Source organism: Bubalus kerabau, chromosome 18 (genome assembly GCF_029407905.1).
Source record: "Bubalus kerabau isolate K-KA32 ecotype Philippines breed swamp buffalo chromosome 18, PCC_UOA_SB_1v2, whole genome shotgun sequence".
Classification (NCBI taxonomy): domain Eukaryota; kingdom Metazoa; phylum Chordata; class Mammalia; order Artiodactyla; family Bovidae; genus Bubalus; species Bubalus kerabau.
Window position 1 is genome coordinate 38360699 of NC_073641.1, and position 60948 is coordinate 38421646.

At 43.8% G+C, this 60948-nt stretch overlaps 1 long non-coding RNA gene and 1 other non-coding gene across 2 annotated transcripts; both read right to left on the bottom strand.

Annotated features, from left to right (window-relative positions):
* Positions 1-55117: 55117 nt before the first annotated feature.
* On the bottom strand, positions 55118-60677 carry LOC129633259 (uncharacterized). The gene is made up of 3 exons (XR_008704980.1): positions 60535-60677; positions 58908-59108; positions 55118-55866 (listed from the first exon to the last, which is right to left on the bottom strand). It is a non-coding gene; the product is annotated as an uncharacterized LOC129633259 (long non-coding RNA).
* Positions 56090-56196, bottom strand: LOC129633480 (U6 spliceosomal RNA). Its single transcript, XR_008705064.1, has one exon. It is a non-coding gene; the product is annotated as a U6 spliceosomal RNA (small nuclear RNA).
* Positions 60678-60948: the final 271 nt, after the last annotated feature.

Consider the following 60948-nt stretch of genomic DNA (forward strand, 5'->3'; position numbering starts at 1 on the left):
TAGAGCTGAGAAGGGAGGTTGTCCCCAGTGGTCAGGCCCTCACAGAAATACATGGAGATATATCAACATCACAGAGAAGCAACGCATCAGGGAGAGCAGGCTGGACTCATTTCCCTAGTCCTTAAGGAGGCAGGTGACACGTCACCCCATTACCAGCACTGAGCAGGTATTCCAGGTCCCCATTTCTCCAAGGCTGCTGATTGGGGTCCTACCACTCTGTCAGCCATCAGCAGCACCTTCGTTTCTCTTCCTTCATGACTGTTCCCATTATTCAAAGTTTGGTATGTGGTTTACATGCAATAAGCCAGATCATCTTTGTACTAAACGTGACTAAGTCTGCTGTCCTCTGATAATACAAGGCACGGTTTTATTTTCTCATTTCCTCCTTCCTTTTTCCAGCCTCATGTCCAAGAGGGAACTTTGGAATGAGCCCCATGAAGGTTGTTATTCTGCCAACAGCACTGTGATGACCCCTGGGTCTCCTGATTCCACGTTTGGCATTCCCAAACCCAACAGCTTCCCTCTGACCCTCTCTCTCTCTCTCCTTGCCAACAGGAAGGAGAGTGTGTGGATAAAAGAAACTGACAGATAACGCAAAACCCCATGTTAGTCATTAGTTAAAACTTCCTGAGCCACTAACAAGAACCAGAACTCACCCTAGGAATATTTCAAAACCTCTGCATTCAGTCTAGGTTGGTGTCGAGTTGCAACACTATGCGCTGCAGGTCTGAACAATCATGTCTCATGCCAACAGCTAGCCCAGGCCCAGAGGTAAGTGCCAGAACACCAGGGCAGAGACCAGAGTCCTGAGCTCAATTATCACAGCCCAGATGCACCACTGGAGGCTCCTCTCTGCCTGATTTTCCAAACCGTGGATCCTAAGTCCTGCCCGTGTCCAACCACAAGGACTCCTCTTCTGCCCCACCTTCCTACTCTAAATGGGCCTTTAGGCACCAATCTCTGGCCACACTCCGCCTATGCCCTGTGCTTACATGGGCCCTTGTCTGCTCTGTGCTAACACTCACCCCATTGTCCTTGAGAATCAAAGGAGCCAGATCTTCACAGATCTACCAGTTGTCCTACTTTTCTTTTTTCTCCATCTTCCTAATTTGAAGCTTATAACCTGTTTCAGGTTCTCTCTTGCCTGCATCTCTTCCTAGGCTAGAGCCCCTTCCTATGGAACTCCTGTTTCAAGGTTCCACTGGGAGCCCTGTGAGCAGCCACACTGAAGATTGTTTTCTCTGCCACATTCTCTTGTTTATCCTTCTGCTTCTAAAGTGAAGTCACTCAGTTGTGTCCGACTCTTTGCGACCCTATGGATTGTAGCCTACCAGGCTCCTCTGTCCATGGGATTTTCCAGGCAAGAGTGCTGGAGTGGGTTGCCATTTCCTTCTCCAGGGGATCTTCTTGAACCAGGTCTCCCACATTTCAGGCAGATGCTTTACCGTCTGAGCCACCAGGGAAGTCCTCTGCTTCTAAATCTTTTATTATAATGAGACATGGCCAGGCCTCCAAATTCTCATTATTCAGGCTTCACCCAATTTGAAGAAAAATTAACACACCTGGTAGCAAACTTCTGACTGCAAAGACATGCTTTCCAGGTCCCATCTGAACCACCACCATCTGTTGGCCTTATCTGCTTCAGGGCCTGGTTATGTCTATCTGTAATAACAGGTACTGTCCTTGTCCTTCTATGCTTATTCTCTGAACTGTGTCCTGTTTAAGTAGAACTCCAATCATGTCACACTTGTGCTCAAAATCCTACAGTTTCCCTCCCATTTCAGGGTAAAAGTCAACATCTTCACAGTGGTCTAGAAGCCCCTTCAAATTGGAGATGTAACCAATTGTTCCAAAAAGATCCCAGGCGTGCCCCTGTTCCTCTGCCTGAAACTGTTTAATCTGGAAAGCACAGCTCACCCATTCCTTCTACTACTTCAAATCTTTTCTCAAATGACATATGCAGGCCACCTCGTTCACAATATCACCTCCTACCTAGTCATCCCATCCCCCTTACCTTTCTTTTCTTTTTCTAAATTATATTCTATTATACCATGTAATTCACTTGTGTGTGTGTGTGCGTAGTCACTCAGTCGCATCCGACTCTTTGCGACCCAATGGACTGGCCCACCAGCCTCCTCTGTCCATGGGGATTCTCCAGGCAAGAATATTGGAGTGGGTTGCCAGGCTTTCCTCCGGGGATCTTCCCAACTCAGGGATCGAAGCCAGTTCTCCCACATTGCAGGCAGATTCTTTACCATCTGAGCCACCAGGGAAGCCCTGGTATATAAGTCTTTAATTTTGTCTCTTGCACTAGAATTTAAGCTCCCAAAGGGCAGGAATTTTCATCTGTCTTATTCAGTGATGAATCCTCAGTGCCCTGAATATTGCCTGGCATGTAATATTACAGAATGGATTAATAACTCATTAGAAAGAAGTTCATCAGTATTTTAGAGTCCCAAATCTGGTCTTCCTGCCAGGTTTGAGTCTCAGATTTTCTACTTTTAATAGCTGTGTGACTTCAAGCAAGTTTCTTAACTATTTTATACCTCAGCTTATTGATGTACAAAAATTAAAAAGGCATTTCAACTATTGGGTTAACCCCGAAGTTCCTTAACATGTTATGGAAAAACCCGAATGGACTTTTTGGTCGGCCCAATATTTCACAGGATTGTCAATGAGAAAACTCATGAAGTATGTTTAGCATGGTGTCTGAAATACTGAAAGAACTCTGTGGATGGTATTTATTATCTTCAGCCCAAGTGGGTGAAATAGACTTTTGGAAATAATCAAAAAGCTACCTGGACTGAAGCCTGGTAAATAAAGTAACAGTGTCTCTGCTCAAGCAAGATGGGAAGATACTGCAATATGAGCAGTTCTCTTTTGTGGTTAATAAACTGGCTCTGTAGAACAATTCTGGGAAAGGAAAAAAACAAAAAGCAACTCATGTTTTCAGCAATGGTACTCCCAATATGGCCACTTGGGAGGACAACACCCATTTGGCTTTTTAGTTCTAACATATTCATATTTGCTAGTCCCACAGAGTCCCAACAGAAGAAACAGTAGACATGGAGGCCCTAGAGGTCCTCTGCCATAGCTCCTGCTTCACACATCACTTTATGTTGCTTTTCTGTCCAGGAGGTTCAACTGCTCCCTGAGTATGTGGGTCAAGAACCTCTAGGGAGAGAGGGCCCAAGAGGCTTTACGGAGAGGATGTCACAGAAAATGATACCCTGAACCAGACCAGGCAGTAACCTGAGTGTTGGGAAGGTCTAGAAACCCAATCTGGGAAGAGTGATCAGAGATGGGATAGCTCGTTTGCAGAATAATCTTTCTGGGTCCCCAAGGAAGGGGAGGAGGGGCAGTCTCACCCCCATGTGGCTGATTGCCAGCCACCCTGTTACAGCTCTGAGACCTTCCTCCTCCTCTCAACTCTGGTACTGCAGGGAGAAGCGGGTGAGGAGATAGAGGAGCCCAGAGAGGCGCACTCAACCCTACTACCTGTGAAGATGCAAAGTGCCTGGCTCTTCCACTCCAGCTGTGCCCTCTGTCCTTCCCCAGGACCAAGCATATGCTTCAAACTGTATTCGAGACTCAAGGAGGGACCTTGCAGACTGTCCCTTCTCATTTTACAGAGGAAGAAACTGAGGCTCAGAGAGAAGGATGTGGGGGTGGCCAACATAGCTAGTGGCCCATCTATATTCTTCAGCCTATCCCCAAGGTCACCTGCGGACAGCCTCCTTCCCAGAAGTGGTTTCCTACATCTCCCTGCCTGAGGGCAGCCTCTGGCCTCAGGAACACCCTCAGCCAGCAGGCGGAACAGGCCAGATGGTCCAGGAGGTTGCTACTGTTATTGCTTAGAAGGGACACTCCACCTGTTGTCGTTGTTTAGTCACTAAGTCATGCATGACTCTTTTGTGACCCCTGAGACTCTAGCCTGCCAGGCTCCTCTGTCCATGGGATTTTTCCAGGCAAGAATACTGGAGTGGGTTGCCATTTCCTTCTCCAGGGGATTTTCCTGACCTAGGAGTTGAACCTGTGTCTTCCGCACTGGCAGGCAGATTCATTACTGCTGAGCCACAAGAGAAGGCCAACCTTCCACCTACCAGGGGAATAATTTCAAGGCATGTCACACAGTTTCCTGGAGGGACATTTTCTCATCCAGTTCATTCAGGGAAAATACTTTCATATTCAAGCAAGAAGTACTAAGCTGAAAGTTCTAAACATTTTTGTTCCTTTGAATCCCTTTGGCAATATGGTGGAGACTATGGACCTCTCTTCAGGACAATTATTTTTGATGCACAAAATATATAGGATTATAAAGGACACTGCTACTGCTGCTGCTGCTAAGTCGCTTCAGTCGTGTCCGAATCTGTGCAACCCCATAGACGTCAGCCCACCAGGCTCCCTCGTCCCTGGGATTCTCCAGGCAAGAACACTGGAGTGGGTTGCCATTTCCTTCTCCAATGCATGAAAGTGGAAAGTGAAAAATGAAAGTGAAGTCGCTTAGTCGTGCCCGACTCTTTGCGACCCCATGGACTGCAGCCTACCAGGCTCCTCCATCCATGGGATTTTCCAGGCAAGAGTACTGAAGTGGGTTGCCATTGCCTTCTCTGTAAAGGACACTAAATATGCTAAAAAACAATTTTCAAAATAATTTTAAAATAACTTTGGAATATCATAACATGCAGATGTCTTTATTTTATCACAACAAATAAGATCAAAGGAGAATCTCATAATGAACATAATTTGAGAGTAGTGATGAACATAATATTCGCTGCACCAGCTGTAATGTGACGTGAAAACATGTGTGATTTCTGTTGTTGACAAAGTCACAGGCGCTGCTGATATCGTACTGTTGCCTACATTCATAATTGGAGGAAATGATAACATCCAGTTAGAAGTTAACGAATAAAGGTATAATTAGTTCCCATCAAGTTAAAATTTTTCCATCCAAGTTCATAGACCCTCTGAAATCTCTACATGGATCCTCTGGGTGTCTATGAATACCAGATAAGTTAGGAACACTGTGCAGGAATATCTATGTGAGTTGCTAACTGGTGACTCAAAACTGATTAAATGGCCCTTTGAATTTCCATTCCCTGGGTCAGGAAGATCCCCTGGAGGAGGGCATAGCAATCCATTCCAGTATTCTTGCCTGGAGAATCCCAAGGACAAAGGAGCCTCATGGACTATAGTCCATGGGGTCACAAGGAGTCGAACATGACTGAAGTGACTTAGCATGCACTCTGATCAATTCAGTCCTAAAGCCATGAGTTAGGGCAGAGCAAGGTGGTTCTATAGCAGAGATGCAGGGAGCCACAGGGGTTCAGAGGAGGGTATCAGAATTTGAACAGACTGAAGAGGGTGGCCCCTGTCAGGGAGGAGATAGTAGCAGACATAGGAGATATCACAGGGCATTGATCAAATCAATAAATATATTACTAACGGAAGCAAGGTTTCTCATTGTTAGAAAAGACAGAAATACAGAGAAGGAGAAAGCTAGAAAAACCCCTGGTGTTAGATTCCAGCTGAAGACATCTGTGTGAATGCATGTATGTATACATATGCTCCAGCTCTGGCCGTAGAGAAGTCTGGGGAGCAGCAATACCCCCCAATAACAATAAGCACACCTAGCACTCAGATCTTGTCTTCTAAATACTATTTTCTTCTAAAAGAGAACGAGGTCCCTTGGAGAAATGGTTGATTGCATGATTGGGGGCAGAAAGTAGGGATGAGCCTGGAGAGCTAAAAGAGCGAGTTCCCATTCTTTGTGAAAGGAAGGTTAACTGAAAGGAATGCCAAAGTCAGCTTGAATCTGATCCCAGGGGCCAAAACAGGGACCATTTACACATGAATAATTAAGAATTAGAATGTGTTTAATACGATGAAAAATCTTGAGTCTATACAGATATAAATAAATAGATGAAACAGTTGAATGTTTGATGAGAAATGAGACGTTTATACAGTCTCAAGACACCTTCCCACAAAATCCATATCAGTTACACAGGGGAAAAGAGTAACTTTACAGTGGGAAAACCTAGAAGACACCAACTTAATCTAGTAATCAAAGGTAGCAACACCAGTCATAGCATAAAGAGGCATCTGTCCCACTTGGTAAGATGCAGTGAAAAGCACATACCCTAACTGCTGCAGTATTCCTGCCAAAATGCCTAATCTGGATATAACCACAAGGAAGCATCAGACATTGAAACTGAGGGGTGTGCTACAGAATGCTAACCTTTGAACTTCAAAGTGTCAAGGTGTGTTCCAGACTGAAGGAGGCCTGAGACACGACAACCAAATGCAGCCTGTGATTCTGAACTCCACCCCTTTGTTGCGAGGACATTATTAGGACAATTGGCAAAATTTAAATGGGGTCTGAGGACTAGATGATAGCAAGATATCAGTATTCATTTCCTGATTTTGATGCTCACACAGGAAAATGGTTTTTTTCTTAGGAAACATCTTCCCAAATATTCCAGGATGATAGGATACAAGCTGGAAATTTACTCTTAAAAAGTTCTGAGGGAAAAAAAACATTCTTTGTATACTCTCAATCATTTTTGAAAGTCTGGGGTTGTTTCAACATATAAAAAGAGGAGGAAAGGCTGATTCTGTGACCATCATTTACCTTTAGCCAGTACACAAGAGGAAATAAAATGTAATCAAAGGAAGATTAGGGAGCATGGATTTCTTGGAAGAGAGTTGTGACCTTATATTTAGAGAATCCTGTTCATTTCAGTTGAGAAACAGGGATAGACATTCTCCACTGCGACCACACCTTAGAGGTGGATGAAAGAGAGATTAACTCTTGCCCCAACTGCGTGATAATCAAGAAGCTGTACAAATAGAGCCATAGAGCACCACAACCAGAGCAGGACATGAAAAAATTTGAGTGCAGCCCACCCTTCCAGAATTGGGTGGGCAAAGAATACAAAAATATCTCCCAGGAGCAGTTGACACCATGGAGGAGAGCTATTCTTGAGCCACCTTGAAAGGATCCAGCCCCAGAGGTAAGGTGATTCCACAATCAAGCTCAGAGGGAAGAGGAGATTGGTAGTAAAAGAGGAGAACCATACCTGTTCAACAGGAGAGTAAGCCCCCAAGTTAAAGAATAAGACAGTCAGTCGGCAGTGCCTGATACCACTTTAGGGAAAGGAGATCTCTTAATACCTATGAAAGTACTCCAAGAGAGAGTGCTAATATTTGAGAATTGACACCCAGAGGGCCTCAGCCCCAGAATTCAACTATATCAATACTGGACTAAAACCCCAAAGAACGAGCAGCAGTACCATAAGTGGCAGAAAAGGAAAGAAACAATAAGAGAAAGCATAGAACAAAATACACCCTACCCTTCCCCACTGCAAGTCCCCAAGGCTTGGTCAGACCTAGGGTTCTGAACTGGAGGAAAAAAAAAAAACTTGAAATTTTTAGTTGAATCGAAATATTTCAATACTGGAAAGCAAGACTAAAATATTTGAGAGTGACCAAACATCTGTGGAATCTCCCAGGGACAGGGAAGGAAAAGCCAAAAGAACTCATGTGAAAAACAGTGATGAGTAAGAATAACGTGACTCGGCTTCTCCCCAGTGAGTCCAGCCCATTCAATCAGCCATTACATATGCATTATCTTGTTGAGTCCTCATGACACCCTAGGAGCAAGCCTGACTGAAAGGGACTAAGAGTAGGCTTATGGGTACCAGTCACAGTACCCAGTGTGCCAGCCTTCCGGGAGCCCCTGGCATTGATCTGCACCATCACCTCACATGTAGGTAACCAGGGAGCAGACGCCAACAGGCAAGCCAATAGGTAGGCAGCAGAAACCGATAGAGGATAATGCAAAGCACAGTTGTAGGGAATTTGTTTTGCTTTGTAGTGGCTTCCTGGGAAAACCACAGCTACAGGGAGGATTAGAGTCAGGGATGGGGTGGTTCTTCCAGTGCAAAGGCACTGGCAGAAAACATATTGTGAGAGTTAAAAGCCCCAGCAGAGAAAAGCCCAACCCAGGGATGTTCACAAACCGAGATTCTGTTTATTTGCCCGTCGTTCTGTTTCTTACTCCTGCTTGTATACTAGAATCACCTGGGCCCTAAACTCAGAGACTCTAGACACTGGATTTTTTTTTTTTAAGTTCGCTGGATGATTCTAATGTGCAGCCCACATTGAGAATCATAGCTCGGCTGCAATGATCTTGCTGCTTCAGTTTGACAAAAAGAAAAAGAAAAATGCTTTGTCTCCGTCACAAATGTCAACTTTGGAAAAGCTTGGCTGAGCATGAACTTCAACCCTATAAAGTAACTTGTAAAAATTATCAACATACTAATGAACATTTCAGCTTCCCGTCATTTACTAGATTTAAGTTTAGAGAGAGAGATTGATCTATCTTGCTGTGCTAGTGGTAGAATTTGTTTATTTAAAGGTGTTTTTCCTGCATTTTGAGAAGACAATCATCAGTTGAACTTATTTATACTGAAGATGTTCATTAGTATGTTGATAATTTTTACAGGTTACTTTACAGGGTTGAAGTTCATGCTCAGCCAAGCTTTTCCAAAGTTGACATTTGTGACTGAGACAAGGCATTTTTCTTTTTCTTTTTGTCAAACTTACCTTGCACCCCTTGCAAAAAAACACACACATTCACATGAAGGTTTACAAACAGTGCAAAGCCATTAGCCCAACCAGGTGAGTGAACTGGGGTACTTTGTTTCATGTAAACTCTATGGAACCAAACCCCCACACTACAGCATTTCCATCCACCCACTGATGTCAGCATTTTAATAAAAGCTGAAAACAGGTAGTTAGATGAGTCTACACTTTGACAGTATTTAACTCCAAAGTCATTTTCAATTTCCACCCCTTTTGTTTTAATATTAACATTTCCCATTACTCACACTGGGGATTCCCAGGTAGTACTAGTGGGAAGAACCTGCCTGCCAATGCAAGAGACATAAAAGACATGGGTTCAATCCCTGGGTCAGGAAGATCCCCTGAGGAGGGCACAGCAACCCACTCCAGTATTCTTGCCTGGTAAAATCCCATGGACAGAAGAGCCTGGTGGGCTCCAGTCCGTAGGGTTGCAAAGAGTCAGACACAACTGAAGCGACTTAGCATGTGTGCATTACTCACATTATAAGAAAAGGTCCAGATTCCCCTGCTTGAAAGTCAAGGTCCTTTGCAATCTATTTCCAACCTAACTTTCGACCTTTATCTCTTTCTTTTCATAGCTAGTAAGTCCTCTCACTATCCCAAACTTTCTAAAGTCACCTTTTTTTCTTCCATTTACTTTTACCTTCATTAAAATGTATTTTTGACTAATTTTTTCCCTACTGAAGATAATAGTGTTTCATCTTAAACTGAAGCAAGAACGTATTTAAATAACCATGCTGCTGCTGCTAAGTCGCTTCAGTCGTGTCTGACTGTGCGACCCCATAGACGGCAGCCCACTAGGCTCCCCATCCCTGGGATTCTCCAGGCAAGAACACTGGAGTAGGTTGCCATTTCCTTCTCCAGTGCATGAAAGTGAAAAGTAAAAGTGAAGTCGCTCAGTCGTGCCCGACTCTTAGCGACCCTATGGACTGCAGCCCACCAGGCTCCTCCATCCATGGGATTTTCCAGGCAAGAGTACTGGAGTGGGGTGCCAATAACCATAGATACATCTATTTGTCTTCACTACTAATAAAAAGACAATGTTGACCATACCACTGACAAGCACAGGGATAGACTCATCAGTCGAGTGGCTCCAGCACTTCACCCCTCTCTGGATCCTTGGCCTTTGTAATGTGACTTGGCTGCTCTACCAACCAAAAAGTGGCACGTATTTTCCCACTCCTTATTATCAGTTTGAGACTTGCTTTGAACATTGGACAGACCTGACATAAGCCAAAGCTTCAACAGAAGTGCTCAAGTATTTCTACTTTTGCTTCTCCTCATCTGTGATTGCTTAGAAAACTATTGCTTGGAAAAAATGCCAGAACTAACCCATTGGAGGATACCAAACATATGACCCAGTGACTGCAACTGCCCCAGCCAACAGCCAATCAACTGCCAGACTGGTATGTGAGTGAACTCAGCTGAGACCAGAAGAACCTCCCAGCTGAGTCCATCCTAAATCAGCCAAACCTTAAAAACATAGGGGCTTCCCTGGTGGCTTATTTGGTAAGGAATCTGCCTGCAATGCAGGAGACTCAGGTATAAACCCTGGGTGGGGAAGACCCCCTGGAGAAGGAAATGGAAACCCCCTCCAGTATTCTTGCCTGGGAAATCCCATGGACAGAGGAGCCTGGTGGGCTGCAGTGCATGGGGTCGCAAAGAGTCAGACATGACTTAGCAACAAAACCACTAAACACCACTAGAAACCATTATACCAGTGAGCCCAACCAAGACCAAAAGAACTGCCCAAACAAGTCCAGCCTAAACTGCCATCTTACAAACCAACTGACTTAATAAAAAAAAACAAAAACACAATGATTTTCAGTCACTGGGTTTCAGGATGCTTTGTTTCACATATTATTGTGGCAATCAATAAATGGTACAATTGCTACGCTAAAGACTGTATAGCAATAATTTAAGTGAAAGCAACCGGGCAAAGATGAGGCAGCAAGACCCAGGGGTGCAGGGACTACGTTGGGGGATTCACCACTGCATCCCCTTTGCATGGCACAGGGACAGTTACAGAGACTCAATAACACATGCTGGATGAGGCAAACATCCGGTTGTAACAGACCCGATGCTGGAACAGTTCTCAGAATGGTCATAAAATCATTAACTTCCAAACTTTTAAAAATACAGCTGACCCACTTCTATCATTTACTTACCTTTTTTCCTTTCTAAGTCAAAATCCTCAGCTAGCACATATAAACCACACAGTAAAAAGAGGTTTCTGTAAAAGCCTTTTCCCAAGCACGTCGATGACTCCTTGCCCATCACATAAAGTCATTTCTTCCCAGCTGCCAGGCTGCTTCTGAAAGAGCTAGAGCCCTGCCAGTTACAGTAGCTGGTATAAAAGCTAATCTTATAAAACACACATCACTTCTCCAACCCCATAATTAAGACCAGAAATCTGTAACTGAGACATTCATAAAACTGGGGTTTCCAAGTGCCAGCTTTGCCTTCAGGTTCTGCACAATGGGGCAGATTTGGGAAAAGCTGCCCAGAATAATCTGATGGGCAGGACAATGGGCTCCTGAATGGTCAGTGGCCAATGGGAGCAGCCCCAGGTCAGTGCTTTCCAAAGCTTCTTCTCCGAGTTCATGGCTCAGTACTTCTCTGTCCACCTGTGATCACTATTAGAGGCCAAGACTAAACAGCTATTAGCAAATCCATTGTATTAATAGAACAAATTTCTATGGACAAGGTTAGTAGTTGTTTGACTTTCGGAGTTCTGTCTTTATTAATGTCTCCAGAGGCTAGTTGTGAATGAGAAGGCTTTTTATCTTCTCAGAAAGATATTTCTATTTCACCAATTTTATCTTTCACAGAAGGGACCAGCTTCAACCAACTCTTTTCCAATCCTCATACTTGGCTTCAAGTCAGAAGCCAAGATTATTAAACTGATGTAGACACTGTGCTTATTAACTGAGTTCTGATTTATTAACATGCTTCTTTAGATGCAGTCATAACAAGAATTGGGAAGCTAAAGCCACTCCTTCCCAAAATGCAAAGACATACACGTGCTTTGCCTCTGAGTCTATTTATCTGGACCAAAGCGTTGATTTTGGCAGGTCATCTTTGAATCCACTTTGGGAGCCTGTCCCTTTGATATAGCCGGAGGGTAAAACCGCCACATCCACATATGTCTTCAATTGCTGAGATATTCTTTTCCCACCACTTCCCACTGTGGAGAAATTTTCAATCTGTTTAATATGAGGGAGGAGCCAGGTTGCTATTCTGGGTTTAACTATGAAATATTTATTTGAGTTCTAACTTACCAAGAGCTATTTGAAACCCCAGGGCCTTAGGATTGTATCATTTTCATAAACAGAGGCCCAGAAATTGATCAGGTAATGGGAGGAGGAAGAGGGAAGGTCACCCTGATTTGAAGGAGTGGCAGAGCAGGGAGCTTAGACGATAAGCACCCAGCAGACAGGAAGGGTAACTTTTACATGCTTCCTTCACGGTTATGAAAACAGAAAAGCACCATCAAGATCATATATGGCAAACTTTGCATTTTATATGAGGAAATTAAAGCCCAGAGAGGTTAGGTGATCTACCCAAGGTCACACAGCAAGTCAAAAGAGGAATCAGGATGAATTTTTTTCAACAAATAACATGAGTACCATCTACAAAGACAGGGCAGTATCATAGGGTTTGATCTTGTAGGTACAAGCCGCAGTACAAACTTTCAAATGTTTTTGTCTCTGGGGCCCAAACTCAGTGCACTCATACCAGTGAGCTCCCAACATTAGCTCCCAACAGTGAAGAATTCATGATTTAGGGCAAGGATTCGCAACCTCAGCACTTCTGACGGTTCAGCGTGGGTAATTCTTCGTTGGGTGGGGATAAGGGGCTGTCCTGTGCTTTATAAAACATCTTGCAGTCTCCCTAGCTTCTACCACTAGATACCAGTAGCATCAAGTTTGGTTCTCCAGGCATTGCCAAATGTCCCCTGGGGAGCAAAACTGCCCCAGTTTAGAACCACTGATTTAAAGCAAACTTAATCTAACACCTGTTCAAGGCTCCACATAAGCATCATAAAGCTGAATGATGTATTTGTATTATTGATGAGGAAGGTAGAAAGATCTGGAGAGTTAAAGAGAAAGACTTGATATCATCACAGAATTATCCAGTGCCTAGAACCATGCTTCGTACAAAAAACTTATATTCCATCTTTTTATAAATTAATATGTAATACTTTAACTATTTTATTTTAATTTATTGGGCTTTTTAGAAATTGATGATGTTTTATTCTTATTTATTATTTTGGCCATATTGTGCAACATGTGGGATCTTGGGTCCCTGACCAGGGATCAAACCCAGATCTGCTGCATTGGGAGTGTGGAGTCTTAACCACAGAACTGGCAACGAAGTTCCAATTGTTATTTACTATTAATAATAATAAGTGTTAAATTATTAATAAAAATCTTCTAAATGCTTCATGTTTACACTCAGATAATTTTCTTTCCTTTTTCTTACTTCTAATGGACAGTGGGTATACTTTTCCCAATGGCCATTGTAATTCTTCTTTGAAAAAAAAAAAAACATAGCCCAAAGGGTATACAAAGTACACACAAGTAGTGTAAAAACAATCCCTCCCCCAAATAACAATTTTTAAAAAGCCTCATTCACATTTGATCCTTTACTAAGTTAAAATGTGAGTAAACATCCTGCGGCAACTTCCCTCGCATTAGGGCTGTCAGACTGCTTTCTGGCCACCAGCCCTGAGCTGCTGAGGATGGAAGTGTTTAAAGGAGGCAGAGAGGAAGGATGGGCCCTGGACAGTGCAGAGTTAGTACCAATTTCATGTCATTTCAAACTCCCAGCATGAAGCAACTCCTACGTCCTAGGGGAAGGTAGTGATCTGTGACTTTGCTGCAGTACCCACTGGAGGCTATTGTGTCTGAGGAACTGTGAGAGGAGCCCCGCAGCTGGACTCAGCTGGACTCAGCTCCGTGACTCACAGAAGACACAAAATGACACTGGTGGGTGATTTTTAAAAACTCGTTTGCAAAAAGTTGCTATCAAGTGAGGGATAAAACCTCAGGAAAGTTGGAGAGGTAGTTAACTGTAGCTAATGAGCAACGTGCAGAGAAGGCAATGGCAACCCACTCCGGTACTCTTGCCTGGAAAACCCCATGAACAGAGGAGCCTGGTGGGCTGCAGTCCATGGGGTCACTAGAGTCGGACACGACTGAGCGACTTCACTTTCACTTTTCACTTTCATGCACTGGAGAAGGAAATGGCAACTCACTCCAGTGTTCTTGCCTGGAGAAGCCCAGGGACGGGGGAGCCTGGTGGGCTGCCGTCTATGGGGTTGCACAGAGTCGGACACGACTGAAGCAACTTGGCAGCAACAACAGGAGCAGCAATGAGCAATGTGAGTGTAAGCACAGAAACACTGGATTCTCCGTGGAAACGCAAGTCAAGACAAAATCAAGAAGTTGTAACATTCTCTTACTCTCACCTTATTCTCAAATTGAGGGAGTCAGAAAGTTTTGGAGCCACGTCCTCTGGGTTGTCTATTGTAAAGCCTCACTTTACAGGGGCTCACGAAGGAGGGTCCAGACTTAGGGACTCTGCCACCGCAGGCTGGGTGGGGGTGGGTGGGAGAGAGTGCAAGCGGAAAGCCCCAGAAAGAGGCTTGCTTGGCACCTCTGCCTTTCCAGGGCCACCTCTCCAGGCAGATCTCACCCAACTCTAGGGTGTCTGGTATCAAAGGGCTGCCTAGAGTCAGGGTTGGACCTCAGATGTCCTGGCTTGCAGACCCCAAAGAAGCACATAAACTGTGAAAGGAAAATAGGTCAGCTGTGGAGAGGTCTGGCAGTATCACTCCAGGGGCTTATACGGAGGCTGAAAGATGACTGTTCTCCCGAAGACTCACTGGCCCGGGTGCTGGGTGTGCTGTCCGGGGTTCATCAAGCTGCTCTGATCACCTTCTCCACTGGTGCCGCCACTGAGGCCCAAAGAAGCCAGTTCCAGCTATGCCCTGCACTGTGTCATTTCCTATCACATGTCCTTCCCTAAAACCTGGAGGAAGAGATCACTTCCCTATCCTATTTCAAAGAGGCTAAGGATTGCTGGGTTTGATCCTTGGGTCAGGAAGATCCCCTGGAGAAGGGCATGGCAAACCACTCCAGTATTCTTTCCTGGAGAATCCCATGGGTAGAGGAGCCTGGCGAGTTATCCCTGGTAGGAGTCAACAGGGTCACAAAGGGTTGGACATGACTGAAATGACTTAGCATGCATGCACAAAGATTGCTGGGAGAAATACCAACAACCTCAGATATACAGATGACACCACCCTATTGACAGAAAGTGAAGAAGAACTAAAGAACCTCTTGATGAGGGTGAAAGAGGAGAGTGGAAAAGCTGGCTTAAAACTCAACATTCAGAACACTAAGATCATGGCATCTGGTCCCATCACTCTGTGGCAAATAGAAGGGGAAAAAGTAGAAGCAGTGACAGATTTTCTTTTCTTGGGCTCCAAAATCACTGCAGACGGTGACTGCAGCCATGAAATTAAAAGACGCTTGCTCCTTGGAAGAAAAACTATGACAAACCCAGATAGTGTATTAAAAGGCAGAGATATCACTTTGCTGACAAAGGTTCATCTAATCAAATATACGGCTTTTCCAGTAGTCATGTATGGATATGAGAGTTGGACCATAAAGAAGGCTGAGCACCAAAGAATTGAGGATTCTGAACTGTGGTGCTGGAGAAGACTCCTGAGAGTCCCTTTTACAGCAAGGAGATCAAACCAGACAATCCTTAAGGAAATCAACGCTCAATAGTCATTGGAAAGAACTGATGCAGGAGCTGAAACTCCAGTACTTTGGCCATCTGATGTGAAGAGCCAACTCATTGGAAAAGACCCTGATGCTGGGAAAGATGGAGGGCAGGAGGAGAAGGGGGTGACAGGATAAGATGGTTGGATGGCATCACCGACTCAATGGACATGAGTTTGAGCAAACTCTGAGAGATAGTGAAGGACAGAGGAGCCTTGTGTTGCTGCAGTCTATGGGGTCATGAAGAGTCAGACGTGACTGAGCGACTGAACCACAACAAAGGGAGTGAACTGCCTGCTTGGCTGCACTCCCAGCAGCTCCAAACCTCTGACAAACCATGGCTCCCACGTGAGCCAGCAGGAAGGTATTCATGCTTGGTTCTATACCATTCACCAAGCTGGACAGAATCCCACAGTTGTCCTTCTCCAGAAAAGTTCACCCTCCTGTAATGTGCCAGATACTTTATCCATTATCTTGAAGTGAAAAGTGTTAGTCGCTCAGTTGTGTCTGACTTTTTGTGACCCCATGGGCTGTAGCCCACCAGTCTCCTCTGTCCATGGAATTCTCCAGGCAAAATACTGGAGTGCGTAACCATTCCCTTCTCTGGGGTATCTTCCTGACCCAGGGATCAAACCCAGGTCTCCCGCATTGTAGGCAGATTCTTTACTGTCTGAGCCTTCCTTCTAACAACACGGCGATGTGCATGTGTATAAGTGAGAAAACCGGGGTTGGGAGAAGGTAATTAATTTGTCCAAGGTTGCACCAACAGGTAAGTGATGTGGCTGGGACAGCACCAAGCCTAAGTCCTGTGCTCCCACCATGACAGGAAGGGATGAAAGATGCAGTATTGAGGGTAAGTCTGGGCCTCTCCTGCCTGACTTGCTCCAAGATAGACCTGGAAGATTCCACGGGGGCTGCATCTCTCCATGCCACCTGCCATGTACTGGTTTCTCTGGTACCCCGAGAGCATCTCCACAAATGGCTGTGAGCATTGCTGCCCTCCAGACCTGCACTTCCCACCACACCCAAGCTGGGACCACAGAGATTCCGTGCAGCCAGTCTCTCAAAGTCAGCCTCACGTTCCAACACAAGACCTCAGGCACAGAGGCTGCGGGACCCTTCTTAGACTCAGGGACAAATGGGTAGCCTTGGCCTAACTACAGGCCCAGAGCCTCATTTATATTTTCTGTGGCTTCTGTAACAAATTACCACAGATCTAGTGGCTCAGAACCACACAAATCCATTCTCTCACAAGTTGGTAGGTTAGAAGTCAGACACAGGTCCCACGGGGATAAAATCAAGGTGTCAGCAAGGCCGCACTCCTCCCTAGGGGTTCTAGCAGAGAATCTGTTTCCTGGCCTTTTGCAGCTTCTGGAAGCTGCCTGCATTCCTTGGCCGTTGGCCCCATTCCTCAGCTCATCCTCAGAGGCAGCCACAGCCGGCAGAATCCTTCTCACACGGCATCGCTTCTCTTCCACAGAAACACCGCTTTCTGACTCTCTTCTGTCTCCCTCACCCACTTTGAAGGACCTTTGTGATTCAGTCTGGTCGATGCAGAAAACTCAGAATAATCTCCCCATCTCAAGGTCCTCAATGTAATCACATCTGCAGAGCCCCTTTTGCCATGAAAAGTAACATAACAGGAGTCAGAGATTAGGACACAGACATCTTTGGGAAGGAGGCGCACCCCATGAGGCCAGAATCTCCCCTCAGGTCATTTTCACACACGGAGTGCAGACATTTTGATAACTGTGGCCCAGGACCACCTTGGACTGTGAGCAAGTTGAGGATGGGGCCTCTCCTATCTTATTAACCAGCGCCTGACACATGGAAGGCACTCTGTAGGGTCTGTTGCTTGAATAAGTGCCCACCTTGACCTCTCCCAGTAGCCTTTAAATCCAAGGACCTTCGATGACTCACATCTGCCTTCTGACTGCTCACTCTTAGATACAGCCCTCCTGACCATGAGTGCCCATCAGCACAGACCAGGGGCTTCATTCGTCCACCAGAGTCCATCTGCCCACAGTAGAGGCAATGTCACTCATGGTGACGAGTTTGCAAAACCTGAGATATTGCCATGGAAGACTCTGAGAACACCCTTGTCAACATGATGCTGTCTCACCCCAGGATCTAAGGTGTTTAAATTGACACGTCACACTTCCCTGGTGTTCAGTGGTTGAGAATCCACCTGCCAATGCCGGGGACACGGTTGATCCTGGTCCAGGAAGATCCCACATGCCACGGGGCAACCAGGCCTGTGCACCACAACTACTGAGCTCTCATGCCCCAGAGCCCATGTTTCACAACAAAGAGAAGTCACTGCAATGAGAAGCCGACATCACAACTAGGGAAGATCCAGCACAGCCATTAATCAGTCAGTTAAATCAATTCATGAACCATCTCTCCACCCTGTGAGCACTGGAGCAGCTCTACATGTAAGGCCCTCAGGGTGAAGTCCAAATTGTTCAAGTACAAAATAACCCTGGCAAATGGTTTTGTAGAGGGAGGGATGCAATGCCACCTTCACACCTCTCTAGCACCCCCTCTGGCACCTTCCAGTCATAATGAACAAGGACATCACACCTCACTCCCCAGATTTAGCACAATGCTCTGCTGAATTAACTCCAGAAGGGATGAAATGAGCAAACAGACTCGGGATAGATTAAGAACTTACCCAAAGTCATCTAGCTTATAAATAGGAGAGCCCTGTGTAAACTCTGTCTGATTCAAAACCAATGTGCTCTCAGCCTCATTAACCCAACCTCCCAATACGGTGTGATAACACTTGGCCACAATTCATGCTTCAGGGCCTCCTCTGGTGACCAGGAGTGTCCACTACACACAGGACTTCCTGGGCCCAGTTACAGGGCAGCCCTTTCCCTCTCATTTCCCATTCTGTGAACATTAGGATCAAAAACCTTGTGATGTTGTCACTTCTAGGGCTGCCTTCCCTCAAGATTTCCATGTATAGTAGAAAGGATTTCGTTAGACAATTAGAAGAACTTGCCCAAACATTAAGGATTGGGTAAGACCATTGGATTAAATTTTCCAAACAAAAGAACAAGCAGACACGGGAATGGAATTATCGAGGTGTCTCCCTTTGGAATTTTGCACAATATAGTCCACAGATTCAGTAGTTGACTAAAGCCGTTCACAAATTAAAAAAACAAAAACACCTATGTCTTCTTCCCTAAGTCTGTTCTATCACTCATTCTCGGAGCCCCACACACCTCAGGTGCCTGGATTGAGGGAGATAAGGGGGAGGTTACCTGTCATCACCCGTCAGAGGAAAATAAACCCCAGCGTCCACCCTGAATCTGTGGTTCTCAAACTCTAGCAGGCATCATAATCCCTAGGAGGGCTTACTAAAATAGAGATCATTCACCCTAGCTCTAGAATTTCTGACTCGGTAGGTCTGGGTGGGGTCTGAGAATCTGTGTCACTAACAAGTGCCCAAGTGATGCTTCTGCTGCTGCTGGGATGGGTGGGAATTGCTGATCTGAACCTCATCCTTTTACATGGTTGGATTTAGAAGGGATGTTGGCTTCCTCCAGCCCTGAGGCATGCCCCAGAGTCTATAGGATGACCAAGTGCTTCTTACCCAGCTTTTCTTAGAACGGTCTTTCAAAACCTAGCTAGAACTCTGATCTTTCACCAAAGAGGCGCTAGCCTGCTTTCCCCCATCACAGCTGAGATTATGTCGTCTTTCGTTTTCTCTGAAAAGACACTAATCTTAAGTGCTCACTGTGAGCTGCCTGTTTACCAAGCTGCCACTGACTTGGCACCGAAGTTTGCTTAACCTCTGCTCAGCTGCTGTCTTCTGAGGATTTTCTTGTCTCGCCCTTGGCCAGGCTCATGTTTTTCCAGTTCAGTCCTGAGAAGTCTCTCATTTCCCAGGTGGAGGAATTCGGGTTTCTTTCCTGCATGAGGCCCTTCTGGATTCCCTTCCTTGGCTGCTCCAGGCAGACCAGGGACAGGGATGTGCCAGCTGTCCCAGCAGGGAGGGGTATTTTATCACCACAGTGTTCGGAACGGTTGGCACATGGTGATAATAAATGAGGTTTATTTCGTTACTGTTTTTAAATGTAGGGGTTGTGGGCCCTCCATCAGCAGTATCAGCATCACTAGGGCACTAGTCAGTGATGCAGATTGTCAGACCCCACCCAGACAACGCACTCCCCTCCCACTCCTCCTCCCCCATGGCCGGCTCCTGGGGCAGACAGCTTCTACCCTCAGCCACCGTGGCCCACTGAGGCCATACAGGGTTGTTATTCTACAAGTCTTTAAGTTGAGCACCATTTCTAAAAGGGCCATTGTCACAAGGTCCCCTGAGAGCAGGAGTCAGGGTCTAGATACAATTCCCATTTTCCTGTTTCTTCCACAACCACCACCTCCACCCACCCCACTACAATGCCCAGCTCTGGGCCTTGGAATCACTCTTACTTTTGTCCATTTGTTATGCCTTCCCTCCCCACCCACCACCCATCAAAACCTGCCCAACCTCCTGCCTAAGTGGCTAAATGATCTGCCAAAACCATTCTCCCTAAGGCCTTTGTGGAAAGGCAGGACTTTCCCCAGACCTTGGCGTACCTAAAACAGCAGGATTCCTAGGTTGTGTGGTGTCCATTTACAAAAAAAAAAAAACTGTACTGTTAACGATGGTGATGAAGCAACTCAAAGCTCCAAGGGTCAACATGGAAAAGGTAACCTCTGGTCAGGACCCCTCAGACCACGCTGTGTATGTGAACTCTGAATGTCCATCTTAAGGTATCAGCTTTCTTTTGTTGCAGGGAGAAGTCAGTTCTGACTCCATTTGAAACTGTTTCTTTGACTTGCTGTTCGTTGCTTTGTTATTATAACCATACATAATGGCCTGCCTCAAAGAATCTGCCCCTCTGCCTGATTGTTAAACTGCCTTTGTTCAGAACCCTGTCCACCTGTACTTGGCAGGAAGGAGGAAACTAACACATCCCCCTGCCTGAAGCTTCCCATTCTTGGAGATATTTGCAAGATTAATGGCCTTTTTTATTTTGGTTTCTCACCTCTCCCCCATCTCTGACCCATGAAAGAGCCTGGCATCCGGACTCTGACAGAATGGTTATTTTGAGACCTTAGTCTGCTATCTTCTCGGTCAACCAGCTCTCCAAATAAAGTCGTATTCCTTGCCTCAACACCTCTTCTCTCAGATTCATTGACCTCTTGTGCAGTAAGCAGAGTGAGCCTGGACTCCGTAACACTTTTAACATCCAAACAAATGGCCTGAACTCCATCCCATGGGAGTAGAGTACCGTCCTCCAGACACCTAAGTGGGGGCAGGGCAAGGGGACTCATAGCTGGGTCACCCCACACTTAAATTCTCCCTTAAAGGGACTTCTTGGTCCACGCTCACCAACCAGCCTCCTGCATTTATGGTTTTCTCTGTGCACCTGTGTGTGTTCCCCTCCCTCAGATACTACCCCCTCCCCCACTCATTCTCCAAATATTTTGCCTGAATTTTGGGAAAAAACATAAGAGAAAATAGCTTAAAACTGAAATGGTCACCAGTATCCTTAAAGTTGCTATTCTATCCCCACCACTCTCACCCTCTCTAACTGGATCTTTTCTTGTTTATCTTTTCCCAGTTTTCCAGGCTCCAATCTCCCTGTCTCCCTCTACTCACAAACCACCAAGGGAAAATGGAAAAGTTCTGTTACTTTATAATATAGACATGTTTAAACCTGAACACTCCTTTCCCGGTGGCTTCAGGCCCTCTTTTTCTCATCTGTTTAATAAAGTTTCCTTAACAAAAAACCACCTTCTCCTGGCATGAAACCCACTGATCCCAGCACACAGAGAAGCTACAACAGTCATTTCTGTTTTGAAATAGCAAATTTTCCTTCCCTGATATCTAGGCAATTTCCTCTTCTGCCTACAGGCCTCACTTTGATTCTTAAACCATAAGAGGCTTTTTTTGTGCCAATTCACTTTTCTCAATTACTTATATATATTTTTTCATAATATTGTAGAAACATTTCATATATTACTGAAAAACAGAACACATGATCCTATTACTCGTTCAACCATTTTCATTTTCAAATGCTCCATTTTAGTCTTCATCCACCCATACATATTTTAAGGCATCCATGTTTTCTCTTCTGCTTTTTGATTTTCCTGATACTACAAGCAACTTTTCATGTCTTCATTGCTATTATTCTAATAGCTGTAGAACACTACATCAACTTATTGCCCCACAGTTTATCTACATATTTGTTGTTGTTGTTTAGTTGCTAAGTCACGTCTGACTCTTTGCAAACCCATGGACAGTAGCCCACCAGGCTCTTCTGTCCATCGGATTTCCCAGGCAAGAATACCGGAGTGGGTTGCCATTTCCTTCTCCAGGGGGATCTCCCCAACCCATGGATCTAACCCACATCTCCTGCATTGCAGACAGATTCTTTACCAACTGAGCCACCAGGGAAGCCCTATTTGTTTGCCTTTATCTAAATTGGTTTTCTCTTTTTTAATTCCATCTTCCCTTTCTATTAGTTAAATAGGTATATATTCTTTTACTCTTGTAGAGTATCAAAAAAAGGGCTTTTATTTTAAAATCTCCTGGCAATAAGTAAATACAATTATTTATACTTTGGTTTTTGCTGGATACTCATTGTGTGTTGTGTGTTAAGTCACTTCAGTCGTGTCTGACTCTGTGCAACCCTATGGACAGCAGCCCACCAGGCTCCTCTGTCGACAGGATTCTCTAGGCAAGAATACTGGAATGGGTTGCCATTTCCTTCTCCAAGATACTCTTTAGTTAACCTAAAATAAATTGTCTCCTCAAGTCCTACATGGCACTGTGATCATAGATTCAGGTCCTCCATAGCACAACAGCAGAATTCCCCATGCATAGGCAGTGCCAATTTCTAACATTAAATATTAAGCAGTTTCTGTTGTCCTCAAAGTACAAACAAGCCGGCGAATCACTTGATACCCACATTCAGATGGCCATCAGTGTAAGACACAACTTGAGCATGGGCTGATGGCAGAGATGGCCTCAAACCCAGCCTAGCCTGCCTTGTGCTGGGGCTCTGAACCCCACACAGACTCTTTCTGGGGAATAGAACCATCCTTCTACCATTTGACCCAAAATTCTGTATCCTTGGAGAGGCTGCTGCTGCTGCTAAGTCACTTCAGTTGTGTCCGACTCTGCGACCCCATAGACGGCAGCCCACCAGGTTCCCCCGTCCCTGGGATTCTCCAGGCAAGAACACTGGAGTGGGTTGCCATTTCAGAGGCTACCTACCTTCAAACAAAATATAGTAATCCTTCAATTATTTGTTAGAGAGGCCTTCCAAATATCCCTTTATTCTTGGCTTTGGACAATGGTTTTACATTTACATTTGAGATGTTCTCAAAACTTGAAGAATATAATGAAACCACATTGCAAAGGATTAAAGGAAAACTGAGCTTGAAAATAGTCTAAAACCTTCCTTCTCCCTCAATCTTTCAGCTAATCTACCCAGAGTTTGGGGTGGGGTACCAATTGTTTAAGACCCCAGGGTATCCACACATGCACTTCAGAAGTAAAGTTGTCTATGAATTCTTCAAAATTATCTCCCTGGACCTCGTTCATGTGACCACAAACACAAATAATGAGAATGGAAAACATCTTTGGCTCGGGAAGTAAGCTGTTTTTGTTAGTTAGACTATGATTTTGAATCTATTAGCAAAGCTTTGCTGTCTTGTCTGGAATCAGAGAGGTCAGTATGAGGTTAAGCCCAAGTGAATGGCCCGTCCCGAAATAAACATAGCACAACCCGGAGCTATGTGCAATGTTATTCTTTCACCTTCTTCCTGGGATTTCAGAGGTTGTGCAAATGGAACACTAAAAGGGACAAAATAATGTGACAGTATGAAGTAATGCCAGGAGAGAAATCCATTTATCTGAGGATTCAGAGAAGAAATAAAACATACTTTAACTGTGGATGTGGGGCTTCCCTGGTGGCTCAGACGGTAAAGAATCCACCTGCGATGCAGGAGACCTGGGTTTGATCTCTGGGTTAGGAAGATCCCCTGGAGGAGGGCATAGCAACCCACTCCAGTATTCTCACCTGGACAATCCCATGGACACAAAAAGTAAGACACGACTGAGCATCTAAGCACAGTACAACTGAGGATGTACCTACCTCTACTCCCTTACAAACCCCCTCTTCCTTCAAAAAGAAAAACTTACAATTTCTCTTTTCTTTTTCTTGTTTCCAAAACCTTTTCATTCTCCTTCTCTCTCCTATATACACAGAGGGGAAGAAACATGGGATGTTGGAACTGAGTGGAGGAGCTGGAGAATCAGCAAAGCCAGTGCTTTTTAAACTTGTTTTAAACCAAAGAATCTGATTACTGACTAAAACATATTTGTAAACTGTATTAGCTATGGCTGCAATGATGCTGTGTAACAACCACCCCCCAAATACAATGCTTTTAACGTTTGTTCTCTGCTTACAGATCTGCAGGTTGACCGTAAGATGGTCTTGAAGGGACTTGACTGGAGAAGTCCTGCTTCAGGCTATGGGCTTGGTCTAGTCTGCTCCACACATCTCTCGTTTTCTTAGACCAGCAGCTACCTGCAGGCACTTTCTCATAGTAAATGGAAGAGCACAGAGGCAAGCCAAACCAAGCAACACACGTTTCAAGCCTGTGCTGGCATCACATCCTCTCACATTCCATAAGTAATTCAAAAGTGAGTCAAAGTAAATCACATGGCCAAGCCCCAAACCAGGGGCTTGCGGTCTGCTCCAAGGGGGAGAGATTTATTTGCTGACCAGCTATCCAAATATGTAAAACAGACATATTTACATATTTTACAAAGTGGCTCTTTGCTAGCTGAGTTGAGCTGAGGGAAGCCTGGACCCCGGGCTCTTCCCCTTGCCAAATTCCCAGTGAGTCCTCTGGTAACACCAGGGCTTCAAGGAACACGGCATGAAATGTCAGGCAACCTGCTCATTTTACAGATGAGAAAGTTGAGGTGCAGATAATTACAACAACTTATCCACCATCTGAGAAGTATCTGGTGTGAGGCCACCACCGAGAACACCCTCTCTACAAGTTTTCATATCTGATGACAAGTGGTCATTTTTCAGTCTCTAGTCACAGTTAGAGAGATTACCGCAGTTACATAGTTTACAATTTGCGTAAATTGCTTGCAGCTGGAGAAAATATTCACAAATCAGGTAGCATAGTAAATAAAGAAAAAGAGGGGGTGGAGATACGACTCTGGCTACCGAATCTCCAGCTATTCACTTCACAGCAGCATCTACTTCCATTCCCACCACCCATGCATGTTTGCTGTAGGTTAGAGCAGACAAACCAAGTGGGAGAGCGTATCGTTAAGCCAAATTCTACATGCATCTTCGATACAGAAAATTTTCAAATTACAAAATAGAAACAAGGCCATAATGCTATCGTAAGGCTTCAGAAGCCAAAGCATTAGGAAGAGTGGAGAAACTTCCCCAAGGCTGTAACCCCTAAGCACCAGAGGCCCTAGAGAAAGCACCCATGGCCTGAGGATGCTGCCCACCAAAGAGACCTACAGGTCCAGCTGGAGGACTTCTCAGGACTAGATACCAGAAACAGAGAGTAGGGTCAACGCCAAGAAAAACAGCCATTTAACGAGGCATCCGAGAAGCCAGAGGCACACCAGGATCCCACAGAGGGCCAGGTGTTTGCAGCCTTATCCAGGCCATGATTGTGAAATCAAGGATGGGTACAAGACATGGTCCCCCTCAGCGGTTGGTGGGGAAGAGGTGATGAGGTGAAACAGCCAGGCTGTTTCTTGAGCTGCAAGTGCAAACCCTTGTCCAGTGTTTGGCATCCTCTCAGCACAGCTCTATTTACCCACGTTATCAGGCCACCCCAGGGACTGAAGCTTGCAATCTTTCTATGCAAAAGACACTGTACTGACCTTGTGCCGTGTCATGTGAACAGAGCAGAAACTACATCTGGGAACTACATTTCCCACAGTTCCTGTATGGCTCCAGATCAAGGCCGGCAATAAAAGAAATCTGCAGGAGATTTGGAAGGTGGAATGAAGCAATGGCCATCGGGTTCCGGAGATGAGGTGTGGGCAGCGGCTCACACGCTGTCACAGCCCTGCTGGCCCACCTCGGCGCTGCTGACATCAGCTGGGTCCACAGCAGATCCAGGTCCGACCAGATCTCCCCCAGCCTCTCCAAGCCCTGAGCCGGGTACACATTCAGCTCTGTGACAACGGGCACCCGCTTTCCTGTGCGTCACCTGTGGGATCAAGCCTGCAGGCAGTGAGAGTCAGAGGCACATTCCAGTTGGTTCCTGTCCTCTCCCACTTCACATCAACTTTTGTCCCAAGTGCAGGCCCTGCTGGTCTGCAGAAGATTTAGGCCCCACAGCAGACACAGAGGCAACAGCCTTGCACAGACTTTGCCACTGTTTTTCATACTGCATAAATCTAATCTCCATACTGAGTCCTTTATTCTGTGTCACTCAGAATAGCTGTGCTGTTCCTGATCCAATGCTAACTAATACAACCGACCATTCCCATGGTCTCAGCAAATGCAAAGATCTTCTGTTTTTGCTTCCATGCGGTTCCTCTGAACAGCTTTTTCTACCAGCTTCTGCTTTCTTGATTGAACTTTGATCACTATCATCACCACCGCCAACACCAACACCACTCTTGTGGTCACCATCGTGACCACCACCAAGCCACCATCACCATGACCAAAACCGTGACTACCAGCATCACTGCCGTTGCCACCATCATCACCAAAACCACCGTTACCGCTGCACTCACCTGCTGCCTCCACCACAACCCTCACTCTGGCCTTATCTCCCTGAATTTTTTCACACCAACAGATGCATCTAAATTATTCCTGTTTTACAAATGTGGAGCTGAGGCCCAGAGAGATTAAGTAACATGGAGAGATCTAAACAGCCAAGGAGAGATTTAAACCCAGGTCCAACCCAAGTCCCCTCTTCCTTCACTCCACTGCACAACCTCTAGGACTATGTTTAACAGAAGAGGGCACTGGCCAAAGAAGCAAAAAGGACAGGAAGAAATGGAACTGTGCTGATCAAGAGAGAAGCACACAGAGAAATAGCAGTTAGAAAGCAGTAGATAGGCAAGAAGGGATGGATTCAGACAAGTCCCTCAGACCAGAGCTGGGGGCGGGGGTGGGGGAGACCAGCCTCCGGGTAGCAGCAGCTCTGATCTAAAGCCTGCCTGGGATTCCAAGAGGAAGTGACCTTGCTTCTGCCAAACTCAAAAGGGACAGCCTCAGAGGAAAGCCTGCCAGCTGCCTGGAAGACAGACATCAGGTCCTTTCTGGCCTCCAAAGAAAGAGTCAGTGAGTTCAAAGAGGCAGGGGTCACAAATTACGAGAAGCACCTGTGATGCCCACTGAAGGCCTTGGCCAAAGCGATTCTCAGCCCTGGCTGTGCCTTAGAAGAGTTCTCAAACTCTTCGCCCTGAAAATTTCTCTTACCTTTTAAATATTCCCCAGTTCATTCTAACATGCAAGAAGGGCTGAGAAACAATGCATTAAACCAACACAACTCAACTGAGCTCATAATTCTCCTCCATTTGAGCCCCCAGAAGTCTCTCCACTCTCATATGATTTAGTTGGGTTCTTGAACAAAGTGACTCTGGATAAGAGATAGTAGTAAAGAAGATGAGAAAAAAACATTCTATCCCAGGAAGAAGAAACAGATAAGCCTAATTTTAGATGGAGGAATCTACCCCCTTTTTATTTGGGGATGAGAGAAATTGAGTTAATCTACGGGCTGAAGCAGTAAGGAAAGGAAAGTAGGTTGGAGGTGGCTCCAGTAGATGCAGCGAGGTACTGCCCTCCCCCCAGCTCAAGGTAAAGTTCCTCACTTTCTACATTATTCAAAGGCTCTATGGAACAAGAGCAATTATAATCAACAATAGTGATGGTTAGCATTTGTCAAACACTTATTATGTGCCAGGCACTGTGCTAAGTTCTTTATGTATAGTAACTCTTAATTCTCAAGGTAACTTTATGTAGTAGAGGCTAGCATTTTCCCCTCATGAACAGATGAAGAAACTGAAGCACAGAAAGGCTAAAGGATTTGCCCAAATTCATGAAGGGTCAGAGCTAGGACAGTAACCCAGGAATATGTCTCCTGAGTCCACACTCCTAACACGACATCATCCAACATCTCATCCCTCATGGGCCCTGAGATGAGTAATATTATCCCCATTTTACAGGTGGAAAGACAGGTGGAAAGTTAAGTGACTTTCTCAAGCTGCCCCATCACCTCACTAGCACAGCCTGGATTGGGATCCTTCATAAGTAGAAATACACCAGACAGGTTTAGGAGCAGTTTAGCCTCAGAGAAATGTTACTAAATGCCTAATTCTTCCCCAACACCACCCGACCCTTCACACTCAGAGGATACACAGAAATCACATGCAAGGATATTTCTAAATAACTGTATTTTTAAAAATCTATTCAAGACCCAAACCAGCACTGGCTTAAGTGCCGAGTCTAAAAATGACACATAAATAGAAGAAACAGTGAATCAAGTCATACTCTAGGCTGGGCAAAACATCTCAGATTATTTGTTTCAAACATTTTGCAATTGGCAAGACCCAAACCACATTTTTCCAAGCATTCCCTTCTCCACTCCCCCCGCCATGGCCCTGCTTTACATTGCAAACCCATGTGTATTTCCCCAAAAATGTAATCCATATGTCTCTGATCCGTTTACACTTAACTCATCAAATTGTTGTTTGCTCAGAGTTGTTTGCTGCCCATGAAGCCTTCTGAGACTGTCTGTGAGGCCTTCAAAAAGCTCTTTCGGCTTCTTTTCTTAGAAACAGGAAGCTACATTTAGTCAAGGGCAAATGAAATTGAAAATGTTGGCAATGGAAGGGAAGAAGTTCCAGGACTGAAAACTTTGTTCTTTGTTCCCCATGGTAAAACAGTAAGGAAGGTCCCCCTGAGGTGGTATTTCAAGGTTTTGGGTACTTGCTCTTGGTGAAACAACAAGATCAGGGGCTGTCCAATTTTGTCTTCAGTCGTCCACAGTCCCTCTGTGGCTACAGTCCCTGAGGTGGCTTTGGAATGGACTGGAGAGCCAGGAGCACATCCCTAACCTGGGTCATCAGTGATCTGATGGTAAATCCTATATACTGGATTTCTATCTCAGCAGCTAAAGATCTTGCAAATTCTGCTTTTGCATCTACCTAAAAAAAAAAAAAAGCATGCATATAGACAACAAATCAAACACTTCTTAAAACAAACCATTACATCTGATATGATTTAACCCATCCATGTTTTTTGGCCTTTGCAAAAGGTTCTAGTTTTGTGTTTGGTTGTTGGTTTCTTTTTTTTTTAATTGCTTAAGTTCAGCTAACTTCTGTCCTTTGGGAAAACTGATCTATGTAAATATGGTTTAACTAAAGAGGTTCAAGACAGTCACATGTGTTTTACATTTTCTAATCATCCTGAGCTCTGTACATAGTGAGCAGACTGAGAAAATGATGGTGGTCTCATTTCAACATCAATTTTAATCCTTTCTTTCTCCCAAGAATACTGAATGATGGCTGAAGAGAATCGCACTTCCTATTTCCCGACAATCAGAAGCTGGTATTTATGGAAACCCTGGCAGTGTGTGAAGGTGACTGAATGGGTGGAAGGCTCTAAGGGAAATAACAACTCTCTTCTCTAAGATGTCCACATTCTCAATGTTGACCAAAAGTTTAGTGAAGATTCATTTTAAATATTCCAAGCCCCTGATTAAATTGAATATGATCAACATTTAAATATGACCAACATTTAAATATGATCAATACAGTGTTAATTGCATTCATCTTCTAGTACTGCATGATAAGTCACTACAGCATAAGTGACTTACAACATAAATTTGCTGTCTCACAGTCTCCATGGATCAGGGATCCAGGTATGGCTAAACTGGGTCTCTGCTCAGGCTCTCAGACAGTTGGAATTGGAAAAGACCCTGATGCTTGGAAAGATTGAAGGCAGGAGGAGAAGGGGACAACAGAGGATGAGAGGGTTGGATGGCATCATCAACTCAATGGACATGAGTTTGAGTAGGCTCCAGGAGTTGGAGATGGACAGGGAAGCCTGGCATGCTACAGTCCATGGGGTTGCAAAGAGTTGGACACGACTGAGTGAAGGTGTCAGTCAATCTATGTCCTCATCTGGAAGCTGAACTGGGGAAGAATCCACTTTCAAGTTCATTAAGGTTGTTGGCAGCATTCACTTCCTTATAACTGTAGGTATCTCCATTTTCTTGATAGCTTTTGGCCATGAACTGCTCTCAAGTCTTTGAAGCCACCCTTAGGTCCTTGCCAAGCAGGGCCACGTTCTTAAAACATAACTACTTACTTCTTCAAAGCCAGCAGGAGAGTCTCATCCTTCACGAATGGCCCAGTCCATCTTCAAGGGCCTTCGCCTGATTAGGACAGGCCCACCCCATATCTATCCCCTCCTCTTGATTAACTCAGAATCAACTGATTTGGAACTTTAATTACATTTTCCAAACTTCTTACCTTAGCTGTATAATATAACCTAGAAGGGGTATGACATCTCTCATATTCAAAGGTTCCATCCACACGTAAGGAGAAGCATGTATGCTGGGGAGGGGGCTGGATTTTGGAGGCCACCTTAGAATTCTGCACACTATACCTACTATGTGCAAGGGTATGGTGATACATAAGTTATTAATCCTACCTTCACAAAACTCACATCCAAATAAAAGCAGTGTATACATAACAAATAATGAGTACTTCCTGAGATACATTCTGTAATAGAGATATGTTCAATGTTCGGAAACAGCACAAAAGTGGTCACATAGAAATCAAGATGGGTAAGGTGAACAGAAGTTCGGCAGACAAGCATGTATGGGAAAGAGGGGATGAAATAAGATTGCCTGAAACACTATAGTGTGATTAAGAAATTATCAGGAATTTGATTTTCCTAAGAGTTTAGCATGAGAAACGCTGGGCTGGAAGAAGCACAAGCTGGCATCAAGATTGCCAGGAGAAATATCAATAACCTCAGATATGCAGATGACACCACCCTTATGGCAGAAAGTGAAGAGGAACTAAAAAGCCTCTTGATGAAGGTGAAACAGGAGAGTGAAAAAGTTGGCTTAAAGCTCAACATTCAGAAAATGAAGATCATGGCATCTGGTCCCATCACTTCATGGCAAATAGATGGGGAAACAGTGTCAGACTTTATTTTTCTGGGCTCCAAAATCACTGCAGATGGTGATTGCAGCCATAGAATTAAAAGACGCTTACTCCTTGGAAGGAAAGTTATGACCAACCTAGATAGCATATTCAAAAGCTATCTAGAGACATTACTTTGCCAACAAAGGTTCATCTAGTCAAGGCTATGGTTTTTCCAGTGGTCATGTATGGATGTGAGAGTTGGACTGTGAAGAAAGCTGAGTGCTGAAGAATTGATGCTTTTGAACTGTGGTGTTGGAAAAGACTCTTGAGAGTCCCTTGGACTGCAAGGAGATCCAACCAGCCCATTCTGAAGGAGATCAGCCCTGGGATTTCTTTGGAAGGAATGATGCTAAAGCTGAAACTCCAGTACTTTGGCCACCTGATGCGAAGAGTTGACTCATTGGAAAAGACTCATGCTGGGAGGCCTTGGCAGCAGGAGGAAAAGGGGATGACAGAGGATGGGATGGCTGGATGGCATCACCGACTCAATGGACGTGAGTTTGAGTGAACTCTAGGAGTTGGTGATGGACAGGAAGGCCTGGCATGCTGCGATTCATGGGGTTGCAAAGAGTTGGACACGAATGAGTGACTGAACTGAACTGAAGAGTTTAGCAAATGTGCTGAGCATCTTTATTTTGACTTGTCTTCTCCAAAAGAGTAGGAAGATTAATTGCCTTAAAGCCTGGTTAATGGACCATGTGTATGTGTATGTAATATGTTGCATGTGACCCATCTGCTTACAGCAATCATGAGAATAACACTGAAGGAAAAAATGTATAATAAATTAGCACTCCAGCTGTGGACTGAATGTCTGTTTACCCTAAAAAATCATATACTGAAGCCCTAACCACCCACTCCATTCAACTGTATTTGGAAGTGGAGCCTCTGAGAAGTAATTAGGTCATGAGGGTAGAACTTTTATGGGGCGATTAGTGCCCCTTATGAAAAAGAAATGGACTTCCCAGGTGGTGCTAGTGGTAAAGAAACTGCCTGCCAAAGCAGGAGACATGAGGCTCAAGTTTGATCCCTGGGTCAGAAAGATCCCCTGGAGGAGGGCATGGCAACCCACCCCAGTATTCTTTTTTGGAGAATCCAAGGGACAGAGGAACCTGGAGGGCTACAGTTCAGGGGGTTGCAAAGAGTTGGACATGACTAAAGCGACTTGCACAAACTGATTAAGACATCAGCCCTGTAAGAAAACATGCTTCTGTGTGTCCCTCAGAATGTATGGACCTTTTACAATTGAAAGTTGCCCTTGAAATAATTTTCATTCCAGAAAGGTGGGACTGAGTCCATACCTACAGGCATAACAACAGGAAAAGCCAAGGCAATTGCTGCATCCCAGAGCACAAAGAACAGCAACCAAAGCTGGACAGAAAGCCAGGCCAATCCCAGTGCCTGAGGCAACACATGCTAAACTGCAGCCCACATCCTGGCACTTTCATAACTTGAAACAGGATTCTCTTTTGAAGCTTGAAGCCTTCTGACTCCTCCACCACAATATATAAACACAGGCCAGAAAGAAAATGCCTCTAAAAATTACAGTAGCCTTTATGGCAACTCTAAAACACCTCTTGAACCACTAGGAAGATGACAATACTATAAACGAAAATGCAATCATCTTGCCGGCAGTTTGGGTCCACATGTTCCACTTCCATCGCCAAGTCTGTCTGTGGGGTATTTTCTGGTTACTCAGACCTGCTCAAGTTGAGTCTGCCTCTCTGGAGCCCTCCTGGAAAGCCACAAGGCAGAGGGGAAAGTATGTTAGATATGACATTAGGGAACCAGGGTTCCAGATTCGATTCAGTTTGTTCTTTCATTCACCTAGGATTATTGAAGGATAAGTGATTTTTCCCACTTCTTGGATAAGTAAGTTTTCCAGACAACTGAAAAAATTTCTAGCTACAAGATGTTTGCACTTTATTGTTTAAATATGGGAAATTCTCCTAAGATATGGTATCTATTAAGAGATGGGCCCTGGAGCCAGGATGCCTGGGTTTGAATCCCGGCTCCAACACATGCTTACTGAGTGACACGGGCAAGGAACTTAACTTCTCTGTCTCTGGGGATAGCCCCTACTTGATAAAGTAGCACAGAGGGTTATGACATAAAACGCTAGAACTGTACCTAGCATATAATAATTATTTCATAAGTATATGTTTATTCTAAAACAAATTATGAAACATAAGAGTTGAGAGGCTTTTCTTCTCAGAGTCATCATCATAAACACCAAGCAAAATACCGTACGCATGTGTATAATACATACTATATAATGGGTTGGCCAAAAAGTTCATTCAGGCTTTCCATATGATGTTTTGGAAAACCCCAAATGAACTTTCTGGCCAACCCAATATTATATGCCGTACAACACACCCATTCTCACTAAATACATACACACACATACGCATAATAAAATATATAAAATCATGCTTTTATGACTCACTGGAATATATTAGAAAGACTACATTTACCCTATATGACCTCAGAAGGTGGTTTTCAATGCCTCATGTTTGTCTTTTTCAAACATCCTAGCTGCCTCTCTTTGGTCTAACTGCTGTGTCTGACTGTCTTCTCCCTCTGAGTTGTTCTAGACTTCTAGGACTGGGAAACCAGACTACAAAGCTTGCTGGAACTGTGAGCAGAAGCAGAGCACAGCCATCTGAATGAGAGTCTTACAGGCTCCGTTATGAACTAAACGTATGGGCTTAAACGTGCGGGCACTGAACAGAACAATATTCAGCTTGCTTTGTCAATCTTGAGCATACTCTAAATGAGGTTTGCAGCTACATTCACATGGCCTTCACGCACTGTGAGCACATCTCCAGAGCCCTCACAGTGGGGATGGGATGAGGAAGGTTCACCCAGTGAGCCAGCAAGCCCTCCACCTGCACTTCAACCAGAAGAGTTCTGATATTTTATATAATGGGGCTCTGCATACAGCGGTGAAGTGAAGTGAAGTCTCTCAGTCGTGTCTGACTCTTCGCAACCCCATGGACTGTAGGCTACCAAGCTCCTCTGTCCATGGGATTTTCCAGGCAATAGTACTGGAGTGGATTGCCATTTCCTTCTCCAGGGGATCTTCCCAACCCAGGGATCGAACCCAGGTCTCCCGCATTGTAGACAGATGCTTTACCGTCTGAGCCACCAGGGAAGTCTGAGCATACAACGACAGTTTGTGAAAAAGGACTTCGCTGCGAAATAAATAACTAAGGCTGACAGCTACTGTTCTAGAGAGTCACGTTTGCCAGATATCTGACATCTGAACACACGTTCTCTTCTGTATGTTTGAAATATTTCAAAAATTAAAAACAGAATCACGAGCTACACATAACTAGGAATTAAACATAAGAATTCACACATGATAAATGAGACCAGACGTCTATAGGAAATATTTCCATATAAGTCACCATAACTATGATTTCTAAAAAAAAAAAAAAAATTTAATGAGATTAGGCTAACCCCATATCCCACCAATGAGCCACCAAGTTAACTGTAAATAAATGTAAAATAAGTTATAATTCTAACAAGTCTAATGTTGATGATGGCTACAAATAGACGGGAGTGAATTGCATGGTTGAGAAAAGGAGAATTGTTAACAATCATTTGTCAGGGTTTTTCCAGAATTCACCTAAAGAGATTCCAATAGCTGATGTTGAGTTCCTGTTCAGAAACATCCCACAAGTGAAGATGGACACATTAGCATGATTGAAATGATGTTTCAGCAACATCAAACTCTCTCTTATTCTAACTCTATCCTTACCACTGGATTAATAAGGATTGTTTCGGCTTCAAGAAGCAGAAAGACACAGAAGAGTCTTTAAAATAGCTTAACCAAGATCAAAGTTTATTTCTCTCTCATACATGGAGTCTTGACGTAGGTAGTCCCCAAGGACCCAGGCTTCTTCTACCTTATTGCTCTGCCATGAATGGCTTCCATTCTCAAGATCCCTTCTGATCCAAAATGGGTGCTAAAGTTCCAGACATTATGGCTGCATTTCAGACAGCATGAAGGAGGGAGAGGAGGAAAGGAAAACCCCCCTTCTTTTAAAGAAACTTCTTAAAAGTTTCACACACCCCTTCTGTTTACATCATATTGGTCACAACTTGGTCACGTGGCCACACTTAGCTGTGCAAAAGACTGGCTGGGAAAAGTAATCTTTATTCCAGACAGTTCTATTCCCATACTGTGGAAGAAGGGAGAACAGATATTGAATGATAACAAAAGCCTCCACCATGCCATCTCCTGATTTCTATTTTGACTTCCTAGGTGAACCTACTCAATGGAAATAGAGTGGTATCCCTGTTATCCACTCTTCCCCTAATTATATGTTTAAAAATGCATTTTCAAATACCTGTTATTTGTTAAGTACCTTTTATGATTCCTATTCAGCAATAAAAAGGAAAAAATTATTAATCTGTGGAACTACATTGATAAATCTCAAGATAATTACACCAAGTGAAGATAGCCAGAACACCCCCCACACACAAAAAGGAGTATGTGTTGTATAATTACATTTAAATAAAATTCTCAAAAATGCAAACAAATATACAGTGCCAGAGAGCAGAACAATGGTTGGGAACAACAGAAAAAGGAGAGGACGGAACACAAGGGAACTTTGGAGATGATGGATCTATTCCTTATCTTGATCATGGTGATAGTTTCCGGGGTGAATATATGTATCAAAACTCATTAAATGGAAAACTAAAAATGTAATTGATCCTACATCATTTATACTTCAACACTATAAAATACTTTAAAAAAAAAAAAAAAGAACCTATTACATGCCTGGCAGATGCTAGGCACAAAGCATACAAAATAAGCTATGAGTCCTGGTCTGATGAATAAAATAGGCTTATCAGTTTAGAGGGAGTGAGTGGATCCCCCAATACTGAGCACCTTCAATAAATAGACTAAATCAAGGCACTCAGTGCACAAAGTGAGGGTCAGATTCTGGCTGTTGTGTCCAGCCAACCCCCCAAACCCAGCCTGAAACAGCCCATCAGGCTTAACAATTTTGCAGTGAAGAGCAAAATACAAGTACACATCATGCTGTAGGTCTATTTCTACATATGGCTATGGATACATATGGGGAATTATATTAATACTTTAAAAGTCCCAAAGTTAAGTGTGTATTTTCCCTTTCAGAAATGAAATTCAATGGCATGCTCCCTTCACTTTTCACATCTGTGTTGCAGAGCCAGAGAGGATCACATGACAAAGTCAAGAAGTTGGCACGAACAGATCTGCAGAAGGAATAGTCTAGCAAGACAGCTATTTGGAATCTGCTACTGCCAATGACCAATCCCACTCATGTCTTGGCATCTCTGGGCACTGCTCTTGTCCTGTGGGTGATGTTGCAATGGTGCAGCGTGCTAAGTTCTGGAAACCTCAGATGTCAGCTCAAAGGCAAATACGACTGGTCAAATACTCTATTTGATTCTCAATTTTGCCCCCTTGCTTCCCAGGGCTTATGAAGGTTAACAGAACGTTTTCTTAGAATGGAAAGCTGTGACTTCTACCTTTTCCACTTTGAGAACAAAAAAATCATAAAAGCATAATGGTTGTCAGGAACTGGGAGGAATAGGGAGAGATGAATAAACAGAATTAAAGGATTTTCAGGGCAGTGAAAACATTCTATACAATACTATAATGATTGACACGTGTCATCAAATGTTTATCTAAATCTACAGAATGTACAACACCAAAAGTGAGCCCTAATGTAAACTGTAGTGATACTGATGTGTTGATGTAGGTTCACCAACTGTAAGAAACATACCACTCTGGTGGGAGATAAATAATCTCTGTACCTGAGGATAATCTTTCACCTGCCCCTGGGAAGATTCTGTACCTTCCCCTCAATTTTGTTATGAACCTAGAACTTCTCCAAAAAGTCTTAATTTAAAAGACTGACATGCAAAATGATTATCAACCTCACTAGAGTTATATACATTCTAATAAAAATAATGAGATATTATTCCCAACATACTGGCCTTTTAAATTACAGTAATAAAGTGCTCATATACAGTAGGTACGAAGAAGGAAATGACAGCCCACTCCAGTATTCTTGCCTGGAGAATCCCAGGGACAGAGGAGCCTGGTGAGCTGCTGTCTATGGGGTTGCACAGAGTCGGACACGACTGAAGCAACTTCTGCTGGGTCATCAAAAAAGCAAGAGAGTTCCAGAAAAACATCTATTTCTGCTTTATTGACTATGCCAAAGCCTTTGACTGTGTGGATCACAATAAACTGTGGAAAATTCTGAAAGAGATGGAAATACCAGACCACCTGATCTGCCTCTTAAGAAACCTATATGCAGGTCAGGAAGCAACAGGTGGTAGTTTGTGGCAGGTTGACTAATGTTCGCCTCCAAATAAAAGCTCACATCCTATTCCTAGGAACTTGTGAATATGTTATACGGAAAAAAAATAAAAACTTTGCAGATGTGATTAAGGAAAAAAAAAAAAAAAAAGAACTGGCCATGGAACAACAGACTGCATCCAAATAGGAAAAGGAGTACATCAAGGCTATATATTGTCACCCTGCTTATTTAACTTATACGCAGAGTACATCATGAGAAACGCTGGACTGGAAAAAGCACCAGCTAGAATCAAGATTGCTGGGAGAAATATCAATAACCTCAGATATGCAGATGACAACACCCACCCTTATGGCAGAAAGTGAAGAGGAACTAAAAAGCCTCTTGATGAAGGTGAAACAGGAGAGTGAAAAAGTTGGCTTAAAGCTCAACATTCAGAAAACTAAGATCATGGCATCTGGTCCCATCACTTCATGGCAAATAGATGGGGAAACAGTGGAAACAGTGTCAGACTTTATTTTTGTGGGCTCCAAAATCACTGCAGATGGTGATTGCAGCCATGAAATTAAAAGACGCTTACTCCTTGGAAGGAAAGTTATGATCAATCTAGATAGCATATTCAAAAGCAGAGATATTACTTTGCCAACAAAGGTCCATCTAATCAAGGCTATGGTTTTTCCAGTGGTCATGTATGGATGTGAGAGTTGGACTGTGAAGAAAGCTGAGCGCCGAAGAATTGATGCTTTTGAACTGTGGTGTTGGAGAAGACTCTTGAGAGTCCCTTGGACTGCAAGGAGATCCAACCAGTCCATTCTAAAGGAGATCAGTCCTGGGTGTTCATTGGAAGGACTGATGCTAAAGCTGAAACTCCAATACTTTGGCCACCTCATGCGAAGAGTTGACTCATTGGAAAAACTCTGATGCTGGGAGGGACTGGGGGCAGGAGGAGAAGGGCACAACAGAGGATTACATGGATGGATGGCATCACCGACTTGATCAACATGAGTTTGAGTTGGTGATGGACAGGGAGGCCTGGTGTGCTGCGAATCACGGGATCGCAAAGAGTCAGACATAACTGAGTGGATGAACTGAACTGAACTGAAGTAAGTTAGCAGCAGCAGCAGCATACAATACATAGGCGTATATATATTGACCTGTTCCTCTAGACAGTAATTCGGTAAGATGTACAATGAGCCTTTTGAAGAGTTCACAATATGTATGCCTAAACAGTTCTAAATGATTATACAATAAAGTGTTAGCTCCTTTTAAGAAAGTCATTAGTTGCTGTGTAGATAGCTTCAACATAAAAGAGCAATGAGATCAGATCAATTGAAAATCCACGTCAGAAAAAGAAAAAACGTTTTTCCAATCCCCCATGAGGCCTTTCATTGTGTGGTCTGAACATCACTGAGTCAGGAGTCTCACACAGAGTTACATCAAATGCTCCTCACAATCCCAAACACCTCCCTCTCTTATCCTTACCCACATTTGACACCCCTGTATAACTGACCCCTTTACATAAAATTGCTGAGACTGGACTGTCCTCTGGGACAAGAAAGCAAAAATCCAACTGACACCCCCACCATGACCCAGAGAGCCTTGAAGAACTGGTGTAAGGTAAACCCACAGGGTTGGACCACGTGATTGCTGTGGAGCTGGTGGGGGTGTGACAAAGGACCATGTGAGAGGCATGAAGCAATGAGCAACCAAACTCTGGCTATGGGACAGTTTTTCAAGAGCTGGTCCTGCTTATTATTAAAAAAACAAAAAAAAATGAATCTGGAGTGGAGTAATGAATGATTCTATACAAATCACCAAATCTTAATTCTTTTCAAATGTCGATTGTATTTTAAAAGACCCATGATTCAAAGCACTCCTTTCACCTTACTCAACCCCCTAATAAAAGCAGACTTGCTCCCTTCATTAAGCCAAATTTATTGATATTCAAAGTGTATTGACTTACTACTCTGTGATTGCCCTAATTACGCTGGAACTTCCAAAGCCCTGGAGCTCTGCTGATGAAAATAATCCCTCGCCAGTATTTCCTTTCTGACTGAGCACCTCTGTGCACTGAAAACATCTACCAGTGCAAATTAGGAAGGGCTCTCCTGGTCCTTATCATGTGAATTTTGTGGCTTTACCTTTTCAACAGGGTAAGTCCTTTTCTCAAGTAATCTGGGGATAGCCTGAGACAGCTCATCCATGAGAAGGCCCAGAGAAGAAGGAGGAGGAAGGAGAGAGAAATCAGTGAAAATCTTCAACATTTGTTCCTTAATGATAAGCATCTTGACCCTTCTGTGTAGAATATCTGAATTAACTACTCAATCCTGAAACTGACGGAAGTAGTTCTGTCAGGAACAGAAGTCCCTCATTATAATGTGGTTTTCATGAGCAGATATTTCTGGGGAAAGAGGAGGAAAGCCAGGGACAGGGAGATGTCAAAATATGGCTATCAAAACCTAACGCTGTCAAGCCTACAACACTCAGAGCAACAAGCTGGAGTCCGTCCCATCCCTAGTATGTCACAGAGACATTTCACGTCTACAGCATCACCACCAGGCATGTCCACACCTTGCTCTGTGCCCTAGGACAAGGCCTTCCTTGCCTCTGAGTCTCATCTCATTCATATTAATACACAGATGAGGCTGGACGAGGGGACCTCTGCAGTCCATCATGATCTATTCTGTCTAGTATTCAGGCCATGGAATTTAACTCCCCTAGTGGCCATGCTTTGTCTTGGTGCCTTCATTCCTCATGACATCACTCTTCCCAAGACTCCTCTGATTTTTTTAAACACTGTGTCTAAAACGCCAAGAGAATCTCTTCAGGTGCATGTTAAGAGTGTTTCCTGGAGAACAGTTGGTTAAAGCCTATTGTCTGTTTCTTTAAATTAATTTTTATTGGAGTATAGTTGCTTTACAATATTGCATTAGTTTCTGCTGTACAGCAAAGTGAATCAACTGTATGTATACATATATCCCCTCTTTTTTGGATTTCCTTCCCATTTAGGTCACCACAGAGCACTGAGTAGGGTCTCCTGTGCTCTACAGTAGGTTCTCATTAGTTATTTATTTTATTTATAATATCAAGAGTGTATATATGTCAATCCCAATCTCCCAATTCATCCACCACCACCTCTTTCTCCCCTTAGTGTCCATTCATTTGTTCTCTATGCCTGTGTCTCTACTTCTGTTTTCCTATTGCCTGTTGATGGACCTTCTGAACACCACCCTTGCAGAATGACCCAGAGCTGGAGGTTGATTTTCCCCTCGGGGTACATCTGGCAATGTCTAGAGATATTTTTGTCACAACCTGGAAGGGGAATGTATAATGCTCTTGACATCTAGTGGGTAGAAGCCAGAGATGCCTCTACTAATACTAAAATGTTCAGGACAGCTATCAACAACCATTATCCAGCCCAAAATGGGGAGAGTACCAAGGCTGAGAGGCCTTGCCCAATGCCAGAATGAGTGGAGCACCCAGCTCCCCCAGCTCCCTAGAATGGATTGTATGTATCTCTTTCCAATTCCTCATCTATAAGGTCACTCTGATAGCTACAAAGTGGCCATTGTGGGAATATTTACACCACAGAAATTGGTACACCCTACTCCTTTGAAGAAAAGTTATGACCAACCTAGATAGCATATTAAAAAGCAGAGACATTACTTTGCCAACAAAGGTCCGTCTAGTCAAGGCTATGGTTTTTCCAGTGGTCATGTATGGATGTGAGAGTTGGACTGTGAAGAAAGCTGAGCACCAAAGAATTGATGCTTTTCAACTGTGGTGTTGGATAAGACTCTTGAGAGTCCCTTGGACTGCAAGGAGATGCAACCAGTCCATTCTGAAGGAGATCAGCCCTAGGATTTCTTTGGAAGGAATGATGCTAAAGCTGAAACTCCAGTACTTCGGCCACCTCATGTGAAGAGTTGACTCATTGGAAAAGACTCTGATGCTGGGAGGGATTGGGGGCAGGAGAAGGGGACAACAGAGGATGAGATGGCTGGATGGCATCATTGACTCGATGGACTTGAGTCTGAGTGAACTCCGGGAATTGGTGATTGACAGGGAGGCCTGGTGTGCTGCGATTCATGGGATCGCAAAGAGTCAGACACGACTGAGCAACTGAACTGAACTGAACTGAACAGATCAAGGCAATTTTATTTCTGAGAGCTAGCTGCTAAACATTTATCAACACATTGCTACTTACAGCCAAGTCCTAAAATAACTGATTCAAAACTCAAAAGTGCTTTTAGTAAGAAGGCTAGATTGTAGGGAAACTAGAGATGATTTTACCTGTGTATGAGGAGTCTGACCTTATCGTGACAAGGACAAAGACGAAAGGAGCAGCATGAAGTACATTATGGGCACATCCTTGAAGACTCTCCTGTCTTACTGTTCTGTTTGTTTGCTTACTCATCCTTCCAAACAGTATTTGAGGGGACAATTTAAGAAATAACAATGGGCTTATTTATTAAACTCCTCAGAGGAAAAGCATGACAGAATGATAATAATCCAATATATTTAATTTTGAAAACTGGACATACAAAAATAAAGATCAACATGCAACAGGTTGCAAAGCCTGAGGGGCAAAGGCAGCCTTTTAGCACCTGGCCTGGCCACCTGTGTGCATGCTCAGTCATTTCAGTCGTGTCAGACTCTTTGTGACCCCATGGACTGTAGCCCTCCAGGCTCCTCTGTTCATGGGATTATCCAGGCTAGAATTTTAGAGTGGGTTGCTATGTCCTCCTCCAGAGGATCTTCCCGACCCAGGAATCGAACCCATGTCTCTTATGTCTCCTTCACTGGCAGGCAGGTTCTTTACCACTAGCGCCACCACCTGAGAGATACACTTCCTGGAAAAGCACAAGTCCTGGATGTCAGCAAAGCTGGACTCACTAGATGCCCAAAGAGATCCACTCCTGCCTTCCAGGGTTTCACGCAGACAACAGACACACTATAGAAACTCCAGCTCCATTGGAGGGAAATCTTTTCCCTGAGTTTGCTCTTCATTACTGTCTTGATATTTGCCTCTGGTTGCTATAACAAAATCTGGCCTTGGAATTTTTCTGAGAACAAATAGGAAATAGTTGTGGGGGGGTGCAGTTCAAGACCCTACGCACATTTAGGTTTGGTTATAAACACTCATCGTAAGAGAGAGCATTGACTCATTAAACCAAAAACAAAACCAAAAAAATACTTTTTAAAATCCCCATTCAAAAACTCTTACTGTGTTCCAGAAGTGACCCACTAGAAAGCTGTTTGTTCTCATAGACAAGGTCACCAGCAAAACGAACCAGCAGGGTGGGGCAGTGACCAGCTGGGGTCCTGGTCACCCCGTGCCAAGACACACTCTGCTTCTAGTGTGCTTGATTTCTGGAGCTGGGAGTGCGAACCCAAGAGTAGAAAATTTCCACTTGCTAGAACTGATTATTTTGTCCAGTGATTATTTTTCAATTGAAGAGAAAACCAGGGCCACAACCATGCAAACTCCAGCACCAAGTGTATGGAAAATACGATGAAGGCATTGGGGCCTGTGACACACCTCGGGCCCAGATGTGCTGGGTGTCTCTCTGGCTTTTTTGTCTGTCTTCCTCTGAGGCCCTTATATCTGAAATTGTATTCCTAAATCTCCACATTACATCTAAGCCCAAATTAACCTCCCAGTTCACGTCCACTGCCCTGTCTTCTAGAACCAGGCTTATATGTGGGAAGAAGCAGCTATCACCCCAACAGAGGGATCTGAAGGGTAGGAAAGCCTCTGCACCCTACATGGGCTGGCCAGTGTGACTAGGGGTCTGCAGCATGGACAGCTGTTGTGAGACACAGAGGCTATAGGAGATGTCCTGGAGAAATAGCCTATTGATCCTTCCATTGGCCATTTGGCTCCATGGTTCCAACCTGATTTTTCCCATCCGATCCTCCTCTACTCCCATCAAGCTTTCCAACAAATCTCCTCTGCTCTTGTCAAACTCCTACCTCACTATCCCTTGCATCTAGCACAAGTGACAAGTGAAAATCGCTCAGTCGTGTCCGACTCTTTGGAACCCATGGGCTATAGCCCATGGAATCCTCCAGGCCAGAATACTGGAGTGGGTAGCCTTTCCCTTCTCCAGGTGATCTTCCCAACCTAGGGATCAAACCCAGGTCTCCCGCATTGCAGGTGGATTCTTTACCAGCTGAGCCACAAAGGAAGCCCAAGAATACTGGAGTGGGTAGCCTATCCCTTCTCCAGTGGATCTTCCCAACCCAGGAATCGAACTGGGGTCTCCTCCATGGCAGGCAGATTCTTTACCAACTGAGCTATGAGGGAAGCCTGCATCCAGCACAGATGCCTCCAAAACAATGACAAAAATTAATTACCACATCAAGCAATCTTTATCTCTCACTGTTGCTCAAAAGAGAGAACAGATTTGTTCAGAGGAACTATTCAATGAAGCCACTTGGGGAGGAGAGACAAGAATTCAAGAGATGATCAAATAGCAAACAGTAGTCACTGAACTACTATTCATAAAATAAGAAAGGAAAGAAAATGTATGAGGCCACAGGAGGCTGAGCCTGTGTCAGTTCAGTTCAGTTCAGTCGCTCAGTCGTGTCCGACTCTTTGCGACCCCATAAATAGCAGCACACCAGGCCTCCCTGTCCATCACCAACTCCCGGAGTTCACTCAGACTCACATCCATCAAGTCAGTGATGCCATCCAGCCATCTCATCCTCTGTTGTCCCCTTCTCCTCATGCCCCCACTCCCTCCCAGCACCAGAGTCTTTTCCAATGAGTCAACTCTTCGCATCAGGTGGCCAAAGTATTGGAGTTTCAGCTTTAGGATCATTCCTTCCAAAGAAATCCCAGGGCTGATCTCCTTCAGAATGGACTGGTTGGATCTCCTTGCAGTCCAAGGGACTCTCAAGAGTCTTCTCCAACACCACAGTTCAAAAGCATCAATTCTTCAGCACTCAGTCTTCTTCACAGTCCAACTCTCACATCCATACATGACCACTGGAAAAACCATAGCCTTGACTAGATGAACCTTTGTTGGCAAAGTAATGTCTCTGCTTTTGAATATGCTATCTAGGTTGGACATAACTTTCCTTCCAAGGAGTAAGCGTCTTTTAATCCCATGGCTGCAGTCACCATCTGTAGTGATTTTGGAGCCCAGAAAAATAAAGTCTGACACTGTTTCCACTGTTTCCCCATCTATTTCCATGAAGTGATAGGACTGGATGCCATGATCTTCATTTTCTGAATGTTGAGCTTTAAGCCAACTTTTCACTCTCCTCTTTCACTTTCATTAAGAGGCTTTTGAGTTCCTCTTCACTTTCTGCCATAAGGGTGGTGTCATCTGCATATCTGAGGTTATTGATATTTCTCCTGGCAATCTTGGTTCCAGCTTGTGCTTCTTCTAGCCCAGCGTTTCTCATGATGTACTCTGCATAGAAGTTAAATAAGCAGGGTGACAATATATAGCCTTGACATACTCCTTTTCCTATTTGGAACCAGTCTGTTGTTCCATGTCCAGTTCTAACTGTTGCTTCCTGACCTGCATAGATTTCTCAAGAGGCAGGTCAGGTGGTCTGGTATTCCCATCTCTTTCAGAATTTCCCATAGTTTATTGTGATCCATACAGTCAAAGGCTTTGGCATAGTCAGTAAAGTGGAAGTAGATGTTTTTCTGGAACTCTCTTGCTTTTTCCATGATCTAGTGGATGTTGGCAATTTGATCTCTGGTTCCTCTGCCTTTTCTAAAACCAGCTTGAACATCAGGAAGTTCACAGTTCACGTATTGCTGAAGCCTGGCTTGGAGAATTTTGAGCATTACTTTACTAGCATGTGAGATGAGTGCAATTGTGCGGTAGTTTGAGCATTCTTTGGCATTGCCTTTCTTTGGGATTGGAATGAAAACTGACCTTTTCCAGTCCTGTGGCCCCTGCTGAGTTTTCCAAATTTGCTGGCATATTGAGTGCAGCACTTTGACAGCATCATCTTTCAGGAATTGGAATAGATCAACTGGAATTCCATCACCTCCACTAGCTTTGTTCATAGTGATGCTTTCTAGGGCCCACTTGACTTCAAATTCCAGGATGTCTGGCTCTAGGTCAGTGATCACACCATCGTGATTATCTGGGTTGAAGATCTTTTTTGTACAGTTATTCTGTGTATTCTTGCCACCTCTTCTTGATATCTTCTGCTTCTGTTAGGTCCATACCATTTCTGTCCTTTATCGAGCCCATCTTTGCATGAAATGTTCCCTTGGTATCTCTAATTTTCTTGAAGAGATCTCTATTCTTTCCCATTCTGTTGTTTTCCTCTATTTCTTTGCATTGATCTCTGAGGAAGGCTTTCTTATCTCTTCTTGCTATTCTTTGGAACTCTGCATTCAGATGCTTATATCTTTCCTTTTCTCCTTTGCTTTTTGCTTCTCTTCTTTTCACAGCTATTTGTAAGGCCTCCCCGGACAGCCATTTTGCTTTTTTGCATTTCTTTTCCATGGGGATGGTCTTGATCCCTGTCTCCTGTACAATGTCACGAACCTCATTCCATAGTTCATCAGGCACTCTATCTCTCAGATCTAGGCCCTTAAATCTATTTCTCACTTCCACTGTATAATCATAAGGGATTTGATTTAGGTCATACCTGAATGGTCTAGTGGTTTTCCCTACTTTCTTCAATTTAAGTCTGAATTTGGCAATAAGGAGTTCATGGTCTGAGCCACAGTCAGCTCCTGGTCTTGTTTTTGTTGACTGTATAGAGCTTCTCCATCTTTGGCTGCAAAGAACATAATCAATCTGATTTCGGTGTTGACCATCTGGTGACGTCCATGTGTAGAGTCTTCTCTTGTGCTGTTGGAAGAGGATGTTTGCTATGACCAGTGCATTTTCTTGGCAAAACTCTATTAGTCTTTGAGCCTGTGTGGGAGGGGCCTAAAGAGGTAATAACTGTAAGAGTAGCTTCTTACCTCGTATTTACCGCTGTCGAGCACTAGTTCCAATCTCTTTACCTGTATCCACTTATTTAATACTTACATAACCCAATGAAGTGGTCCCTACTACTATCCCCATTTCACAGATGGGGAAACAAAGGCCCAGAGTGGCTCAACAACTTGCCCAAGGTTACTGGCTTGTGAACAATGGTGCTAGTGGGCAATCATCTGTATTTTGAACCATAGAATTCGTACTTTGAACCACTCAACTCCCTAAGAGGGTAAACCTCTGGGAATAGCTGAGGAAGGACAGTAAAACAGAAGAATTTTATCAAATATTAAAAGATATCAGTGTAAGACACACCATAATGTTATGGACTGCTATGAAAATGCTGTCGTTATACTCTGGCACACCATCACAGTAAGGCAGTAAGTGGTTTCAGAGATAGCAAGTATCCAAACATGAAAAAGGCACATCTTAAAAATAATGAAATACAGCCCTGAATGGAGATGATGAGCCTGTGGGCTGTGCAATGAAACCACATCTCCCCTTGGAAATCCTCAGTTAAATCCTGTATGCCTCACTGATGCTTCTGTGAGTATAGATTTTTGAGGGGAGGTGGTACAGGGAAAAATTTATAGAAGTGCCGTGTGTGTATGTGTGTGTGCACACATGTACACTCACTCATCCATGCAGGCATGAGTGATCAAGTGCAGGACAAAGACAGTTTTAGCAATTTCAAAATTTCCCTACACAAACAAAATACAGTTTATTTTGCTGTAATTGATCTAATCCTTCTCCTGAGCCCTTCGCTTTACAATGGAGAGACAGATAATTAAACATCAACCCACAGAATAAATTAAACAAGCTCCTGGGTATTTCAATCTTGCAGTTTTCCTCCCCAGCTTTCCCTTCTCCGAGATGACCTCTAAGGGAAGAGTTTATTCTTACCTGTTGATGGCACAAAGAGGGAAGGAGATCCTTGGTCTCTGTGATTCATACACACAGGTCCTGTACCTCTCTCCAGGTCCTCTGGGTCCTCCTCGGAGGCCTTTGATGCTGAAGTCTGTGGCCAGTCAAGGTCTGCTATGCACTCTCTTGGCTTGGCTGGGGCCCAGTGAACTGAGCTCCCCTTGGAGCCCTCTTAGGAATCAAGGATCCCTGAGGTCTGCCTATGCTTTCCATCCTGGGCAGTCCCCATGGGTTCATCAGCAGGGCTTACTCATGGCACTCAGAACTCTTGCCCAGTGAGCCCTGGTATGACTGCAGCATCCTGCCCACTGCAGCGCCCTGCTGGCCGCCACACTGAAATAGCCATACTAAATAAGCTCTTGCCATCCCAGTCTCTTTGGAGAAGGAAATGGCAATCTACTCCAGTATTCTTGCCTGGAAAATTCTGTGGACAGAGGAGCCTGGTGGGCTACAGTGCATGGGGTCACAAAGAGCCAGACAGCTGAGCACACACACATCCTGGTCTCTTAGTCGATTTCTAAGAGGCTTACCTACTGGTAGTTAGTTAACTATGCCCACAAGACCATAACCACCTGAAGGGGAAACACAGACATTATATAGAATTAGCTAAATTAATAAAGATTATTATCAATTGCCTATACATGCAATCTAAAAAATAGCATAAATGAACCTATTTACAAAACAGAAATAGAGTCAACAGATGTAGAAAACAAATTTACAGTTACCAAGGGGGAAAGCAAGGGAGAAATAAATTGGGAGACTGGGATTGACATATACACACTACTATATATACAATAGATAACTAATAAGAACCTACTATATAGCACAAGGAACTCTACTCAATACTCTGTAATGGCCGATATGGAAACAGAATCTAAAAAAGCGTGGATATAACTGATCCACTTTGCTGTACAGCATAAACTAACAACACTGTAAATCAACTGTACTTCAATAAAAATTAATTGCAAAAGATTATTATCACTTACTGAATACATCAGTGTGTGTTCTTGCCCTAGTTCTGGTAAATATTATCTATCTTCCCCCATTGGGGAGAGAGGAACATATGCCAGCATGAACATGTGCCATTCAGGTCATTCTATCTGACTCCCCCAGGATAATCTGACCCAGGAAAGGCAAGGATTGCTTCTGCGCTGGTTTTAGGAGTTTATCCAGAGCTTCAGGTCATTATGGCTAGAGAGGTAAATAAGCTGAAGAGCTGATACTGCTGAAATCGCATCCTTTCCCGAAAGTCTGGGATGAACCCATCAGATCTCATGACAGAGGACCAGGGTGGCTGTTTGGCCCCTCTACAGACTGGAGCAGCTGAGTGTGGAACCCGTCAAGGCCCAAGGAGCAGGTCTCCTTCCACAATCCCCCTTCCTCCTTCCGGAACATCTACCCTCTGTCCACCTCAACGGACTGCCCCCTCTCCCCACCCCACCCCCGTTCAAGAAGTAGAGTATTTGAATTCTACATTTTAAAAGAAAATCCTCAGGCGGCCAAATCTTAAAAAAAAAAAGAAGAAGAACATGAAAGTGAGTTTTAGAAGAAAAACTGGAAGAGAGAGCAGAGCTGTTCATAGGTCCAGAAAACAGAGTCCACCCCGCTCCCCATCCCCTTCCCCCCCAGACCTGGACCTGACAGTCTGGGTCCTTCCCTGGCCACGCCCCCCTCCGTGGAGACCTGCCCACTCGGAACCTGCATCTCCTTTTCCAGACCACACCTTGGGTCCCAGAGACCACTCTCTGCCTGAGCGTCCCAAGCCCCCTTCCAGAGCCTTCCCCAGGCCGGTTCTCTCAAGGGAGAACCTCCAGTAATCACACACCTATGCCCAAGAAGTAGCCACAGGGTGGCTGTTTGCAGACATGGAGCTTGTATGTACGAACTGGGGCTGCCGGGGAAGAAAGAGATGGGAGACAGGCAGCAGGCCGAGGGCGGGGAAACCTCACTTCCTGAGCCATGACATTCCTGCATGGCACCCCAGGAGCCCATAAATTTTCATTCCAACCTGCCTTCTGTGCAGGTATATTTGTCAAGGCAGGAGGATGGAACATACGTTATTTAACATCCGGTCAGCCTGATTTATAGCTTGTAAATATTTAGACGTGGTACATGAGCCTTCATTCTTACACTTGCTGGGGCCCCACAAAAGTTAAGTGGGGGTAGGGAAGGGGAAATGGAGGGACTTTCTGGATCAAAAAGAACCAAAATTGTTTCTGTGCCGTGTGGTGCATAGAACAGCATCTAGCACATAGTAAGTACCCAAAATGTCTGTCAAAAGAAGGAAGAGAGGGAAGGAGGGAAGGAAAGAGAACAGGAAGGCTTTGTGTTAAACCTTCCATACCTTCAGGAGCTGTAGCACAGAGTCAGGAAAGTCAGAATTCAAATTCTGTTTCTATGCTTCCCCCTGAGTGTCCTCATACAATTTACTGGACATCTCTGAGCCTCAGGTCCCTCATCTGGAAAATGGGGAGGCTTTGTCTATCATATAGTGAAGCAAAGGTAAGTAATAGCTACTTACATCAACCCCTCTGTCATCATCATTTTCATTATATTCTCCATCCCTCAATCCCATTTAACTTATATTCTGAAGACCACCTTGTTTCAGACAATCTCAGGAAGGCTACTGCTACTGATGTGCCCAAAATAGAGAATGAAAGATTTTATGATCTCCATTTCCACCCCACTGATATTCTCAAACGCCCACCAACCACCCATAGTAGGTGCAGCTGGTGGGCCACCCATACCACTGGGCACATGCCATTTCAATACTCAGCAGCTTGATTTCCAATGCCTGGCTCTAGCATTTTTTTGCATAAGAGCAAAGTCGACTAGAGGCCACTTTGCCACTTGAATGGCAGGACAGAAGTGTGGGACAGTAATGCCCAGAAGCAGCCTTCAGCCAATGTCAAATTCGAGTGGGTAGCAATACCCCATCTCTCTCACTCCCAGGGCAAGATAACTCTGAGGTGCACATTCTATGCTGCTGCTGCTGCTGCTAAGTCGCTTCAGTCGTGTCCAACTCTTGCGACCCCATAGACGGCAGCCCACCAGGCTCCTCTGTCCCTGGGATTCTCCAGGCAAGAATACTGGAGTGGGTTGCCATTTCCTTCTCTAATGCATGCATGCATGCTAAGTCACTTCAGTCATGTCCAACTCTGTGTGACCCCATAGATGGCAGCCCACCAGGCTCCTCTGTTCACGGAATTCTCTAGGCAATACTGGAGTGGGTTGCCATTTCCTTCTCCAGCACATTCTATACTGAATCCCAATAGAATCAGTTCCAGTTACCCTCAGTACTAACTTGTGGAAAAGGAACCCTTTGGTTGCTACACAAGTATGTATGAGTATAGCCACACCAGTTACTATGACCAGCAAGTGTTTAATTGCTCAGTGTTCATGCCTTATGTGTGTGTTAATCCCTCAGTCGTGTCCTTCTCTTTGTGACCCCCTGGGCTGTAGCTCACCAGGCTCCTCTGTCCATGGGATTCTCCAGGCAAGAATACTAGAGTGGTTGCCATGCCCTTCTCCAGGGGATCTTCCCGATCCAGGGATTGAACCCACATCTCCAGTATCTCCAGCATTGCAGGCAGATTCTTTACTGCTGAGCCAGCTGGGAAGCCCCCAGGACTGCCTTACTATTTGTTAAACATTTTGAAAACCACCTCTTCACATTTAACCAGCAAGTTGCTACCACAAGCACTTCTTGAAAAATGACAACAGCAACTTCACCTATAAAATAATAAATATTTATTATTTTTCCCTGCTTCCTACAAAGGCATTAAAATTCAATAATTAAGTGGTGGAGAACAGACCGTAAAAGATCACTCAGCATTTCTACCCACATACAAAAGCCAGCAAACACCATGGAGTTTTTGTTGTCGCTGTGGCTGGAAGATTTCCCATGTGTTCAAGGGAGGTATCATGACCCTACACAGTGTATCAAAGAGGGCATCTGCTCTCAAATACTTCTGTACTTGGCAGTGACCTCGGGGCTTGACAAATATGTTGTCTCCATGTTTTTATTTATTATCTCATAATCCTTTGAATGGCGACACATTCTGAGATTACAACAAATATATTAAGATCCCAATATGAATATAAGTAACCAAAAAGATGACCTAGATCTAGAGTGGGTGAAAGCCAATGCAAACAGTGGCTAAACTGGGCAGCTGTTTGCAATTAGATTCAATTAACACATTTTAAACACAGCATTACGGGGGAACCCCTTTGAAGTGTGTTGCTCTGGGAAGGTTTTTTTCTTGAAAGGGGCTTCCTAATGGGAAGCAGTCAAAATGCACAGCTGAACAACTTAACTTCCTATTTTGACTTGAGTGCCACATAGAGTTCACAGTTTTAATTCATTTTCCCCACTTATGTGTATAAATATTTCAAACATGTAATGAAATGTCTGGGAAGGCATCTTTGCTGAAAAGAATATTTGTGAAGCCAGGAAGAGGGAAGAAAGGGGCTGAGCTCCTGCACTCTTAACTTGCATGCCATTGAATTGCCAATCTCTACTAGAAATGCACATTGTAAAATCATAACCATTCGTTTAATAAGCATATCAAAGCACTGTCTATTGCGAATGAAAAGCTACATGAGAATGAGACCCTAGTCTCGTTTCTCACTGTATCTCTACTACCTGCACTGGCACACAGTAGGCCTACCAAAAATACTAGTTAACTGAAGGAACGGATGGATGGGCACTGAATGAATAAGCAAATGCATGAATGAAGTAAAGAAATAAATGAATTATATACATGTGTTTGGAAAACACAAGCTAAAGTCCCTAACCCATGTATATGCGTGTGTGACACAGAGCCACACGCATATTCAGAGAAAAGGAGAGAGCTGTCTTAATGCTTCTAATTAGTTTGCTGGTCCTGCCTATTTGGGGATAATTTGGGAGTTAAACTTTAGCTTCTTTTTCATGTCTGACAAAAAGCTGAGGAATGCAAAGTTAGGTAGAATGCACCTAGAATGGTCTGTGACAATTAGCACTAAAAAAATATGTGAGGACTAATGGGATGCCCTGGTGGCTCAGTCAGTAAAGAATCTGCCTGCAATGCAGGAGACCCTGGTTGGATCCCTGGGTCGGGATGATCCCCTGGAGAAGGAAATGACAACTCACTCCAGTATTCTTTCCTGGAGAATCCCTGGACAGAGGAGCCTGGCGGGCTATAGTCTATGGGTTGCAAAGAGTTGGACACAACTAAAGCAGCTTAGCATGCAAGCACACACCCGGAACAAAAATCCCATGGGCTGCACCTAAGACCGAACACAACCAAAGAAACAAACAAACATTCTAAAAAGAAGAAGAAAACGTTGATGCTAAGAAGGAACTGAGGCTATGACATCCGAAAGCAAAAGAGCTCTGACACTGTCCATGTGACAATGTCTCGGGTTGGAGGGAGGCTGGAGCAGAGCTGGGTGCCATTAGAGCCTTATAATGACAAGTTCCTGCAACTTGATAATTTAGGGACTTGTAATGTATCTGTCCACACATCAGCCAGTTTCAGAGCCAATGGTGTACTCCTCGAAGACAACCTAGAAACCTGGAAAATCCAAGATGAATGGTCTGTTAGCATAAAGGATCTCAATGGCTTAAATCCTCCATATATCATGCCTGCATGAAAGGCTTCCTGTGTAAACAGAGGAGCAAGACCACACTGCCTTGTATCAAGCCCTGCTCAGCTTGTTTAAAAGGGGCATTATTTTCCACTGCGCATGTGGTTTCTTCACAGTTTCACTCACACACGCACACAGCCTATCTGTGCACAAGGCATAAAACTCTTTGGGCAGGCTCTTAAGTAATAAAGGGCTTAGCCTTTTTGTATTACCTTGGGGAGCTTAAAGCTACAGATGACACTGATGCTTCTATGATACCTACTGGTCAGGCTTCCATCTCTCTCTCAGCTGGTCATCAATATCGCTTCCCTTCCTACTGCCTTCGAATCCTGCAACATTCAGTCCATTTGTTCTTGAACCTCAGTAAACAAAGGTGCTTATTTTTGGTTTTGTTGTTATTTAGTCCCTCAGTCGTGTCTGACTCTTTGTGACCTCATGGACTGTAGCCCGCCAGGCTCCTCTGTCCTTGGAATGTCCCAGGCAAGAATACTGGAGTGGGTTGCCATTTCCTCCTCCAGTGGATCTTTCTGACCCAGGAATCAAACCCATGTCTCCCATATCTCTTGCATTGGCAGGTGGATTCTTTAACCCTCAGCCACCAGGGAAGCCCTCTTTTTGGTTTACTTGCTATCAGATAGGGTTTCTTTTTAATTAAGTAGTAATTATATACAAACATTTTATGACAATTCTGCAACATATGAGATTCAAATCCATTTCTATGGACTCCCAAGCCTTAGGCTCATGGCAAAGGCCTTATGACTGCATGATGGATATGGATGAATTACTCATAAAAGTCAGGAGGAAGAGAGGGAGCAGAAGGTATTGCATTGAGAACAGGCTTTATGTTCTTTAAGTTTATGAACACTCCAGTTTATGCTGTAGTAAGGCAATGGCACCCCACTCCAGTATTCTTGCCTAGAGAATCCCATGGACGGAGAAGCCTGGTAGACTACAGTCCATGGGATCGCTAAGAGTCGGACACGACTGAGTAACTTCACTTTCACTTTTCACTTTCATGCATTGGAGAAGGAAATGGCAACCCACTCCAGTGTTCTTGCCTGGAGAATCCCAGGGACAGAGGAGCCTGGTGGGCTACCATCTATGGGTTAACACAGGGTCGGACACGACTGAAGTGACTTAGCAGCAGCAGCAGCAACAGCAATACTACCAAAATCTCAAAGGCATCTTTCTCACTCCACTACAGCCCCATCATCTGTAGCCAGGGATGTGGCAGGGGAAAGGTCTGCTTGGCCTCACACCAGCAATGACACACTCGGGCTGGTGGTGACACACATCACCTCCGTGTGCATCTACAGCCCAGAGCTAGTCATGTGGCCCAAGCACAGCCACTCAACCACAAGGGCGCCAGCATGTGAAACCCCACCATGTGCCAGGAAGTCACAGAGCCAGAAAGATTCGGGGAACAGCACTCTTGACCACCAAGAAAGGAGGAAAAATGGAAGAAGCCAGTAACTGACTACCTTTGAGAAAGACACACTAGGAGATCTTACCCACCATCACTGACCTAACCCTAGTTCCAATTTAACAGCATCTACCACTGCCTATAATATCCTGCAAAGCAGAGAGTATTTCCCCAAACATATTTCAACATTCAGACTAATATTTAAAGAAATAATCATGCACTTCTGTAAGACTGAGGTTTTGGTAGCAGGTGGGTGTTGCTTTGTAATTTAAAAAGAAGATTTTTGTTTTAATTATAAGATTTTTTTAAAGTGTTCATTTGCTATGAAATAGGCATTCTCATATATTAATTTTAGTAACAAAGTTGGTTGGGTCTTTCTTCAATATTATTTATTATATGTGGAAAGAACATTTTAAGTGGTTCAATTGCCCTTTGACTGCATTTCTATGTCTAGAAATTACTCCTTAGGAAATAAGCAGAAAGGCAGATAAATATCAGGTTAAAATATATTTTCTGTAGCATTATCATTAATGCTCCAAACTGAAAGTAACACAAATGTCCAATAAAAGAGGATTGATCCAATAAATTTTGCAATATCCATATGCTGGAATATTGTGTAGCTACTAGATGAAGTAGCTCAGCAAGCTGCTGAATGCATATGATTGACTACTGACATTTGGAATCACAATTACGAGGCTTATCTAGAAGTATGGAAAAAACAACATGAAGTAATAACAGGACAAAATAGAACTCAATAATACCCATTAAAATTATCTATGGTCTGCATCAAATTCAGAAGGGATTAGGGCATACACATGACATTCCAGGTGTTTGGGTTTTTCTGCTGATTGAAAATTTGTGATCAGATGTTTTGTTCAACTCTGGTTCAGTTGGTGAAAGGAAAAGAGGAGAATAGCGAGAGGAAGGGAGGAGAGAGAAGGAAGGGGGATGGTGAAAATGGACGGTTCAGGTAGAAAGGGGAGCAGAGGCAGAGGAAGATGGTTTAGAAAGCTCCCTGCAGTGGCCACGGGGGCAACCTGTGCTGCCCACCCCACCCCACCCCTGCAGAACACTGAGCAGGCTCCTCGTCTGTGAGCTACACACATGCGGTGTGATTTCATCCACCAAAAAGTGCGAATTTTTTCAGTTCATTAAATACACAGAAGGTATAGAAAAGACCTACACTCACATATACGTGTGCCACTTAGAAGGAGCTTTGGCATCTAAGTAGTGTGGCTACCCGGAAGGTTCACAACCATCCTGTGAACTAGCTGAGCGTTTCTAGGGGTGTGTGCTGCTTGGTCTGGCCAATAACCAGTTAGTATCCATGAGCAAGGCTGAGTGACAAAGGTCTGGGCTTCACCAGACTTTCTGAGCTCCATCCTTGAGGATGAAACAGAGGACTCAAGAGTTAGTAGTAGAAGTTCTTAAACAAACCAGAAACTCTTCTCAGCTCAGAGGGCTAGCAACAATGAGGTACCATCACATTCCCCCCTCCCCCTAGAAAGGCTACAATTAAAGACTCCCAATATCAAGAGTTGGTGAGGATGCAGGTCAACTGGAAGTCTCCTTCATTGCTAGTAAGAGTATAAAATGGTGCAACCACTTTGGAAAGCTGTTAGGCTGCTTTTCATGTAAGTCCACTCCTAGGTACATACTTAAATGCAGATGCCTAAAAGAGTCTTGTAGAAGATTGAGCATGGTGACGAGTCATAATAGTTCAAATTCACTCCATCTGTTTCCTTTCTCTGGGATGATGGACTGCCCAGGACAGGGTTTTCTCACGGTAGAGTCCAGGGGCACCAGAAAGCAGAGAAGGCTTGCCTCGCATCTTGAAGCCCCACTGAGAACCAACCCATGGTCACTTCAGTCCTTTTTCTGTTGGCAAAGCGTTCACTGAGCATTTATTACAGACTTGACTCTTCTCAGGCATTTTAACCTTTGAAAGTGAAGTGAAAGTATTAATCACTCAGTCGTGTCTGACTCTTTGAGACCCCATGGACTGCAGCCCTCCAGGCTCTTCTGTCCATGGAATTCTCCAGTCAAGAATACTGGAGTGGGTTGCCATTCCCTTCACCAGGGGATCTTCCCGACCCAAGGATTGAACCTGGGTCTCCTGCATTGCATGCAGATTCCTTATCACCGAGCCACCTGGGAAGCCCAAAACTATGGTACACTTCATGAATTTGCACATCATCCTTGGGCAGGGGCCATGCTAATCTTCTCTGTATTGTTCCAATTTTAGTATATGTTCTGCTGAAGTGAGCACAATGAGGTAGATACAATAATTATCCCCTTATATAGATGAAGAAACTGAGACTTAGGGAAGTTAAGCAATTTTTAAAGTTAAGAAGTTAAGCAATTCAAAGATCTGAGTGCCAAGTCAGTTCCAGAGTTCCTCACGCTGAACCAGGATTTAGAAGACCCAAGGTCCTGCCTGCCCTCTCCTGGCACACAAGCCTGGGGAATGAAATGAATTGAGGCATAAATTTTTTAATGGCTTGAAAAAGTCACTTAACCTATCTGGCTTTCAATTTCTTGTAAAAAATGAACGTTACATTGAATCTCTAATCTCACTTCAGGTATAAATTTAATGCCAAAGTTCTGTAAACTCAGTAGAAAACTTATTGTTAACTGACAACAGGTGTAAATGGATAATTTGCTAATCACTAAAAGCAAGCCCACAAACTACCCCTGATTTCAAGCAACTATTCTTAAAGTTTCTTTATGTAATATAGATACCAATTTAATTCTCATTTTTAAATACTGAATATTGCTTTTTGGCAGATCCTTTCTGGTAGGAAAAAGTAATTCCTTGTAAAAGTTAGATCAATTCTCCCTGTTAATGCAGGATTTCACTTCAATCTTTCACTGCCAATTACAGTTCCCAGGGAAGCAGAAGCAGGCTTCTGGCACATGGGTTTTACCCTCTTCATTCTGTGGGTGGGGGGTGGTTAGAGCACAGTTGATAGACCAGGAGAGCTCCCTCAGGGTGTTCACACATGCGTGCAAATCCCATTCCAGCAAGAGCAAGAGGAAGGGCTGAAATTGTATCATGGCCTATTGTTACTTAAAATAACCTCCTAGTGTTCTCTGAGGATTTTTTAAAAACACTCCTCTGATCTCCCAAAACAGACTTACAGACTTAGAAAGCAGCTAATTTCTACCTGTTTGCATTACCATACTGTTTGGGAAACAGGATAAATGGATGGGTAAATGGGTAAGCAGATGGGTGGATGGGTAAGTGGGTGGATAGGTAGTTGAACAGGTAAGTAGATGGCTGGGTGGATGGTCATACTGGACAGATAGACTGGTAAATACACACGCTGTACCAACGTCAGGAATGCCTTTTCCATCCCACTCTCTTTCACCTAATTAACCCCTATGTACATGTCAGTTCTCCTCCCAAACATTGCTCCCTCCAAGAAGCCTTCCCTGATTCCCCAGTCAAGGTCAGATCCCTTCGCTCTCCTTTCACAGTGCACTGTTCCTTTCTTCAGAGCGCTAATCTATATGGAGTCAGGCAATGTCAGTACAATCGAGTAGATGTTTAATGTCGATATCCTCATCCAGGCTGCAAACTCCGTGAAAACAGGGAGCATGTGAGAAATGAAAGGGAAAAAAGTGAACAACCAAAGCAGGCTATGAGCTTTGAACTTCATCATAAAGAGGTTTCTGCTGTAATCACAGAACTGCCATATTTTAGAAAAGAAGAAACCTTCAAGGTCAAACGGTACTCAGAGAATGAAAGAACCAGAGTTCTGAGGGAACCTGTGGTTCAACCTCCCACACAATGTAGGAATCTCTGCATTGTAATGAGATTTGACCTGTATGAACAAAGTGTATAATTCTTTTCGGAGTAGGCATTTACTTCCTTGGGAGACATCATTTGCTCTGGTTACCCTGAAACCCTAAGACATTTAATTTAGTTCACATAAGTGACGATTTTCTTCTCGTGCTTTTTCAATCAATTAATAATTCTATCTATCCCAGTGCAAGGCATTAGCGATGTGTGTGTATGTGTACACCCATATATTAATTATGCAGAAATCAAATTTTTACCAATGAAATCATTTAAAGTGCACCAAAGTGTTTCACTCTTTAAAGGAATTTTAAGGTAAATTCTAGATTATTTTAAACTTTAGGTTATCTGACTCCTGATGTGTGTAGTTGAGTCTAGATTTTTAATCTGAGCTTTCTGAAAATGAGACACACCTCCAGCACTGGATTTTACAATGAAGAGATTCCTCAAAAGGATGACTGGGAGCACTTTATCATAATATTTAATAGACGAAGATTAAACTGGTTCTCCCTAGTATGTCCCAGAAGACAGCCCTGAGTTCCTCCCTCCTACTCTGTCTCAGGTTAGTGAGGTGGAGAGTCCATCCTCCACTCAGACCTGACCCTGCTGCCCAACTACAATGTAGGTGTCCATCTACAGATGCCTACGAGGACAGCTTGCATGGCATGTGGAGGATTCATCTGAGTGTTCTTAGGAAATGAGCTCATCAGCTATTCCCTGAACCTGATGCCAGCCACACGACTTGTAGCAAGGAAGAGACTAATGTGATCGACCCTGTGAGTGCAGGCAGCACTGTGCCCGATCCCAGAGACCGGCTTCATGGTTGGTCTACAAGCTGAGCACAGCAGTCCTCCTTTCCTTTGCTAGAGGCTGGGCTAGGGTGGACCTGTGAGCCAACTCTGGGGCGTGAAGGGAAGGCTGCTAGGGGAGTCTCAGCCAAGGTGCTCCTCCTTGATAAAAGCAGAAAGGGCTGGAAAGAGACCCCCTTTCTCTCCATTCCCTTCATCCTTCTTGTTTGGACACTGTCCTGTTTTGGGACACTGTCCTGTGAGAACATGACTTTTGGAGTTATGATATCCGTCCTGCACTACGAAAGGAGGTACTACTGACACATGAATACCAGAATCCAGAGCACAAACATCAGGTCTCAAGTGACATCGTGGAGTCAGAGCACCAACCCTGGGGCCTCGCATATCCAAGAAAATGAATGCTAAATGTCTTCATGGTTGCAGCCACTGTTAATCCAGCTCTCAGCTACTGGTAACCAAATGCACTCCTGATACAAATCACAACATAGTCAATATTTTATATCAGTGTGGCACATCACTTTCTTCAAAATTCTTTCGTATCCATGACCTCGTTCAATCTTGCCAACAATCCTGAAAGGAAATAGCGCAATTACTATTATCTCTCATTTTACAAATATAGAAACTAGGGTTTTGAGAGAATTAGTCTTGTGTGAAAAAACAAAAAGAAACAAGATTAAAACAGATTCAAGACTCTTCACTTTAGTCCATGGCAAACTATGGTCCCCAGGGCAAACGGTCAACTGGCAAACTAAGAATGCTTTTGCATTTTTAAATGGCTGGGGGGGAAAAAAATGAAAGAACAGTAATATTTTGTGACACAAGAAAATTACATGAAATTTCAAATGTTAATACCCATAAGTAAAGTTTTATTGGAAAACAGTCATGCTCATTCATTTACATATTGTTTATGCCTGCTTTAGTGGCTCAGTTACAGAGTCACTGAAACAGACTCTATGGCCCACAGAGACTAAAATATTTACTATTTGGCCCTTTACAGGAAAAGTATGCTCAGCCCTGGGTTAGTACTATTATGCCCACTCAAAAAAACTCACGTTCCAATAAAAACTGTGTTGAGCATGTAGGACACCATATTTTACATCCCAACACAGTGATCTGAGGTTTGGTTTACTTTGGTTTGCTGTTTGTCTTTTTTTTTCATCATCTGAATATAACCTACTGACAGCTTCATAATCCCCAGACTACCCAGATAGGAGCAGGGAAATGTCTTGACTAACTGCTAATTAATCAGTCTGGCTTAAATTCTCCCCTCCGTAAACACCAGAGCACATCTGTTTAAAAAAATATTTTGATGAAACAGTCCCTCAATCATAAAGAAAAAAACTAACATCCCAGTCATGCCAGGCTGCAGGAGTGTTTCTTCTCTGAGAATGGCCATTACATGAGTGTCAATGAATCATGCTAAATTTGGTGCTAAACATACAGACTTTCTCTATGGCAAAATTATGGGCAGCCATATTATGTAAATCAAGGTTATGCAAATCACAAAAAGCAGATATAAAGCAAATACATCATTTTATTTCATAAGTCTTTTCTTGCTTGGATCTTAATAACATAACATGTAATCATCAATATAGTTCACTGAGAAAATATATACAAACGTCATACAATACCTAGTACATATTTTGTGCTCAAAAACTAGTTGAACCTGAAATTCCATGAATCATGAGAAGGAAAATTTTTAAACCACTTAATTGTTAAAATAGATTTTTTTTTAAAGTATGCATCTTTAGCACATAAATTTGAGGAACAGGTAGTCTACTAAAATCCATCTGAAAAAAGTTTTTTCTCACTCTTGTGGCTTTGGTTTAAACCACTTCATAGAACCCCTAAACATGCCTTAAAAGATACAATGCCAGCTCTATTCCAGCCAACATGGTTTTGCTATGTTTATAAACCTTTGCATTGTTATAACACAGAGACAGCATGCTAGTCTATAAAGATGCTTTTAAGAGTTTTAAATTAAAATTACACTCACCCCACTATCATCATCAAGTAAAGGCTTGGAGTTCTCCATGATAAAAGGTTATTTTTAGGACATTAGAGCTCTAGGCTCCCTGTCACCCAGAGAACTCAATGTTTTGAGTTTATCTGCTCCCTCTGCTGCCTGGTTTCGTGGTAATTAGCAGGCTCTTGGAGCTGGGCTGACATCTCATGTGATAGAAGTAAGTATACTAGCAAAGAAGTAAACACAAACAGCTGTGTTCACTCCAGCAATGTTCAAACCTTAAGCTGAGGGAAAGTGCTGAATCATAAAGGAACAAACTGAGGGATAATAACTCTTTCAAAATTCTAACAAAGGACCTAAAGGTTACATCCGATAGCACCAACCATCCAAAAGTAAAGGGGCTGTAAAATATGCAGACTTTTCAAAGATAATAGCTGAACATTT